This window comes from Hyperolius riggenbachi, chromosome 4, assembly GCF_040937935.1.
Source record: "Hyperolius riggenbachi isolate aHypRig1 chromosome 4, aHypRig1.pri, whole genome shotgun sequence".
NCBI lineage: Eukaryota > Metazoa > Chordata > Amphibia > Anura > Hyperoliidae > Hyperolius > Hyperolius riggenbachi.
Genome location: NC_090649.1, coordinates 270,641,040 through 270,713,128, shown reverse-complemented (window position 1 = coordinate 270,713,128; position 72,089 = coordinate 270,641,040). Strand labels below are relative to the sequence as shown.

Genomic DNA, 72,089 nt, shown 5'->3' with positions numbered 1-72,089 from the left:
CCAAGGTATTCCGTTAGGAGTATGGTGAGTTCATAGAAGATTTTATATTTTGTCACAAGTTAGCGGAAAATGACACTTTGTGAAAAAACACAATTAAAATCAATTTCCGCTAACTTGTGACAAAAAATAAAATCTTCTATGAACTCGCCATATTACTAACGGAATACCTTGGGGTGTCTTCTTTCTAAAATGGGGTCATTTGTGGGGTTCCTATACTGCCCTGGCATTTTAGGGGCCCTAAACCGTGAGGAGTAGTCTTGAAACGAAATTTCTCAAAATGACCTGTGAAATCCTAAAGGTACTCATTGGACTTTGGGCCCTTTAGCGCAGTTAGGGTGCAAAAAAGTGCCACACATGTGGTATTGCCGTACTCAGGAGAAGTAGTATAATGTGTTTTGGGGTGTATTTTTACACATACCCATGCTGGGTGGGAGAAACACCTCTGTAAATGACAATCTTTTGATTTTTTTTACACACAATTGTCCATTTACAGCGGTATTTCTCCCACCCAGCATGGGTATGTGTAAAAATACACCCCAAAACACATTGTACTACTTCTCCCGAGTACGGCGATACCACATGTGTGGCATTTTTTTGCACCCTAACTGCGCTAAGGGGCCCAAAGTCCAATGAGTACCTTTAGGATTTCACAGGTCATTTTTGTTTCAAGACTACTCCTCACGGTTTAGGGCCCCTAAAATGCCAGGGCAGTATAGGAACCCCACTAATGACCCCATTTTAGAAAGAAGACACCCCAAGGTATTCCGTTAGGAGTATGGTGAGTTCATAGAAGTTTTTATTTTTTTGTCACAAGTTAGCGGAAATTGATTTTAATTGTTTTTTTCACAAAGTGTCATTTTCCGCTAACTTGTGACAAAAAAAATCTTCTATGAACTCACCATACTCCTAACGGAATTCGTTTGGGTGTCTTCTTTCTAGAATGGGGTCATTTGTGGGGTTCCTATACTGCCCTGGCATTTTAGGGGCCCTAAACCGTGAGGAGTAGTCTTGAAACAAAAATGACCTGTGAAATCCTAAAGGTACTCATTGGACTTTGGGCCCTTTAGCGCAGTTAGGGTGCAAAAAAATGCCACACATGTGGTATCGCCGTACTCAGGAGAAGTAGTATAATGTGTTTTGGGGTGTATTTTTACACATACCCATGCTGGGTGGGAGAAATATCTCTGTAAATGACAATTGTTTGATTTTTTTTACACACAATTGTCCATTTAGAGAGATTTCTCCCACCCAGCATGGGTATGTGTAAAAATACACCCCAAAACACATTATACTACTTCTCCTGAGTACGGCGATACCACATGTGTGACACTTTTTTGCAGCCTAGGTGCGCTAAGGGGCCCAACGTCCTAATCACAGGTCATTTTGAGGCATTTGTTTTCTAGACTACTACTCACGGTTTAGGGCCCCTAAAATGCCAGGGCAGTGTAGGAACCCCACAAGTGACCCCATTTTAGAAAGAAGACACCCCAAGGTATTCTGTTAGGTGTATGGCGAGTTCATAGAAGATTTTATTTTTTGTCACAAGTTAGTGAAAAATGACACTTTGTGAAAAAAAAAAAAATCAATTTCCGCTAACTTTTGACAAAAAATAAAATCTTCTATGAACTCGTCACACACCTAACAGAATACATTGGGGTGTCTTTTTTCTAAAATGTGGTCAGTTTCTTGGGTTCCTATACCGCCCTGGCATTTTACGGGCCCAAAACCGTGAGTAGTCTGGAAACCAAATGTCTCAAAATGACTGTTCAGGGGTGTAAGCATCTGCAAATTTTGATGACAGGTGGTCTATGAGGGGGCACATTTTGTGGAACCGGTCATATGCAGGGTGGCCTTTTAGATGACAGGTTGTATTGGGCCTGATCTGATGGATAGGAGTGCTAGGGGGGTGACAGGAGGTGATTGATGGGTGTCTCAGGGGGTGGTTAGAGGGGAAAATAGATGCAATCAATGCACTGGGGAGGTGATCGGAAGGGGGTCTGAGGGGGATCTGAGGGTTTGGCCGAGTGATCAGGAGCCCACACGGGGCAAATTAGGGCCTGATCTGATGGGTAGGTGTGCTAGGGGGTGACAGGAGGTGATTGATGGGTGTCTCAAGGTGTGATTAGAGGGGGGAATAGATGCAAGCAATGCACTGGCGAGGTGATCAGGGCTGGGGCCTGAGGGCATTCTGAGGGTGTGGGCGGGTGATTGAGTGCCCTAGGGGCAGATAGGGGTCTAATCTGATAGGTAGCAGTGACAGGGGGTGATTGATGGGTAATTAGTGGGTGTTCAGGGTAGAGAACAGATATAAACACTGCCCTTGGGAGGGGATCTGCGGGCGAACTATTGGTGTGGGTGGGTGATCAGATTGCCCGCAAGGGGCAGGTTAGGGGCTGATTGATGGGTGGCAGTGACAGGGGGTGATTGATGGGTGGCAGTGACAGGGGGTGATTGATGGGTGATTGACAGGTGATCAGTGGGTTATTACAGGGAAGGACAGATGTAAATAATGCCCTGGCGAATTGATAAGGGGGGGGTCTGAGGGCAATCTGAGCGTGTAGGCGGGTGATTGGGTGCCCGCAAGGGGCAGATTAGGGTCTGATCTGATGGGTAACAGTGACAGGTGGTGATAGGGGGTGAGTGATGGGTAATTAGTGGGTGTTTAGAGGAGAGAATAGATGTAAACACTGCGTTTGGGTGGTGATCTGATGTCGGATCTGCGGGCGATTTATTGGTGTGGGTGGGTGATCAGATTGCCCGCAAGGGGCAGGTTAGGGGCTGATTGATGGGTGGCAGTGACAGGGGGTGATTGATGGGTGATTGACAGGTGATCAGGGGGGATAGATGCATACAGTACACAAGGGGGGGGGGGGGGGTCTGGGGAGAATCTGAGGGGTGGGGGGTGATCAGGAGGGGGCAGTGGGGGAGATAAAAAAAAAATAGCGTTGACAGATAGTGACAGGGAGTGATTGATGGGTGATTAGGGGGGTGATTGGGTGCAAACAGGGGTCTGGGGGGTGGGCAGGGGGGGGTCTGAGGGGTGCTGTGGGCGATCTGGGGCAGGGGGGGGGGGAAATCAGTGTGCTTGGGTGCAGACTAGGGTGGCTGCAGCCTACCCTGGTGGTCCCTCGGACACTGGGAGCACCAGGGCAGGAGGCAACCTGTATAATACACTTTGTAAACATTACAAAGTGTATTATACACTTTGTATGCGGCGATCGCGGGGTTAACATCCCGCCGGCGCTTCCGTATAGCCGGCGGGATGTTGCGGCGGGCGAGCGGTGACAGGCGCCGGCGGAGGATTGTGTCACGGATGACGCGATCGCTCCGCCCATGCCCCTACAAGGACCGCCGCCTTTGGGCATGAGCTGGTCCTTGCGGGGTCCACTTCCCGGCCGCCTCTGTGCGTTAGGCGGTCGGGAAGTGGTTAAGATCGCCAGGCTGGCGACCGGACGTTTTTTTTAAAATTAAAAAAAAACTATTGCATGTAGCCAACTGAAAATTGGCTGCATGAAAGCCCACTAGAGGGCGCTCCTAATGCGATGAGCGGCCCTTCTTGTTTTGCTTTCCTCGTCACCATGCCGACGAGCAGAGTATTGTCATGGACATCAGCTGCCTCCGATCCAGCCCTTAGCGCTGGCCGGAACTGTTTGGTCCGGCTGCGCTGGGAGGACCCTCTTTCGCCGCTGCACGCGGCGCATCGGCGCGCTGCGGCGGCGATCAGGTAGCACACACGGCTGGAAAAGTGCCGGCTGCGTGTGCTCCTTTTTATTTGATGAGGATCGGCCCAGTAGGGCCTGAGCGGCAGCCTCCGGCGGTAATGGACGAGCTAAGCTCGTCCATACCGCCCAGCAGGTTAAAGGAAAACTGTAACAAGAGATATATAGGCTGCCATATTTATTTCCTTTTTAGCAATACCAGTTGCCTGGTTATCCTGCTGATCCTCTGCCTCTAATACTTTTAGCCATAGACCCTGAACAAGCATGCAGCATATCAGGTGTTTCTGACATTACTGTCAGATCTGACAAGATTAGCTGCATGCTTGTTTCTGGTGTGATACAGACACTTCTACAGCCAAACTGATCAGCTGGATTGCCAGGAAACTGGTATTGTTAAAAAGGAAAGAAATATGGCAGATTCCATATTCTCCTCTCTTCAGTTGTCCTTCAAAGGATACCAGAGCCAAAAAAGTTTGGAGAAACATGGGGGAGGGAGGGAGAAGCAGGCATGTATGGAGAACTTTCCTGATGTTCACTGCTTTCCCCCCATTCTCCTCTGTCTCCCTCCTTACATACCTAAATCCCCTCCAACAGCTTCTTCCAGGTCGCTGGAGATGGCCATCAGTACACAGGCGCTAGCTCTCTCAGCACACGACTGCATCATGCGTAGAGCGCTCCCAGACATGGTTGCGCAGTTAGGGACGTGCACAGCTGGGCTAGTGCCAAACATTTTCCGCTCTGGTATCCTTTAACCACTTGAGAACCCACCCTTTACCCCCCCCTTAAGGACCAGCGCTGATTTTTGTGATCTGTGCTGGGTGGGCTCTGCAGCCCCCAGCACAGATCAGCTGGCATGCAGAGCGATCAGATCGCCCCTCCTTTTTCCCCCCTATGGGGATGATGTGCAGGGGGGGTCTGATCGCTCCTGCTGGTGGCATGTTGCAGGGGGGGCACCTCAAAGCCCCCCTCCGCGGCGACATTTCCCCCCCATCCCTCTCCTACCTGTCCCCTTGGTGATCCGGGCTGCACAGGACGCTATCTGTCCTGTGCAGCCTGTGACAGGATGTCCGCTGTCACATGGCAGCGATCCCCGGCCGCTGATTGGCCGGGGATCGCTGATCTGCCTTACGGCGCTGCTGCGCAGCAGCGCCGTACAATGTAAACAAAGGAGACAAAAGTCTCCTGCGTTTACATTTAGTCTGCGAGCTGCTATCAGCGGCTTGCAGGCTATTCACGGAGACCCGCTCCGTGATCTAACAGGAAACGGCCGCTCGCGCGAGTGGCCTTTCCTGATTAATTAGGGAGGCACCTGGCGACGCAGATCTGCGTCGCTGGTCCTCCAGCTACCACTTTGCCGCCGCACGGTATGAGTGTGCGGTCGGCAAGTGGTTAACAATGCAAATGTCAAAAGCCATCTTTTTATCCACTAATGGAAATCCATGCAACTGCACTACATTTTTTTGTATCCTTTTGGGCAATCCCTGTAAATTCTGATGCGACTTTGCCATGGCTTCTGTTCACTTAGAACAGGGGTCCCCATACTTCAGACTGCTGGGGGGCCGGAACATTCATAAAATGATGTTGAAAACCATTGCATTGAATCTAGGTATCGTTCCCCCCCCCAAACATGCATTGAGGAGAACTCCCAGCAGCAGCCATTCAGATATGCGGTGCCCAAAGAAAGTCTTTGTGCACCAGACAGTGAAGCATACCCAGGTGACAACCTGCCATCCAGTTGGGCAGCAGTGTCACCTGATACAGAATTGGATTGGAAGCTAGCAAATGACTGCTCACTGGCTTCTACAGTATGTGGATGGGTGGGGCCACCACTGCTATTCTATATGCAGGCCGCCGATATTTAAAGGTGCAATGGGCCACATCTATAAGTTATACATTTTGTGTTTGGGGGCCAGTGAAAGCCCCAGGGGGCTGCATTCCGCCCGCAGGCCGTAGTTTGAGGACCACTGACTTAGAATATCTGTGCGTGAGAAAGGGTCCATAAGAAACGGTCTAGTGTCATCATTCTAATTTCCTGTATTGGATACAAAAGTGGTTAATCATGGCATCTACGTTGTTAAGGGATATGGTATACATGTTGCAGTTATAGTTACAATTTGGATCAATAAAATAGCCCTGTATACAACTCCAAGGTCTACCCGATTACTATACTCGACTCACTATTGGTGTGAGGATGACAAACCTATTAATACCCACCATTAACCACTTGAGGACCCTTAAAGAGACACTGAAGCGAGAATAAATCTCGCTTCTTGTCTCATAGTCAGCAGGGGCATGTGTGCCCCTACTAAAACGCCACTATCCCGCGGCTAAACGAGGGTCCCTGACCCCCCAACCCCCCCCCCCCTCCCTGCAAAATCTGCGACCAACTTGGTGGTAGATTTTGCTGCTCTTGAGGCAGGGCTAGCTGCTGCAGCCCTGCCTCTCAGCGCCGTCTATCAGCGGCGCATCGCCGCCTCTCCCCTGCCCCTCTCAGTGAAGGAAGACTGAGAGGGGTGGGGGAGACGCAGAGATACGCGCTGACAGACGCGCGTGAGGCAGGGCTGCGGCGGTTAGGCCTGCCTCAATCCGGAAGAGGGGATGCGCTGCTCGGAGGGGATTTCGGGGCGTAAGGGACCCCCGTTTAGCCGCGGGATAGCGGCGTTTTAGCAGGGGCACACATGCCCCTGCTGACTAGGTCTGAAGCGAGATTTATTCTCGCTTCAGACTCTAAGAACCAGAGCCTTTTTCTCCATTCAGACCACTGCAGCTTTCACGGTGTATTGCTCGGTCATACAACCTACCACCTAAATAAATTTTACCTCCTTTTCTTCTCACGAATACAGCTTTCTTTTGGTGCTATTTGATTGCTGCTGCGAGTTTTAGTTTTTATTATATTTATCAAAAAAGACATGAATTTTGTCAAAAAAATGATTTTTTTTTTACTTTCTGTGCTGACATTTTTCAAATAAAGTAAAATTTCTGTATACATTTTTCTCCAAATTTATTGTGCTACATGTCTTTGATAAAAAAAAAAAAAATCCATTCAGTGTATATTTATTGGTTTGGGTAAAAGTTATAGCGTTTACAAACTATGGTGCCAAAAGTGAATTTTCCCATTTTGAAGCATCTCTGACTTTTCTGACCACCTGTCATGTTTCATGAGGTGCTAAAATTCCAGGATAGTATAAATACCCCCCAAATGACCCCATTTTGAAAAGAAAACATCCCAAAGTATTCACTGAGAGGCATGGTGAGTTCATAGAAGATTTTATTTTTTTGTCACAAGTTAGTGGAAAATGACACTTTGTGACAAAAAAAAAAAAAGTTTCCATTTCTTCTAACTTGCGACAAAAAAAAAAAAAAAAAAAAAAAAAAATGAAATCTGCCACGGACTCACTATGCTCCTCTCTGAATACCTTGAAGTGTCTAATTTCCAAAAAGGGGTCATTTGTGGGGTGTGTTTAGTGTCCTGGCATTTTGGGGGGTGCCTAATTGTAAGCACCCCTGTAAAGCCTAAAGGTGCTCATTGGACTTTGGGCCCCTTAGCGCAGTTAGGCTGCAAAAAAGTGCCACACGTGGTATTGCCGTACTCAGGAGAAGTAGTATAATGTGTTTTGGGGTGTATTTTTACACATACCCATGCTGGGTGGGAGAAATATCTCTGTAAATGACAATTGTTTGATTTTTTTTTTTTTTACACACAATTGTCCATTTACAGAGATATTTCTACCACTCAGGAGAAGTAGTATAATGTGTTTTGGGGTGTATTTTTACACATAACCATGCTGAGTACGGCGGTACCACATGTGTGGCACTTTTTTGCACCCTAACTGCGCTAAGGGGCCCAAAGTCCAATGAGTACCTTTAGGATTTCACAGGTCATTTTGCGACATTTGGTTTCAAAACTACCGTACTCCTCATGGTTTAGGGCCCCTAAAATGCCAGGGCAGTATAAGAACCCCACAAATGACCATATTTTAGAAAGAAGACACCCCAAGGTATTCCGTTAGAAGTATGGTGAATTCATAGAAGATTTTATTTTTTGTCACAAGTTAGCGGAAATTGATTTTTATTGTTTTTTTTTCACAAAGTGTCATTTTCCACTAACTTGTGACAAAAAATAAAATCTTCTATGAACTCACCATACTTCTAACGGAATACCTTTGGGTGTCTTCTTTCTAAAATAGGGTCATTTGTGGGGTTCCTATACTGCCCTGGCATTTTAGGGGCCCTAAACCGTGAGGAGTAGTCTTGAAACTAAATGTCGCAAAATGACCTGTGAAATCCTAAAGGTACTCATTGGACTTTGGGCCCCTTAGCGCAGTTAGGGTGCAAAAAAGTGCCACACATGTGGTACTGCCGTACTCAGGAGAAGTAGTATAATGTGTTTTGGGGTGTATTTTTACACATACCCATGCTGGGTGGGAGAAATATCTCTGTAAATGACAATTTTTTGATTTTTTTTTTTTTTTTTTTTTTTTTTACACACAATTGTCCATTTACAGAGAGATTTCTCCCACCCAGCATGGGTATGTATAAAAATACACCCCAAAACACATTACACTACTTCTCCTGAGTACGGCGGTACCACATGTGTGACACTTTTGTGCAACCTAGGTGTGCTAAGGGGCCTAACGTCCTATTCACGGGTCATTTTGAGGCATTTGGATTCTAGACTACTCTTCACGGTTTAGGGCCCCTAAAATGCCAGGGCAGTATAGGAACCCCACAAGTGACCCCATTTTAGAAAGAAGATGCCCCAAGGTATTCTGTTAGGAGTATGGTGAGTTCATAGAAGATTTTTTTTTTGTCACAAGTTAGCGGAAATTGACACTTTGTGAAAAAAAAAACAATACAAATCAATTTCCGCTAACTTGTGACAAAAAATAAAATCTTCTATGAACTCGTCATACACCTAACAGAATACCTTGGGGTGTTTTCTTTCTAAAATGGAGTCACTTGTGGGGTTCCTATACTGCCCTGGCATTTTAGGGGCCCTAAACTGTGAGGAGTAGTCTTGAAACCAAATGTCGCAAAATGACCTATGAATTCCTAAAGGTACTCATTGGACTTTGGGCCCCTTAGCGCAGTTAGGCTGCAAAAAAGTGCCACACGTGTGGTACTGCCGTGCTCAGAAGAAGTAGTATAATGTGTTTTGTGGTGTGTTTTTACATATATCCATGCTGGGTGGGAGAAATATCTCTGTAAATGACAAATTTTTGATTTTTTTTTTTTTTTTTTTACACACACAATTGTCCATTTACAGAGAGATTTAACCCACCCAGCATGGGTATGTGTAAAAATACACCCCAAAACACATTATACTACTTCTCCTGGGTACGGCGATACCACATGTGTGACACTTTTTGCAGCCTAGGTGCGCTAAGGTGCCCAACGTCCTATTCACAGGTCATTTTGAGGCATTTGTTTTCTAGACTACTCCTCACGGTTTAGGGCCCCTAAAATGCCAGGGCAGTATAGGAACCCCACAAGTGACTCCATTTTAGAAAGAAGACACCCCAAGGTATTCCGTTAGGTGTATGGCGAGTTCATAGAAGATTTTATTTTTTGTCACAAGTTAGTGAAAAATAACAATAAAAATCAATTCCCGCTAACTTTTGACAAAAAATAAAATCTATGAACTCGTCATACACCTAACAGAATACCTTTGGGTGTCTTTTTTCTAAAATGGGGTCACTTGTGGGGTTCCTATACTGCCCTGGCATTTTTACGGGCCCAAAACCATGAGTAGTCTGGAAACCAAATGTCTCAAAATGACTGTTCAGGGGTATAAGCATCTGCAAATTTTGATGACAGGTGGTCTATGAGGGGGCGAATTTTGTGGAACCGGTCATAAGCAGGGTGACCTCTTAGATGACAGGTTGTATTGGGCCTGATCTGATGGATAGGAGTGCTAGGGGGGTGACAGGAGGTGATTGATGGGTGTCTCAGGGGGTGGCTAGAGGGGAAAATAGATGCAATAAATGCACTGGGGAGGTGATCGGAAGGTGGTCTGAGGGGGATCTGAGGGTTTGGCCGAGTGATCAGGAGCCCACATGGGGCAAATTAGGGCCTGATCCGATGGGTAGGTGTGCTAGGGGGTGAAAGGAGGTGATTGATGGGTGTCTCAAGGTGTGATTAGAGGGGGGGAATAGATGCAAGCAATGCACTGGCAAAGTGATCAGGGCTGGGGTCTGAGGGCGTTCTGAGGGTGTGGGCGGGTGATTGGGTGCCCTAGGGGAAGATAGGGGTCTAATCTGATGGGTAGCAGTGACAGGGGGTGATTGATGGGTGATCAGTGGGTGATTAGATGGCAGAACAGATGTAAACAATGCACTTTGGAGGTGATCTGAGGGTAGGTCTGGGGAAATCTGATGGTGTGGGAGGGTGATCAGATGCCGTAAGAGGCAGGTTAGGGTCTGATCTGATAAGTGGCAGTGACAGGTGGTGATTGACGGGTGATTGACATGTGAGAATAGATGTATACAGTACACAGGGGGGGAGGGGTCTGAGGTCGTTCTGAGGGTGTGGGTGCGTGATTGGTGCCCTAGGGGCAGATAGGGGTCTGATCTGATGGGTAGCAGTGACAGATGGTGACAGGGGGTGATTGATGAGTAATTAGTGGGTGTTTAGAGGAGAGAACAGATGTAAACAATGCACTTGGGAGGTGATCTGACGTCGGGTCTGCGGGCGATCTGATGGTGTGGGTGGGTGATCAGATTGCCCGCAAGGGGCAGGTTAGGGGCTGATTGATGGGTGGCAGTGACAGGGGGTGATTGACGGGTGATTGACAGGTGATCAGTGGGTTATTACAGGGGGGATAGATGCATACCGTACACGGGGGGGGGGGGGGGGGGGGGGAAGGGTCTGGGGAGAATCTGAGGGGTGGGGGGGGGGGGTGATCAGGAGGGAGCAGGGGGCAGTTTAGGGCATAAAAAAAGAGTGTTGATAGTGACAGGGAGTGATTGATGGGTGATTAGGTGCAAACAGTGGTCCGGGGGGTGGAGATCAGTGTGCTTGGGTGCAGACTAGGGTGGCTGCAGCCTGCCCTGGTGGTCCCTCGGACACTGGGACCACCAGGGCAGGAGCCAGCCTGTATAATAGGCTTTGTATACATGAGAAAGCCTATTATACACTTTGTCAGCGGCGATCAGGGTGCTAGTAACCCGCCGGCGCTTTCCGAACAGCCGGCGGGTTACAGCGTGAGGGGGCGGAGCCTGTCGCCAGCGGCTGATCGCGTCACGAATGACGCGACCGCCGCATAACCGCAACCGCCACCGCCGATGGGCGTATTGCGGTCGTTTGGGCCCAGCCCTTGCCACCGCCCATCGGCTGTGGGCGGTCGGCAAGTGGTTAAAATCCTTTTTGGAATTCTTAATTTAAAGCCACCATTTACTATCCGCTGTTTTTAATAGACTAGATATTGGATTCAACTAGGTTACAGCCAATCAATATCATAGTCAATTGTCAAAACCATTCTACTTCTGAACAATGGGGGTGGGCCTGGACAGGGCTGGAGTGGAGAGGTAGCAGAAGTCGCACTCAAGAAATGTTTCCTATAGCTTTGTACTGCATCTACAGTGGCAGCAGTCAGCTCAACATGCTGTCTACTGTCATCTAATGGAACATGAAGTGGTGCAGATAGTTTACATGATCTAAAGCCCATCTGATGGTGTATGGTGGCATTTAGGCATAAAATAAGCAATGGCAACATCCATATTTAAGATATAAGCCTGATCTATAGGCAGTGATTTTAAGTTAGCTGCCTCACCTGCAAAAATATTTCTAAAGGTGGCAATACATGGTACAATTTTTTCATCCAATCTTACCAATTCTATGTAGTATAAGGGAACTGCCTAAATTATCCTTTCAGGTTATTCACTTCATTAACCCTTCTACTACATAGAAATGGTAAGATTGTATGAAAAAAATTGTACCATGTATGGCCACCTTAAAGAGAACCCGAGGTGGCATTTCATTACGTTAGTGGGGCACAGAGGCTGGTTGGGCACACTAACACCAGCCTCTGTTGCCCCATCGTGTGCCTCAAAGACCCCCCTGCTCGCTGCTATAGCTCCCATAGTGCTGGCGACACGCAGCGAGTTGCCAGCACAATGTTTACCCTAGCGCTGTCTATCAGCGCCGCTCCCCCACATCGCCGCTACCCGCCCGCGTCCCTTCCTTCCCATCAGCGAGAGGGAAGGGACGCGGGCGGGTAGCGGCAATGCGGAGGAGCAGCGCTGACAGACAGCGCTAGAGTAAACATTGTGCTGGCGACACGCTGCGTGTCGCCAGCACTGCGGGGGTATAGCGGCGAGCAGGGGGGTCTTTGAGGCACACGATGGGGCAACAGAGGCTGGTGTTAGTGTGCCCAACCAGCCTCTGTGCCCCACTAACGTAATGAAATGCCACCTCGGGTTCTGTTTAGGCCTCTTGCACACTGCACGCGATTCCGATTCCGCTTTTTAATCAGTTTTTACATCCGATTCAGATTCCGATTTGCAGTGTGCAGGGAGCAAACTGCAAATCTGAATCTGATGTAAAAACTGATTAAAAAGCGGAATCTGAATCGGAATCGCGTGCAGTGTGCAAGAGGCCTAAGACTACCTAATTAGTCCAGTCACACAGCACATTTGACAAATAATCAGCTCTGAAAAATCCCTTCCCTCCCCTGCAGCACAGCCTAGTCACAGGCCCTACCTGAGACTGCTGACTGGACAGTAATGTGCAGCAGCACATGGATAAGGTTGTCATTCTGCTTTCCCCTCCTGTAATGAAGACCTCAGCATTAGATTGATAGCACTTTGCAAAGCAGTAGAGCTTGGATGACTCATCTTACATGCAGCTGCTGTAAAGACAATCATCAGTTCCTGAACAATTATTTAATCAGGCTTCACTAAATACACATGAAGGTTAGATAGGGGTGTTTTTAATATTTACCTGGAGTATATTTCAAGTGGAAAGTGACCCGATTAAAAGTGTAATAAAGTCAAATTAAGAGTCAAAAGAAACACAACCTCTGACAGGAGGATTTGTAACACCACTTATTAATGGCCTTGGCAAGATACATGCAGGTGAGCAATAAAAATACATAAATTCTTTTGTGAAAATATCACATCTCTGAGTCTGCAGATTTTGTAGCTTCAGGTGCCTTTGAGATGGCCAGTCTTTTCCATCGTCTTATCACAACTTTATATTTATCTGTGGTGGTCTTTTCTTTAATCACATCTTTAAGGATAGTTCTCATAACTGTTGTACTTGCAGTTTCACGGTCTTCATCAACAATCAGATCCAAAATGTCTCCAACTTTCACCTAGAAAAGTAGACACGTTTAAAATTAAGGATTCTACAGAGGATGGTGCTAATTTGGGGGGGTTTTCCAAGTGTCTTCAATGCAAATTATAAAATATGATATGTATATTATCTTTATAGGGGTTATTCTCAGTATGTGGTTTAATATTATGGGTTTATGTGCACACCTCAGGAATAAAAAGGTTTTCTTACAAATTATACTGTCGTATATACATTTGAGTAGAAAAAACTCCAGAAAGGGGCACCAATTTGCAAATGTAAAAATCTGTTCATTAAAATTAAGATATGGGTCCACGTGAGGATACAATCCAATATGGATACCAGATCCTCTCCCACTCTCTTGTGGTCATGCAGTATAAAATATGTATCATAAAACAATATTCATTTCCGCCCTACACGATCTCCATTTATTATGAGTGTATATCCCCTTCTCTTTCAGGGCATATATATATTTGTTCCCCCCTCCACATGCACGAGTATCACACAACTCACATACAATGGAGCCACCTGATCCTGCAAATAACAAAGAAAAAACTTTCTTATATATAAAAATTGTTTCCACCGCCAAGCAGGCATTTCTTCACGTACTTCATAAAATACAGTTCAGTGACTGTTTTTCAATAAGATTGCGAATAACTCATTAGGGGCACTCACAAGTATTGCAATTTTCCCCCGGTCATGTCCTCCATAGTTACTCACGCGTCCTCTAGTTGTTTCAAGATTTTTCTATGCGGGCTCCAGCCGGTAGCCTCGCACTAGGTCCCCCACTTGTCACAGTAAAGCCGTCTAAAATTAAACAACTTGGCACCAGCAACAACATAAAAGGAGATGAAGGTTTCTAGTAATCGATATCTATGGCGTTCATTTTCATTAGGTATTTTTTAATACAAGTACAGTCCCTTTTCTGAACTGCTACATGGCCCAAGAGGACTAATTAACAGCTCGTAATCAATCCTTTTGTGGAGAAGCATGCACTTTCTCACGATTCTTCCACTTAAAAGGTGACCCCCTAGTGTAGATGTCCAGCATCACTGTCTGTTTTAATGGCCAAAAACTGATAGACATGGCACTAAGGAGTTTCAGTGAAGAATCTGTGTGAGCAATGAGTGCTTCATCCGGTTTAATTGGGTGCTGAACACAGCCACACCACAACTACCTAAGTGCCAAACTGTCAGCACTGAAACTCCAACCTTACCAAAACTCCAAGATCACACAGCAGCCAGTTTAGTCTCAGTTCTGTTCCCTTATGTACCCAGTGGTTTTGGTGCAGGTTGCAGATGCTCAAGTGTTTTGGTGCAGGTTTAAGTGGTTCTTACGGTTCAGGACTATAGAACTGGCCTTCATTAGGTGATGACAGTTATGACAGAGGATTCTGCTCCTCTGCATTGGTTACTCTGAATCATCGACTGTAAATAGACATATTTAGAGTGCCTCATGAGAGTGAAGAATTCTTTTCTCTGCAATTCATTCCACAGCTGCAACAGGAGAAGCAGATTGCACAATGTAAACTTTGTGCAGGAAACTTCAGAACTTTGTAAAGGAAACTCTGATCCACTTATAAGGTGCTATGATGTGCTTATTATTAATAGATTTTAAGGTTTTGTATATGGCCAAACCCCCCCCCAAAAGTTTTGTTAGCTGATAAATGTAACTGATGCATAAACAAAATAGATGCATAAAGGCCGTACCGTTCTACTTTTCTTCCACAGCTTCTCTCCATTGAGACGCAACTTGCCATCATAAAATGCCTCTTCCACTTTACTAGTAAATAAATAAAAAAGAAATTAAAAAAATGCATTAAAATGGTACGCATTCATCCTGAGTATACAAAAATAAATAAATAAAGGCTAAAGAATACAAAGCAGCACCACACACCTGAATCGGAGGGGATATAATGAGACATTACTCTACATGGAGTACAGAATTTTTAGGCAAGTTGTATTTTTGAGGAATAATTTTATTATTGAACAACAACCATGTTCTCAATGAACCCAAAAAACTCATTAATATCAAAGCTGAATATTTTTGAAAGTAGTTTTTAGTTTTAGCTATTTTAGGGGGATATCTGTGTGTGCAGGTGACTATTACTGTGCATAATTATTAGGCAACTTAACAAAAAAACAAATATATACCGATTTCAATTATTTATTTTTACCAGTGAAACCAATATAACATCTCAACATTCACAAATATACATTTCTGACATTCAAAAACAAAACAAAAACAAATCAGTGACCAATATAGCCACCTTTCTTTGCAAGGACACTCAAAAGCCTGTCATCCATGGATTCTGTCAGTGGTTTGATCTGTTCACCATCAACATTGCATGCAGCAGCAACCACAGCCCCCCAGACACTGTTCAGAGAGGTGTACTGTTTTCCCTCCTTGTAAATCTCACATTTTATGATGGATCACAAGTTCTCAATGGGGTTCATTCAGATCAGGTGAACAAAGAGGCCATGTAATTAGTTTTACTTCTTTTATACCCTTTCTTGCCAGCCACGCTGTGGAGTACTTGGACGCGTGTGATGGATATTGTCCTGCATGAAAATCATGTTTTTCTTGAAGGATGCAGACTCCTTACTGTACCACTGCTTGAAGAAGGTGTCTTCCAGAAACTGGCAGTAGGACTGGGAGTTGAGCTTGACTCCATCCTCAACCCGAAAAGGCCCCACAAGCTCATCTTTGATGATACCAGCCCAAACCAGTACTCCACCTCCACCTTGCTGGCGTCTGAATCGGACTGGAGCTCTCTGCCCTTTACCAATCCAGCCACGGGCCCATCCATCTGGCCCATCAAGACTCACTCTCATTTCATCAGTCCATAAAACCTTAGAAAAATCAGTCATGAGATATTTCTTGGCCCAATCTTGACGTTTCAGCTTGTGTGTCTTGTTCAGTGGTGGTCGTCTTTCAGCCTTTCTTACCTTGGCCATGTCTCTGAGTATTAAACACCTTGTGCTTTTGGGCACTCCAGTGATGTTGCAGCTCTGAAATATGGCCAAACTGGTGGCAAGTGGCATCTTGGCAGCTGCACGCTTGACTTTTCTCAGTTCATGGGCAGTTATTTTGCGCCTTGGTTTTTCCACATGCTTCTTGCGACCCTGTTGACTATTTTGAATGAAACGCTTGATTGTTCGATGATCACGCTTCAGAAGCTTTGCAATTTTAAGTGTGCTGCATCCCTTTGCAAGATATCTCACTATTTTTGACTTTTCTGAGTCTGTCAAGTCCTTCTTTTGACCCATTTTGCCAAAGGAAAGGAAGTTGCCTAATAATTATGCACACCTGATATAGGGTGTTGATGTCATTAGACCACACCCCTTCTCATTACAGAGATGCACATCACCTAATATGCTTAATTGGTAGTAGGCTTTCGAGCCTATACAGCTTGGAGTAAAGGCTCATACACACATCAGACTATAGTCTTTGGAAAATGAAAGATCACAGACCAATCTTACCACCCTTCATGTAGTATGAGAGCCATACTCTACACAGTCTTTTCTATGGAGCTGAACTCCACATCAGAAAAAAATCTTTGCAAGATGCTGCACACACAGATGCTGTACAGACACAAAAGATCAGTATCTGCAAAAGATCTGTTCCTGCCAAAAATTCATTCCTGCAAATCGCAATGATAGTCTATGAGATCTGCAGATCATCATACACACATGATTTAACTGACATTCATCTGCAGATCAAGCAATCATCCGCAGATCTGAAAATCCATCCTGGTGGATCTGATCTGCAGATGAATGTCAGTTAAATCATGTGTGTATGATGATCTGCAGATATCATAGACTATCATTGCGATTTGCAGGAATGAATTTTTGGCAGGAACAGATCTTTTGCAGATACTGATCTTTTGTGTCTGTACAGCATCTGTGTGTGCAGCATCTTGCAAAGATTTCTGTCTGATGGGGAGTTCAGCTCCATAGAAAAGACTGTGTAGAGTATGGCTCTCATACTACATGGAATGGAGTAAATTTGGTCTGTGATCTTTCATTTTCAAAAGACTATGGTCTGATGTGTGTATGAGGCCTTAGACAACATGCATAAAGAGGATGATGTGGTCAAAATACTCATTTGCCTAATAATTCTGCACTTGGAGACACCTACCCACCGTCCGCAACATGACAGCGCCACAGATACCATCCAACTGAATGCAGGCAGGGAGTTCAGAGACTGAAGCCTGACTGGGCGTCTATCACTTACACACTTAGGATAATTTTATAAAAGGGTTTAGCGTTTGCATGAGGTACTCTATTGCTGGGAATACACTATGGGGTTTTTGGGGGCAGATTTACTTTCCGAATGTTTTTCTGATCGATTTGCATTCACTTCTATCAGAAAATCGATCAGAAAAAATGATAAAAATCAGATTGGACCAGTTGGAAATTATTTATCGAGCCATCTATGTGCCAAAAAACTCATTGTGTATAACCAGCATTAATCCTTTCAAGGTCCTCATAGATGGCAGTTTCGCCGTCTAACAGTCTCCTAGTGGCAGAGTCATTCAAGCGGGGATGCACGTGCATTGGTGCGCATGATCCCCTGCAATCTACGCCCTCAGGACTTAATGCCAATTGGCGCTACGTGGACCTGGGGGAGCCGCCATGTTCACGCCTATCGGCATGAGTCGTTAGGTAGTTAAAGCACTCCTGAATTGAGAGGGATTTGGAGACTGACATTTATTTCCTTTTAAACAGATCAATCCCTCTGTGATCTAAATCAGAGAGGGATCGAATCCCCCCCCCCCTCTCTGATCTAAATCAGAGAGGGATCAAATCTCCCCACCCCCCTCCATACACTGCACAGATTGTCAATAGATTTCACCATGAAATATATTGAAAATCTATCAAACTGCAGCGTTGCACTGTTCCATACATTGCAAAGCTATGGGCCATCGATCGATATAACAACATTTTCTGTCCGGTCATAAAAATGAAGCACTTTTTTATTACATTATTTTCATTAAGTTATATTTGGTCCACATGCAATCTGCTGTAACCACGCCCTCATTTTTCTGCAGTGTGCATGTTGCAGGCTGCATATTTTTCTTTTCTCAGCTGTACCCTCTAGTCTAGGGCAGTGATCTGCAAACTTGGCTCTCCAGCTGTTAAGGAACTACAAGTCCCACAATGCATTTGCCTTTATGAATCATGCCTGTGGATGTCAGACTCCTGCAATGCATTGTGGGACTTGTAGTTCCTTAAAGAGAACCAGAGATTAAGTAAAGTAAAGCTTTTATACATACCTGGGGCTTCCTCCAGCGCCATACGCGCGGATCGCTCCCACTCCGTCGTCCTCCGCTGCCTGTATCCGCCGGTACAGGGTCCCGTAGCTTCGGCCAGCCGGCGGCAGCATGCGGCCAATTGTCCGCATCACAGGGGCTCCTCCCATACCCGTACGGCTCCACGCATGTGTAAGGGTATGGAGGGAGCCCCTGTGCATGCGGACAATTGGCCGCGTCCGCCGGAAGTGACGGGACCCGGTACTGCTAATAGAGGAAGTGGAGGATGGCGGCGTGAAAGCGATCCGGGCTTATGGGGCTGGAGGAAGCCCCAGGTATGTATGAAATCTTTTTTCATTTTCCCTCTCTGGCCGTCTCTGGTTCCCTTTAACAGCTGGAGAGCCAAGTTTACAGATCACTGGTCTAGGGAACATGACAACTACACTTATTATATGTCACATGGTTTAATGTAATTTGGGACATGTTTTACATCACTAAATATAAACAGGTGTAGAGTACTTATGTGCAAACAGAAAAAGTTGCATTTAATTTTGCTAGTTCCTTCCCCCGACAATCTCATGAACAGTGAACCTGCTCTTGGTCTAAAGTTTTGAGGACCCCTGCCCTACAGTAATGTGTTACTAAAGGTGCCAATAAACACTTCAATTTATAGCAAATAACTTTAAAAAAAAATATTTAATTGATCGACAGCATTAACCTTTTGGCAGCCGTACCAAAGTTATCTCATGTAAATAACTTAGGGCAGCAATGCCCCAGCTGGCTGTACTCTGTTTGCCTGCCAATGTAGCCCCGTTCACAGCTCAGACATGTTCCAGTTGGACAGGGGTATGCATGTGCTGCTCACTTCCACACCCTCAGACTGCTTTCACAAATGGCTGTGCAGAGCAGCTGCGGCCTAGAGCGTCCTGGGCATGTGTAGTTCAGAAACATTAGTAACCGTGCTTGCACTCAGCAGTGGCTGCTGCACACAGCTGTGTGGTGCATGCACAAAGAGATTGCGCGGAGTGGACAGAACGGGGACTACAGTGGCAGCACGGAGCAGAGAGTGGCCACAATAAGAGGCCACCAATTGCCTGATTACATAAAGAATATGTTGGTATCCGTAACCTTTACATTTTTTTCCCCCTTACTTTAACCACTTAACCACTGCCACGCTTATCTACGCCCCTTTAAAATTCACCTGAGACAAAGGGGCGTAGATAGGCAACTCCTGTTTATTTTCCTGCTGTGCGCGGGCACCCGCTGGTCCGTGATTGGCTGATGTGAACATGTGTTCACAAAGCCAATGACAGTGCTCATTCATGCAGAATGTGTGTAAACATTGTATCAGTCACTATGCTGTTACAGTTTCTGAGATCACTCGTGAGAGGATCTCAGATAACTAACACAGCATTAGTGATGGTTTTTTTTTAAATGAAATTATACCCCCATTAAGCCCATTAACCCTTGCCTCCCTGAAATGTTAAAATTGCTGTGGTTTTTAGGTGAAAAACCCTGTGGTTGAGAAGTGGTTAAAGCTTATTCTTAGTGCTCTATTCCTTTTGTGGTGTTTATTCATTAAGTGAATGTCATCTGAGATAATAAAGCAGCATTTTTGTGTTCAGGTAACATTATATAGGAGGCTGGCATGGTGCCACGTGTTATATAGGGGAGATGTATAATTGACAGCATAATGTGTGCAATAAAAGTCCTTTGGCAAGTGCAGTAATAAGAGCTTGTGACTTTAATGGACTGACTATAGCAGCCATGTACATCACCCAACGGATGCTCTACTGGCCAACCATACCAAAAGCAGCGATTCCATGCCAACACCGCAAATCAATAAACAGAGCCACAAATAGTAAAACGTAACTTTTTCCGAACGTGAGGTAGGATCAGAGAAGCCTCTGGATCATCCAGATGCTTCCCTCTGCTAAGGTATCCAAGTTGTCTATTTTTTCTGGCACATCATTGTTTTAAAGGACACCCGAGGCAAAAATAAACGAATGAAACAAACAATTGTATTTATCTTCCTTCTCCTAAAAATGACTTAAGATATTCCACAGCTTTATTTTATGTTTAAATCTAGTTTTTAAGTTTTAACTGTTTTATTGTTTTTGCTCAATGACACATTCATTGAAGTAGGCCAGAGCTAAAAATATATGAACCATTGACGCTTTTTACCTCTTTCCTGCTCTCAGAAGCCATTTTCTGCTTGGAAAGTGTTTTATAGTTGGGATTTCTTATCAGTGAGGGTCAGGACTGAGTTAGCTACTTAGATACCTGATATTTAACTCTTTCAGGCAGAGAAAGAGAAGAAAAAGGAACACATACTCATGTCACATCGGGTATCCTTTAAGACAGGTTAAAGGTAATCACCACAAATACTGTAAGTACATGCAGTATAGCTTAATGAATACTGCCCATACCCATTACGTGGTATGTATCATCACATTGAAGGTTTACATGGTAACTTACTGTCGTGATAAGTCTAATCCAGCAGTGAAAATGACATCAAAACGAAATGATTGTACAGCTTTTTCTACATCTTTATAGTCCTTGGGTATGGTGGGATCTTCCTCTGGTTCATCTTCATAATCACTGATATCTTCTGGATCAACCTCTTCATCTTCATCTTCATTCTCTTCCTCTTCAGTAGAACCTGGTTTGTTCCTTTTTTGACTTTTCTTGCTCTTATGTCTCACACTGCTATATACAGAGGTATTTCCTGATAGAGCATCCAAAAAATGACTAGGGTTCGCTTGAAACAAGGCATTGGCTGGCAGTCTGTAGTCTGTTAAAGATTTTGAGAGATGTCTTTGATGTTTCCAACAAGTGCTGCATTGAGGAGTGTGTGTAATAAAATGTGTTTTCTGACAGATCCTTGAATAGATGTGCAGCTTACTGAAGGCCCTGAAGAACAGTCCGACTCCAGTCATTGCATAGCCTGTCAAAACAACAACAAAACTGTATTTCAGTCTAAGCATTCACATATGTGAATTTAATATAATACTGATTCTGCAACAAAATTTCCCATTTAAACATTAATACTGCTCCGTTAAAAATGTCTAATGTTGTATAGTCACCTACACAGATCGTACAGACCTATGCTCAGAGCTTTATAAACAGTGCTACTGTAGATGAAAACAAAAAAATTGTGTTCAGCTGTTTATCCCATTTACATTGTGTTATTGGTGTCCTCTTTTCAATCCCATGCACTCTTTTAGTGCCACCTACCCTGGGCACCCTCATAGTGTTCCCAGGCTGGTGGTGGTACCCACCTCCCTCATGCAGAGATCAACATTAGAAGCATGTTGGGCACATTTCTTATTTCAGCTATTGCAGTGCTCTCATGTCTGCCTTCAAGCCAGGCTCCTCTAAGGTGTGTAATGGGTCTCTGCCTGATGACATCAAACATACATTACTGGAGGAGACCAACTGAAGTACTGTATAAGTCACAGGAGAACTGCAGTCAGAAAGGCAAGATGCTACTTATCTAACAATGCTTTAGTTATGCCAATCTCTGCATGTGGACAGGGTCCCAGATAGTCCTCTTAAAGTACACCTGAACTGAGAGGTATATGGAGGCTGCTATATGTATTTTCTTTTAGACAATACTAGTTGTCTGGGGTCCTGCTGATCGTTCATGCATCAGTAATGATTGAATCCCACAACTGAAACACACATGTGGCTAATCCAGTCAGACTTCAGTCAAACATCTGATCTACATGCTTGTTCAGGGTCTATGGTTCAGGGCTCTTTCACATCTAGAACGTGTGCAGGAGCTGTTCTCCTGCACGCATTATATGCCCTGCGGCATGTCGTCGGGATGTAGTGGTGCGACGCAATCAGCGGAGGTAGTAATTCACCCGACAGGAAACCGCCGGCTCCCGACGATAAAAAGCTCCCGAGTGCGTCGAACCGCAACGCACCAAAATGCAGTGTCGGATGTGAATGCAAAGTTTTGACTTTGAGTTAAACCACAGAAAACGGGCTTTGGTGTGAAAGAGCCCTCAAAGCATTAGAGGCAGGGGATCAGCAGGACAGCCAGGCAATTTGCATTGTTTAAAAGGAAATAAATATTACAGCCTCCATAGCCCTCTCAGTTCAGGTGTGCTTTATCATTGGACACAAACTCTTGTACAGGACACGAGTTTTTATTCCACACATAAGTTGCTTCGAAATTCACTGCTGCTGTGTTGTTTTTTTTTTATTTAGCCAGATCAAACTGTAATCAGTAGCTGTGAATACTCTGTCGAGATCTCTGCCAGCTCACTCCTCATAAAAACTGAGGCTTAAGGCCCGTACACATAGGGCTGACTGATGTTACCCGTTGGGGATCGGGACGCGATCACCCTGGCTACATTGCTGGGCCGAGCTGTACAGGCGCAGAGTCAGCTGTATAGGGAGGGCGGAGGAACGACGGAGTGGTGCAGACATGACGTCACGCGGCAGGCTGGGTGACTGGCATGCACAAAGCAATCGGTTGTTTCTCAGCTGAGTTGATCATGGGCGGTTTGCTAGCCGAGCGTCGGTTCCTCATCAGGGGCTACTGTACACACGCCGCAGCCGACTTTAAAGTGGGCCCAAATTAAAAATACAAGATTTCAGAAATAAAATTATTTTCTAAATTATAACAACAAATAGCAGCCTTTTTCAGGTACATGATGACAAATATAAAATATTTTACATTTATTGGTGGAACCCCTCCCTTCCTTTCATATTGCCGGGACAGAATCCGGCAAACTGCTGGAGTAGATGGCGTCCGGCAAAGGAGGAATTGCTAATGGCTGCCAGCCTGCCACCTGTATAACCCTAGTTGAGAAAAGAGAAGGGTGAATAGCATGCACTGAAATGCTCATAGGCTTCAAGGAGTGTTTGGTTTGGGTCCGCTTTAATCACGCGTGTGTACGGAGCTTTAACCCTTTCAGCGTGAAAGCAGTGCAAGGTCAAATTACTAGTTTCTGAAAACATGTTATAAGGCCTTTCCAGCAATGTAATTGAAATGTGTACACAAGACAAGGCTTCCAATGCAGTCAGCCAAAGTGTCATACTTTCAATGGAGGAAAAAACTATTTCGGCCAAGACAACTGCACATTGAGAGGTCAAATGTATTGCAGATTTTTACCTCTGTCGTAGGGCTGAATAATTCATATTTGCCATAATTAATAAAGCCTAATTACCTCTATTTTTTCATACTCAGTCTTAGGGCCCGTTTCCACTAGCCATCGCACGGCGGCACTTCCGGGTCTGCGGGTACTCAGACGAATCCCAGAAGCCGTGCCATGCATGGCTATGGGATTCGCTGCCTCCCGCACGAAAACTGATGGCAATGTCGGCCGAAACGCTAGGGCAAACGATTCGGGCCGGCGGCGCCATTATTTCCTGTGGCAGAGTTTCCCCACGCGATTTGCCTGCGGGGAAACTCTGCAGATTCGGTTCGGTTTCTGCGCTAGTGGAAACGAGCCCTTGAAGGGGAACTTTAGCAAAAAGGGGGAAAAAATAAAAGTGAAAAGTTAAAAAAAATGAGAGATCAAGAAATTATTGATATTCACCATGTAATTCGTTCAAGTTGTTTAAGCCACAATAAGCCTGTAAGAAGTCACCTTTACTACTGGCAGACAAGAAAAAAAAAAAAAAACTAGACAGCACCAAATGCCATTATTTATATCCACGTCCACTCACAATCCAATAGGCTAAAGGGCTTTTTTTTTTAATTGATATACATATGCACAGATACTGGTTGCTTGGCAGTTACAAACAGTTATTTCCCACAATGCAACGAGGTTCACAGACAGGACCTTGTTCCTGGCATCACACTGTGGGAAGGGTATCATCACAATATCAGCCATACAGACCCCCCTGATGATCTATTCATCTATTCTAGAAAATGTAAAGATTTCTCATGGGAAAGGGGGGATGAAGTTAAATCCTTGGTTACAGTTCGGTTAACATCCTCGTTGTAGTAGAACACAGTTAGGCTGAATGATGTCTGCCTCTTCTTCACAGACTTCCCCTGTGGTATGATAATTGCCACCCAACCTGCAGTGCCAGTCTTCCTGTGTGGCTATTGCTGGGCGGGTTGGATGAAGTGACAACAAGCTCGACTAGTTTCACAACAGAATTGTGTAAACACAATCAGATGCAGTAAAGCTCAATGAGTGTTCCAATGCTTTACAATTCAAAATTTTCAGGAACAATATTAAGGGTCCAAAAGGAATGACATTCATTAGTTTGCTAATCATGCAGCAACTGCTCAGGGGTGTATTTTCTCTGGCACTGAGATGTATGTGGATTTCAACAACAACAAAAAATGTCCAATAACCTTCAACAACTTATGGAAATAGTTGCGTTTTATATTTCTGTGCAGTGTGCAAGAGACAGAAGGAGAGTTCATGCAGCAGATGGCAATGAAAGTTGAACTACATTGCAATGTAACCCCATAGGGAACAGTTCTCCAATCACAGCACCCTCTACTACTTGAAGCATGGTAATTGGCTTAACAATAAGGGTGTAGTTATTAAAGAGACTCCGTAACAAAAATTTAATCCAGTTTTCTTCCATCCTACAAGTTCCAAAATCTATTCTAATGTGCTCTGGCTTACTGCAGCACGTTCTACTATCACCATCTCTGTAATAAATCAACTTATCTCTCTCTTGTCAGACTTGTCAGCCTGTGTCTGGAAGGCTGCCAAGTTCTTCAGTGTTGTGGTTCTGTGATGCATCTCCCCCCTCCAGGCCCCTCTCTGCACACTGCCTGTGTGTTATTTAGATTAGTGCAGCTTCTCTCTGCTCTATTATCTTTTACAAGCTGGATAAATCCTCCTCTGAGCTGGCTGGGCTTTCACATACTGAGGAATTACATACAGGCAGAGCTGTCTGCACTCTGCAGGAAGAAACAGCCTGACACTTCAGTGGAAGATAGCTGCAGGGGGAAAGAAACACACAATGATCTCTTGAGATTCAAAAGGAAGGGTGTATACAGCCTGCTTGTGTATGGATGTATTTTCTATGTGTGGACATACTGTACATCAACCTACTTCCTGTTTTGGTGGCCATTTTGTTTGTTTATAAACAAACTTTTTAAAACTGTTTTTAACCACTTTCAATGCGGCGAGGAGTGGCGAAATTGTGTCAGAGGGTAATAGGAGATGTCCCCTAACGCACTGGTATGTTTACCTTTGTGCGATTTTAACAATACAGATTCTCTTTAAAACAACTTATCTGAAACCTAAAAGTTTGACAGGGGGCTGTCCACCCAATCAATCACCTGCTGGGTCACCACAGGTAGACTAGTATCCTTTTGTGTACCTGAAAAAACTGAAATTAACACTCTAATGAGCAGCTGACTGTCATAGGTAAAAGAGCAACTATACTCAGTCAACACAATGGCACATTCTGATTTGTCAAACCCAACTGATCTTGGTGTTGGCAAAAGTACAACCTAGAAGCCGAGCCATTCTCCTCCCAGCTCTGCTTATATGATACAACCCATACATTTTCCTGGCAAATTCAATTACCCTAATCCACATGTGTCGAACTCCAGGCCTGGAGGGCCAGATCCATGCCAGTGTTTAGGATGGACTGAGAAAGAAAGGAATGTGTTCTACACCTTTCCTGATTCAGGCCCATCAATTCATTTGAGCTGTATCAAAAATGTGTGAGGATCTCGGCCCTTGTAGGACCAGCACTAATCAAATCTGCTCAAAATGTATCCCCAACATGCCCAACCAATCGTAATTTTAATCAATTTTCAGCCAAAATCTAAACTATCAATAAGAAACTTAATTTATTTGGGGGGCAGGAGCTGCAGTAGATCAACGGTCCATCGTGTTGCACTACATGAAAAAAGTGCAACGATGTGGTTCAATTAATTTTCAGCAGATCTCAGCATAATCTGTGTGCAGTGTGTAGAAGGAATAGATTCATATCAGAAAGGGATCCATCTATTTTGCTACATCAGGAAGCAGTCTGCTAGTGTTTGGCTAGCCGGCTCTACCCACTTTCCCCTCGTCACTTTACAAACCACCAAGAGAAAAGTGGGCATGGATTTATGTCACTGTTGGGCAGAGTATGACTCTCTTCGTCAAGTTCTGAACGCCTGCAGGGACAGTTAAGCTTGCCAGGAGTTTGCCAGGTGACAGACCCGTTTATTTGGGTGGGGCGAGGCAGGTCACCGCTCAGGTCACAGTTCTGGAGGGGGGGGGGGGAACAGTGGGTGCAGAGGTAGGAGAGGAGGATGCAGAGCGCAGCGGAGCGATTAATTCACCTTTATGGCTGGGACAAGGCACACGCAATACTTCCATCTTCCTCTTCGGGACCCTGGTTTTCATAGCTGCAGGACTCTAGTCATCACGTGGCCTGCAATGACGGTTTACGTAATGACTGGTGTCCTGCAGCTATGGAAACCAGGACGCCAAAGAGGAAACCGGAAGAATAGCGTGTGCCTAGTCCCGGCCAGGAGGGCGAGTTACTCACTCCGGTGCTCTGGCTGCCTATAAAGGCCATCATTCATAAAGCATTTCCGCATGCGGAAATGCTTAAAACAGCTGACTTTACCGACCACTTAGCAAAGTCAGCATTCATAAAGGCTCTTTCCGCATGAAAAAAATGACACTACCAAGCAGAGTGATAAATCACCGCCTTGTGCGGTGATTATCGGTACAAATGTAACAAAATGTTAATTCATAAAGATTTACACAAGCGGTGTGAGGTCGGGAAGTACCGCTCCCTCTGATGTGGCGATACCAATGTAAGTGAATGGAGACACACAGACCTCCCAGGCAGCTGCAGCAGAGCGGAACACGGAGAAATGTATCAACTCGGCAGCTTCCGTGTCTCTGCAAGCCTACCGCCTGCCTACCGCCAGTCTAGTTCGGGGAATCTCCGCACTGCTACCGCACATGGATACTTTTTTATCAATGCCCACCCAGAAGTCTAAAACACCGCCAGCGGTGTTTTCCCGCACTGATTCTCCATACCGACAGCACTTTCATGAATGATAGCCAATGTGGGGGGAGGCGCAGGCTGCCTGCCCATACGGTTTGTGGGGGGGGGGGGGGGGGGGGGGGGAGGTTCCGGCAGCCTATGCTGTGTGGTAAGGGCGGGCGCTGGCTGAGGGTTCACCTGCCCACTATATGTGGAGGGAGGCTCTGGCTTCCTACACTTTGCATGGGTCATCTCGCAACCTATACTTAGGGGGAAGGGGGGGGATGATGAGTGCCTATAATGTGCAGGAGGTTGTCTGGCAACCTATAATGAGGTACGAGGGTGGATGCCAATACTTTGCAGGTGTCATCCTCTGGAGAGGGGAGGGACTCTGGCTACCCATACTCGGGGTCATCTGGCTATCTATACTTGGAAGGGCATATTCTTCAACACTTGTCCTGGGAGGTATTTCACCTAGAAACTGCCCTGGCAGTTGAAATTATTATCATAATAGTATAGAAGAGGGGAGGGGAAGCAGAACTGTGAATACACTCAATCCTTACATAGGGTCATCTTCTGTTTACTAATTTTTTAGTCACTTCTTGTACAGTTTAAAGTGGACCTGAACTCTTGCACAGGACAGAAGGAAAGCATCGACAAATACACCCTGTATGTATTTACAGAGTTTAGCCTGTCTAATTCCCCCTCATCCGTGACTAATCACTACACTAATTTGATCTGATCTACTTTGTCAGCTCTGTGATTTCCTCTGTCACTGCTAATTTGTAAACAAGATGTTAACCCTATGCCTGCTTCCATTAAAACAGGATTTATTGCAGATTTGTATCCTCTGTAACAAATAAATGTTTTTTCTTTAAAGGTTATTATGCTGTTAACGTATCATTTAGAACAGAGAGGAAATTCTGGGTTCAGGTCCACTTTAAAATCCTTGCAAATGTACACAGTTCACTATTTTCAGCGGTCTAGGAACACGCCACGCTTGTATGATAAACCCAACCCAGACATGCATACTGTAGTGTAGGTAGATACACATGCGCATAGGCTCATTCAGCAGCAAAAAATAGCAACGAGCTCTCAGCACTGCAGAGACTTCCATAGACAGTAACAAGGGGCAGTAGCGTCCGCATTCGTCTGCGCAAGCCATGCGGCTGTAAGATACTAATAATAAACACGTGCAGAACTAAACACTGTGGTGACACAGCATGGACTCTGCCCATTCCTGCCTGTCAGCTTACCTTGCAGTAGCACAGGAGCCCCTTACACGCGCTCAAGTATTGACCTCAATACTACTCTACACGCCAAGCCTCGCTCTGAATATTCTTTCCTCTTCCGTTAGTGCTGGGCTTCCTACTACAAGTGAAGGACAGTGTGCGCCATCTATTGATTGTCATTGGTACAACTTCATCTCAAACCTCCAACGGTTGTCTTGCGTCACGCCGAACAGATAGATCACCATGTAATAATTACTTCTGTGGAGTTTGCAGTCTTATCAAACTAAATCATAACGGCCAACAGCTCGTGTTCTAGGGACAGAGTCTATTTTAGAACCACATTTTCCTGTTCCTTTCTAGTCCCTGGATGAGAGCACCAGGAACTATTAAATTAAAGGAGCGCCTCAATTAAAGTGGTTATTGCAGTTCATTATTGTATATCTGAACTCTCTTCTGTATAAGGGCTGGTTCAGACGGACGTTCGTAGGCATCGCATTCGTTGGCATCGCGGCAGCATTGCGTTCGGGCTTTCAGCAGTGTTCGCGTTGCGTTCGGATGCAATCGGCGTTTTTCTTCCCCTAGGGGGACATTACCTGCCACGGTTAACCGCCCCTGGAAGCTACATGTAGCTTCCAGGGGCTCCTTGAAAGCCAGGGAAAATCGGGACCCGAACGCCGCGTTCGTGTAAACGCGCGTGAAAGCTTGGTACAAACGCTCCCATTCACTTGAATGGGAGCGTTTAACGCAAAGCACCGAACGCTGGCGGTAAATGCTCTGCAAGCGTCCGTCTGAACCAGCCCTTTTACAGAAGTAGCCATCAGTTGTGCTATGGTGCCCAAAGCCACATGCGGCCTGATGTGCGTTGCCAGTGTCGGACTGGGAGCTGGAAAAGCTGAGGAAATCCACTTGCTGGCCAAGCAGCAGTAATCAATACAATAATACAATACAATAACATTTCTATAGCGCTTTTCTCCCATAGGACTCAAAGCGCTTAGGCTCTCTCAGATTCAGTAATTAGTAGGATGAAGTATTCACACAACAAAAGTTATATTTCTGCAAATGCCAAACTGAACTGGTGTGTTTTCAGTCTGGATTTAAACACGTCCAGGGATGGGGCTGTCCTGATCTGTTGAGGTAAGGAGTTCCAAAACGTAGGGGCAGCATGACAGAAGGCTCTGGGACCAAAAGTTTCCAAGTGGACTCTGGGTATGACTAGATTATTAGAACCTGTGGATCTGAGAATGCGGGGATTGCTACGCAGCTGTAACATATCTTTCATGTATCCAGGGCCTAGATTATTCAGGGATTTAAATGTCAGTAGGCCGATCTTGAATAGGACCCTCCATTCTATAGGTAGCCAGTGAAGGGAATGCAGGACTGGCGTTATGTGGCAGTGACGGGGTTGGTTGGTTAGCAGTCTGGCAGCAGTATTCTGTATCAGCTGTAGGCGGTACAAGGCCTTTTTTTGGAAGGCCAGTGTAGAGAGCATTGCAGTAGTCCAGTCGGGATGTGATGAAGGCGTGGACTAAGGTTGGCAGATCTTCTGGGGGTATGAGGTGCTTGATTTTTGCAATGTTCTTCAGGTGAAAATAGGATGATTTCACCACAGCAGAGATTTGAGTTCTGAAGTTTAAATCCCCATCAATTAGAACTCCCAGGCTACGCACATGATCAGAGCTGCGTAGATCCGTGCCTCCTATTCCCAGTGGTGAAGACTGCAAGTTAAGTTGTTTTGTTATCATGCTCTGCCCTCCAATCAGAAGGACTTCAGTTTTGTCCGCATTTAGTTTCAGCCAGTTGTCATTCATCCATTGCTGTAGTTCACGTAAGTAGGCGTTGCTGCTCATAGTGAAGACTTGCTGTCGATTTCTATTGGGAGTGATAACACAGGGTTACTGCTGCTTGGCCAGCAGGTGGATTTCCTCAGTTTTTCCACCTTCCAGTCCGACACTGTGTTGCCAATGGCAGCAAAATGGGGGTTCGCGTCATGGGTCTGGTTATTTCTGCGCCAGCGCTTAGCCGGATTTGGACACCTTCATAGAGAGTATTGTCCACTGTGTAATTTGGGCGCCAGGCCATAGCTGAACTTCAGATTAAGCGGCCACTGGAAAAATAAGCTAATCAGTGAGGAAATATATTTGTTATATTCCTCTAGATTAACTAGCGCAAGGAGAGACGTCTTTTGGCTTCTCTCTGTGCCCAAATTAATCACCATGCGGCCAATCCATACGAACACATGGAGACGCAAGGCGCTCCCCTAAAGTGCAGGATAGCGGCCGCAGGACTCGGGAGCGACAAGTGGCTCACCTCTCCGGACTCTGCAGTCTCCATGTTTTCCCGTCTCCATGACTACTGTGCTAGAGGGCACTCTAATCATAGAGATGAGGATGTCTAGAGAAGATAGATCGTTGGTGGAGTCCAGAGAGGGTCACTTGTTGCTCTAGAGCAGGGTTCCCCAAACGTTTTGGGTCGAGGGCCGGGTCAACATACTTCAGACTGCTGGGGGGCCGGAGTATACATAAAATGATGTAGAAGTGTTTGCGGGCCAGACAGTGAAGCATACCTAGGTGACAACCTGCAGTCCATCCAATTGGACAGCTGTGTCACCTGATGTGGAATTTGATTGGAAACCAGTGAAATTACTGCTTTCTGGCTTCCATGTGGATGGGTGGTGCCAGCACTGCTATTCTATATGTGGACCACCAATATTTAAAGATGCAGCTGACCGAATCTATAAGTGATACATTTGCTGTGTGGGGGGCCGGTAAAAAAGCCTCAGGGGGCCACATTCGGCCCGCAGGCCTTAGTTTGAGGACCACTGCTCTAGAGGCCCACTGCCGCTATTCTGCACTTTGAGGGGGGCTCCAAATGGCTACCAATACAAGAGTCCTTGTGACTACCTATACGGGGGAAGTGCTACTTCTGGCTACCTATAGTGGGTCCTTCTGGTTAACTAAAGGGTGGGGGTCTACATCTGGCTACTTATACAGTGGGGGCTACATTTGGTATGCGCAGGGCCGGCCTTAGGTTTCACAGCGCCCTGAGCGTAACCAGATTTTGGTGCCCCCCCCCATATAGTCAGATCCCCTTTAGGGCTCGTTCACACTGGAGGCGCTTTTGGACTTTTTAAATGCTGGCAATTTTTTTAAATGGCCCTGAAATCGCTTGTGCAATGATTCTCTATGAGACAGTTCTTTTCCAATCTGCTCAGAGAAACGCTGCATGGACCATTTTTCAGAAACAAAGAGATCACCTCACCTCGGGAATAACCAACAATAAGTCGGCCAGCCGGTGCTCAGTGTCATGCAGGTCCACCACACCTGCAAACAAACAGGCAAACACGAAAGGAAGACACGGCACTCAAGAGCTGTGTGCAGCAACAAGCTGTATTGAAGCAGGCAGTGCACTACATGTTTCGGGCGGAGCCCTTCATCAGGTGTAACGCCCCCCCATCAACACAGGCAATTTATACCCACCCCCAGGAAGTGACAATATTCAAAACAGAACAACATCAAGACCAGGGAACTACACACCAGTGTCTACCCTGGAAAAACCTGAAAATAAACACTAGAGTACAGTTATACATTACATCGCTTATTCCTTATATATATTCCTGTTTACTCGGTTGACCAATTTGATTGGGAAGTTGAATTTTATAGATTCATGAGATCATTGAAACTCAAAATGTGGTTCAAGGATTCTCCACGTGAGGAGAGAGGTGTACTGTTTAAAAAGAGCTCTTGGATGCCAGATCTACAGAATGAATCATTGAAAATGTTTGAACATATAATATTACATGAAGTTGGCAGGCTATGGTCACATGATTGCAAGTATAGAAATCTGTCAGCACAGGAACGGTTAGCCTTGAAGTCCTTAAAAGAAAATAATGATATTTTTGTTTCTAAAGCCGACAAAGGTGGTGCAGTAGTGATCCAGGATAAGGCTAAGTATGTGGCTGAGGCTCGTCGTCAGCTCTCTATACCAGGCCATTATCAAAGGATTGAGTATGATCCAACTTCTGAAATAAAGGCTAAGGTTGATTTGCTGATCAGACAAGGAATTGAGGATGACTTGTTTGACGGTAAAATGGCGGATTTCTTAACCACTGAACATCCGCAAACGCCTATTTTATACTTATTGCCAAAGGTGCATAAGGATTTGTGTAATCCTCCGGGACGACCAATAGTGTCGGGTGTGGGCTCGGTCTTACACCCGATCGCTAAGTTCGTAGATACCTATTTGCAACCACTGGTTGGTGGGGTGGGCTCATGCTTAAAGGACACTAATGATCTGTTGATGAGACTGTCTGATCTGGGAGCTGTCCCCGATGATTTATTGCTCTGTACATTAGACGTCCAAAATTTATTCACCTCTATTCCCCATCATGAATGTATACGGTGCATTGAGAGCAGGTTGTTGGAGACTGACATATCTAATCGCATGGTATATTACTTGTTGGATTGTCTTGAATTGGTACTTGGCTGCAATAACTTTAGATTCAACAAAGATTTTTTCATTCAGCTGCAGGGTACCAGCATGGGTTCTCCGGTAGGTCCCTCTTTAGCCAATCTTTTTGTGGCTGATCTTGAAAAGCAGCTGTTTGTTGACAACGATGAGTATGCTCGAGATATTCTCGCCTACTATCGATTTGTCGATGACATTTTAATCTTGTGGCGTGGATCACAGGAGAGGTTCGACTCTATGCTTTGCGCAGCCAATGCCTCACATCCAACAATTAAGTTCACTGCTGAGTGTTCTGATGGTGTGGTGAATTACTTGGATGTCTCTATTCTTAAAGAGGATGGTTTTCTGGTGACTAAGTTGTTCTCTAAACCAACAGAGCGTAATAATCTCCTTAGGACGGACAGTTTCCATGCCGGCTGTATTAAGAAGGGGATTCCAAAAGGCCAATTTTTGAGGGCGAGACGGATCTGTTCGTCCTTAGGAGATTATGATAAGTCATCCGCAAGGCTGATTGATAAACTGGGGGTCAAGGGGTATGACCGGGACTCTTTGAAAAAGATCAGCTTAGAGGTGAGATGTCTTGACAGAGAAAGATTAATCAGACAAGCTAGCAGAAAGTCTTCAGCTAAGTCTAGCAAGCGGATCCCGTTTGTAACTACTTATTGTCACCAGTCAGAGCAGATTAGGAGTGTTATACGCAAGCATTGGCCGATCCTACAGCTAGATAGTGAGTATGGAGAATTATTTGCACAACCACCATTGTTTGCGTACAAGAAAGGGAAGTCAATTCGTGATCTTGTGTGTAACTCTGATATTATTGTTGACAAACGCGACGTGGCGACTCCAAGTCGACGTGGTACGTTCCCGTGTTTGGAGTGTAATTGCTGTAGTTCAATTATCAGAGGCAATTCGATTTCGCACCCGCGTACAGGTAAAAAAATGTTCATCACTAACCGCTACTATTGTTATACACCATTTGTCGTGTATGGTCTGAAGTGTCCTTGCGGTTTGGTCTACGTCGGGAAGACCAGACGTATGGCGAAATGCAGGATACAGCAGCACCGACAAGCGATCACGAATTTGGCTGCTGGGAAATCACAGTATGATACGCCTGTTGCAAGGCATTTTTTACAGATGGGTCATTCTGTAACTCAGTTGCGATGGTTTATCATGGATGCTATTCCACCTCTTACTAGAGGAGGGAATAGAGATAAGTTGCTTTTACAAAGGGAAGCAAAATGGATTTGGAGATTTGATTGTATCTCCCTGAATGGCTTGAACGAAAATAATAATTTGGCCTGTTTTCTCTAACTCTCTTTTTTCAGGGTGGACTCCACAGAGGAATAATGGACTCAATTCATCATATTGATAAGTCACTGCTAATTCTCTTTCTGTAATATATATAAGGAATAAGCGATGTAATGTATAACTGTACTCTAGTGTTTATTTTCAGGTTTTTCCAGGGTAGACACTGGTGTGTAGTTCCCTGGTCTTGATGTTGTTCTGTTTTGAATATTGTCACTTCCTGGGGGTGGGTATAAATTGCCTGTGTTGATGGGGGGGCGTTACACCTGATGAAGGGCTCCGCCCGAAACATGTAGTGTACTGCCTGCTTCAATACAGCTTGTTGCTGCACACAGCTCTTGAGTGCCGTGTCTTCCTTTCATGGACCATTTTTGAGGTGATTCCGCCTCAATGGAAGGTATAGGAAAAACACAAAACGCTCACAAAATCGCTTTATGCGGCGATTGTGCTTTTAAGAATAAATAAATTGTATTTATTCTTTTCCGGATCAAAGACAAATCGCCGGGAAGTGGGAAAAAAAGCGTAAAAAAAAAACCCAACGCAAACGCAATTGTAATCATAAGTTGTAATTTGATCTCACAGATGAGATAATCTCATTTGAAAACACAGAATATTACCATTATTACTGCTTCCATGAAAGCGGGAAGTACACAGACTGCAGATTTATTGCAGGATTTGTGTATCAGCTGTAACAAAGAAATGTTTTTCTGTAAAGCTGGTTATGCTTTTAGAGCAGAGCGGAAGTTCTGAGTTCAGGTCCGCTTTTAGGCAGATCTAAAGGCAAAAGCTAGAGAGTGGAGCAGGGAAGAGGAGAGAGCAAGAAAAGAAAGAAAGGAGAGAGGGGTGGAAAGGAGAAAGATTGCTAAACAGAGGAATAAGAGAGAGAGTGCAAGAGAAGGAAGGGAAGGAGAGAAAGAGAGGGAAGTTGTGGGAGGATGGAAAGGAGATGGTAGGAAAATAGGGATGGGAGGAAAGCAGTGAATGTAAAGGGAAGAGTGACTGTGTGGCACAGGGCCGGACCGAGGCATAGGCTGGAGAGGCTCCAGCCTCAGGGCGCAGTGTAGGAGGGGGCGCAGAATTCATTCAGCTGTCATTCCTAATTGTGTTTGAAGCAGAAAGAAAATGATAAAAGGGGATACATGGCAGTGACTGCAGGCCAGATAACTAGATATTAAGGTGTTGGGGAGGTTGTGGGCCCTGTGGCCCTCTTAGTCTAATAGCAATCAGTGTGTGACGGCTGGGGTGGGAGGGATGGAGGGGTGCACTTTGCTGTCTCAGCCTTGGGTGCTGGAGGACTTTGTCCTGGCTCTGTGTGGCAGAAAGGCAGAATAGAGAGTGAGGGAGAGAAAGAAAGGAGAAAGTAAACCATGAGATGAAAGAAGATAGAGACACACAGAGCTATGGAAAGGAGAGGACAGGGAAATAGGAAAGAGAAGGGAGGACAAAAAGAGAGAGAGGATTGGGAGAGAGAGTGTTGTGGTGGGGAGGCAGGGGAGAGAAATTTAGCAACAGCAACATGAATTTAGTTTGAGTTAGCTGTACTTTGCAGGGGCAGCAGGGTTATGTCACACACAGCAGGCAGACAGCCTGCACTATAGTGTTGTCCGGATCATGAACGATTCGGATCTTTGATCCGAATCTATTTTGTAAGTCGAATCATCCGAATCATCAAAATGAACGATTCGGATCACAAAAGGGGCGGGGCCAGGAGCGACACGCCCCCTCTCAGCGGGCAGCGGAGTCCTGGAAGCAGAGCTGAGAAGGATCGCTCTGTTGGAGGGGAGGCAGCCTTGCAGGGAGACAGGTAGATGAGAGAGAGGGGGCATGGGTGCCACTGCCAGATATGTGTAGAGCACACATACTGGCTATAACGTGCTGCTGATTATAGACTGTCTGTTCCGTAGTTGTGCACAGTGATCACATTGGAAGCTTTTGGCTCAGCACAGCTCAGTAACTTTGCAGGCACTGTGATTGCAGGGCAAAATGATCCTCCTGCACTCGCTCTAAACAGCTGCACTTCACTTCTGGGAATGCTTTCTTTCACTGTGCGACGTTTCCATTCAAGGTATACAGATGAACATATAGGTGAAATACATGTAAAGCATGATTGCAGCATGTGGGTATTGTGTGCAAACATTTCTGCTCTCTGCTCGTCCCTCCTCCCTTCTCTGTCCACTCCCTGCCCTCTGTCCATCTTCTCCCCTTCTGTGTGTCCACCCCCCTTCCCTTCTCCTGTCCACAGCAGGGAAAGACCTGTCCTGCTATTCATTTCACCCCCGAATGCTTCAGTAGTAAAATGATCCGAGATTCGGATCAAAGATCCGGATCTCTTCAATGATCCGATTCGAATCATCCGGATCATTGAAAAGATCCGAACTTCTCATCTCTACTGCACTAGGGAAAAAAACAAGAGGAAGAGGAGGAAGGGAGAGGAGAGAGATGGTTAAAGCAATCACATGGGGTGTCCGCAGGACAAGGAGAATCTACCTGGCTGCAACTGAAGCAAATCAACGTATCTAAATAGGCATCAGGAGTCAGGACTCCTGCTGTCACCTTATTCAAGTATGGGCAGTCATCATCATTATCTGTGACAGGCTGCAATACAGATAGTATGGCTGCAGCAGTCACTGGACATGATGAAATCCGATGCTCTCTGCAGTGTCTGGAGATGACACACTCTGCAGCAAGTCCCGATGCCTACATAGATAAGAACACTCACCAATCTGTAAACTCACCTTCTAGCAGCCTGGCCTGGGAAATCGCAGAATGCTGCTACTTTCAAAAGCAGCCGGGAAGAAAGGGGGCATGGTGGTGCGTCCAATGTATCTGTAACGATCCGCTCAGCTGCCTGCTCAGGCAGGCAGCCTTTTGATCATTATTCAGGTCTGCATGCTGCAGGACTCTGGAAAGAAGACCTTCTGTCAGTTTTGCAGCTTGTGCTTGCTGAGGAATTTGCATACGTTGTCATGCAAATTGCCTGGCCACATTCATTGGAGGCGTGTACTATAAGTACTATGTGTGTCCCACAATGCTTCGCTGCTCATAGAGGTTTGTTCCTGCTGGACTCACCTGGAGTGTCAGCCACTGCTATCTTAGTATAGTTAATTCTTGGGGAGTGCTCCTTGCATTCCTAGTTAGTGCAGTCAGTTTGTGTATAATTTGTACTGCCTATTCTGTCTTGTCTTGTCTGTCGCGATTGCGCTGTCACCAGCGGCGGTTGATAGCAAATCGCTCTGTCTTGTTTGGATTGCACTAGCCTCTAGCGGTAGCGGCTGTGGATCCTTCTGATCTAGTTCCTGGAGTGTAAGCTGGAGCAGCGGTTGCTACCAGCTACCTCATCTGATCTGTCCTGTTTTAGATCGCACTAGCCGCTAGCGTTAGCGGCTGTGGCTCTTTCTGATCTGTGTTCCTGCTTGGATCACACTTGCTCTGGCGGAAGAGCGGTGGATCCTTTCTGCCTAGTTCCTGTTTCTCGTTTGTCTGTCTTGTCTGATATGGGCGCTTGCTGTGGCCTCGATGAGGTAACCGTTAAGCAAGCGTTCATGTTCTTTGTTTCGTGTTTGTCTGTTGATGGTTAGTTAGGCGTGCTTGTCTCTATTGTGCTTATCACGTGGAGACCGCGCATAACCGCGTGCACTGTTGCGAATGAGTGCGGTGTTCGCGGTTAGCTAGCGTTTATTATTTTCCGTATCTTCTCATTGTATGATTTGCTGTGCCTTTGCTATCCTCGTATTCTGTTCTGATCTGCCTTGTGTCACTTCTGGCAATCGCCATTCTTGGCGGTTGCGTTTCTGTTTCGCACCTGCTGTTGTGTGTGCGCGGTCGCGGGGTGGCGACTAGATTGGTGCACACACATACAACCTGTCCCTTTGCTCGTTCTCATTCGCAATCGCTTCTCTTGCGATTGCGTTCTGCGCTTCGTACAATTCCTGTCTGGCATTTGTGGAGGTACAGAGGATTGGTTCCTCTGCACTCCCCAGCGCCATCTGCCGACAGGAATTTCCCTCTACTGGTGCTTACACCAAAAGCTGGGTTCTAGTATCTTGACACGCTTGTGGAGGACCTCCGCAGTGGCAGCGCACATCTTTGCGCGCTGAACACGGAGATATCCCACAATCGTTACATTATGAGCAGCCCAACCCAAAACCCCAGTGTAGAGGGAATTTCAGATTTGTACGATTTTGCTGAGTAGGGTTCCTGTGTCTTTAAGAGTTTCAAAATATTAAATTCAGAGACGAAAGAGGATTTTCTCTCTGAATGCGTAAAACTTTGTCTGAATCCTACTTTTCAAATTACTGATCCGTCCACGTCTGCTCTCCAATTAGCTTATGTGCTTTTGAAAGACGATCTGTTTGTATGGGCTCATGAAATATTGCAAGACAATTCTTGGAATGATAATCTGTATCAGTTTCTTACATTTACATTCTCCTACTGGTTTGAGTTGCCTTGCTTGCCACCTGCCCTGTATGAGTGTGTAGTTGCTAATGAGTCAGCTGCTCTACCTACTTCATGCAAAACCATTCAGTTTGAAAATGAATGCAGTAACTATTCCCCTGTGTCTAAACAGCAGCCACCTAAAGCAGCAAGGACTAAAAGCAGGAAAAAAAGGAAGACTTCTCAGCTGAAAAATCCGTTGCCTATAGCAACTACAAATAAAAAAATTGTTTCTGTAAAGTCTGAAATTTCTCAGTCTCAGGTTTCATTACCCCAAGAAAGGGCATTTGTGGATCGTTTGATAGGCAGAATTATTTTCTATATTAAAGGAGTAAGAAAGTCTTTGCATGTTCCTGACCCCAACCCTTATGAGGGTTTCTTGGAAACCGGGTTGTTTGAACCCCCATTTGCTCCATGGGATATTGGAGCATTAATTGAGGAGTTCGAGATTGATTGGAAGGCGTTTTGCGATTTCTACATCGCAAAAAGCGCAGAGATTCTTTATGCTTGTCTTGATTCGGTGTACGCTTTGATTGACTCTGATGAGTGTGACGAATGTTTTGTGAATCCGGTGACTTATGTGTGGCAGACGATTTTGGATGAATTGCACACACACCAATCAATTGACTTCAATAAAGAGACATCGTTATCGGATGATTGTTCCTGCCTTTCTGGGGTAAAGCATGTGAGTCTAGATATTGTGCGACCTGACATGAATGGGTGCACTACTGTGGTTGATTCCTGTGCGAATCTTGAAAGATTCTCTCCTGATTGCGTGAAGTTTGAATCTATGCGATGTAATGCCTGTTTCTCAGATGTTCCTGCAGATTGTGATCAACATGAATGTGCCAGTTTTCTCAAAGATATGTGGGATCCCTTGTCATCTAAGAACAGATCTTTAAGATCTTCCATCTATGATCCTGCTATGGGAAAAATTCCTAAACTATGCAGCATCAAAAGTGAAATTAATATACCTAATAAAGTTTATTCTGTTGATGTCGCTATTTCTTCTGCAGATGAGTCTCTGTCTCACCCTGTTCACACCTGTAAGGGCCCGTTGCCTGGGGACAATTGCTCCAGTGTTTCGACCCTAGATGCCTTGCAGTCTGCTCCGCAGATCGCGGAGATTTGCGCTATGGAAGCGTCAGTTTCACAACCTAAAGCGATCTTGGATTCGCAGGTTTTGCGTTCTGGCTCCTCGGATTTGACATTGTTAGCCGAATCTAAGAGTGAGACAGCGTTCGGTTTTGCGAATCTGACTCTGAAACATCTTTGCTGGGTCCAGAGAAAGTTTCTCTGAGCCTGCCCTGTACCATGAATAACAATATGATGTCCAATCACACTGACATTTGTGAGTCCCTTTCTTGTTCTGAGGAAAGTGCTGATTCTGCACCCTGTACTCTGGATGAGTTAAGATGGCCTTGTTTAGAGTCTCCTGCAGTGTCCCTAGAGGCTCGTCTAGGTATTGCTACTATACTCACCTGTTTTTCTGCAGTTTTGGAGTTTCAAGCTAGTTTGACTGCCACACAGAATTCTGGGTACAGTGAGAATGAAGTTAGGGAGTCAGTGTGTGTTCCAGTAAATATACCTGTACATTCCCCTCATGATGATGAGATCCAGTCTCAGGTTATGGTGGAACCATTCCTGGGACATCTGCCCTGTCCACAAAATAAAGTTCCAGTTTTGCCCTGTAACATGGATAGTTCAGAATCCTTCCGAGAAAACTTGAAAAATGATGTTCCTGAGGTCTTGTTTGATGTTCTGGAGGTCTCCGAGTTCCTCCCAAAGGGTGCAGAACTTGTAGGAGATGTCTCCTGCCCCCCAAGTCCTTCTGAGGTGTTACCCTCTTCCGTAGGCATTGCTGCCTTGCTGGCTACCTTTTCAGCTCTGATGGAGCTTCACTCATATGTAGTCAATGATGATATTATTGTCACAGAAATTTCTGAATTTGTATCCGAGTCTTCTTGTGAAAGTCCAGTGCCTGTGACCTCCACTCATGATGATTCTCTGTCCGGTACAGGTTTTGGTCTTGTCGTGCCGGACTCTGAGGTTGGCAGTTCCCTGACATGTACTGAGGTTTCTCCTGTGCTGGTGTACCCCAGTGTGCTCTGTGACCCAGAAAGCCCAAGTGTGCCTCGGTTACCAGCGTACTCAGATGCTTCCTCGGTGGAGACATGCTCTGATTTAGCCTGCCTGCTTGCATGCCCAGAAGTGGTCCCTGAAAGTCTTGATCTTGATGGGTGTCCTCGTAATTCTGAATCCGGAATTGTCATTGGTTCCATGGGGGTTCTTGGTAATTCTCCATGTGAGCCTGGTGATTGTTCTGCCCTCTTGGGATCTCTGTGGAGCTTCAAAAGGTTCTGGGAGATTCCGGGAGAAATTTTGCTTGGTCCCCTGGATAAGATCAACGGTGGCTTTTGTGTTGTAAGGGACACTTCGAACAGGTATTGTGGCAGGTTTGGTATTTTCGGACGCTCCTTGGAAGGTGGTGGGTATTGTCTGGAGGGTGTCGATGGCTTTTTCTCTGGTATCCACAGTCCTGATGGGTGTTACGTTGAGACTGGTAGTACTGATGGGCATGTTTCGGTGGCTTCTGTTTCCGATGAGGTCGGTTACGGGTGGACTGACTCTGGAATTGGACCTTGTCGGGCTGCCCTGACCTTCATGAGTCTTCAGTTAGAGTTTTTTGGTAACGCCAGTTTTGAAAGACGTCTGGAATTCGTCCCTAGAGGGGGGGGGTACTGTAACGATCCGCTCAGCTGCCTGCGCAGGCAGGCAGCCTTTTGATCATTATTCAGGTCTGCATGCTGCAGGACTCTGGAAAGAAGACTTTCTGTCAGTTTTGCAGCTTGTGCTTGCTGAGGAATTTGCATACGTTGTCATGCAAATTGCCTGGCCACATTCATTGGAGGCGTGTACTATAAGTACTATGTGTGTCCCACAATGCTTCGCTGCTCATAGAGGTTTGTTCCTGCTGGACTCACCTGGAGTGTCAGCCACTGCTATCTTAGTATAGTTAATTCTTGGGGAGTGCTCCTTGCATTCCTAGTTAGTGCAGTCAGTTTGTGTATAATTTGTACTGCCTATTCTGTCTTGTCTTGTCTGTCGCGATTGCGCTGTCACCAGCGGCGGTTGATAGCGAATCGCTCTGTCTTGTTTGGATCGCACTAGCCTCTAGCGGTAGCGGCTGTGGATCCTTCTGATCTAGTTCCTGGAGTGTAAGCTGGAGCAGCGGTTGCTACCAGCTACCTCATCTGATCTGTCCTGTTTTAGATCGCACTAGCCGCTAGCGTTAGCGGCTGTGGATCTTTCTGATCTGTGTTCCTGCTTGGATCACACTTGCTCTGGCGGAAGAGCGGTGGATCCTTTCTGCCTAGTTCCTGTTTCTCGTTTGTCTGTCTTGTCTGATACGGGCGCTTGCTGTGGGCTCGATGAGGTAACCGTTAAGCAAGCTTTCACGTTCTTTGTTTCGTGTTTGTCTGTTGATGGTTAGTTAGGCGTGCTTGTCTCTATTGTGCTTATCACGTGGAGACCGCGCATAACCGCGTGCACTGTTGCGAATGAGTGCGGTGTTCGCGGTTAGCTAGCGTTTATTATTTTCCGTATCTTCTCATTGTATGATTTGCTGTGCCTTTGCTATCCTCGTATTCTGTTCTGATCTGCCTTGTGTCACTTCTGGCAATCGCCGTTCTTGGCGGTTGCGTTTCTGTTTCGCACCTGCTGTTGTGTGTGCGCGGTCGCGGGGTGGCGACTAGATTGGTGCACACACATACAACCTGTCCCTTTGCTCGTTCTCATTCGCAATCGCTTCTCTTGCGATTGCGTTCTGCGCTTCGTACAATTCCTGTCTGGCATTTGTGGAGGTACAGAGGATTGGTTCCTCTGCACTCCCCAGCGCCATCTGCCGACAGGAATTTCCCTCTACTGGTGCTTACACCAAAAGCTGGGTTCTAGTATCTTGACATGCTTGTGGAGGACCTCCGCAGTGGCAGCGCACATCTTTGTGCGCTGAACACGGAGATATCCCACAATCGTTACAGTATCCAATGAGTGTCACAATTCTTTTCCTGGTCTTCGCCCCCAGCGGCACTAGGGGGCGGAGCTACCATGCGAGAAGGACCCAGCTGGAGGCTGCAGCCAGCTCCATAACATATGCGGCCAGGGCGTCAGGACCGCCCCCCTGGAAGCCGGCGCCCTGAGCGATCGCTCCGGTCGCTCAGGTCAAAGGCCAGCCCTGGGTATGCGCATGTGGATGGTGGATGACCAAGGTAAGGCAGAGTTATTAAATGCTTTCTTTGCTTCTGTCTTCACAAGGGAAACATCACTGTTGCAAATTACAGATGCAGAAGAGTCTCAATCTTCCAATTGTAATATTAAATACTTAAAGAGACTCTGAAGCGAGAATAAATCTCGCTTCAGAGCTCAAAGTTAGCAGGGGCACGTGAGGCGTAGATACGCGCTGACAGACGCGCGTGGGGCAGGGCTGCGGCGGTTAGCCCTGCCCCGACCAGGAAGCGCTTCCCCGCATTACGGAGGGGGATTTGGGGGTGAAGGGACCCCCGTTAAGCCGCGCTATAGCGGCGTTTTAGCAGGGCACACATGCCCCTGCTAACTCTTGTTAACTCAGCCTCATGGTCAGAGGAACAACAACCAACTTTATTGAGACACAACATTAACATACAGCTAGAATGCAGTACTAGAATTGTACTGTAGGTGGCAGCAGCAGTACTTTTAGATTACTGTAAGTGGCAGCAGGTATATAAATCTATATATCCTAACATCTCCCTTCTTTTGCAAATATAAGTAAATGCTAAACATAAGACAGTTTGTGGACTGCTGCATCTAAGGAAAAAACAAGTTAGAGGATGTAGTCTCTATATTTCAAAGGTGTTCTGATAAGTTCGAGTGCAACGAGGGGGTGCAGAATCATCATCTGCAGGTGACCCCAACTCCGATTCATTTAGCAATGTATTGTCAGGTATGTTCACAGCTGGACTGTCCCTGTCCGTCGTAGAGGGTTCCTCATTATCTGTATCACTTCTCTCCTCTGTTGCTCTAAGAAATCTCCTGTTCCTTCGGTACAAATGTCCGTCAGCTTCCACTACATATGAGCGTGGAGCAACTTGCTGTACACATGTTCCTTTTCGCCACAGTCCGTCACCTGAGGAAGGTGCTGGTTGCATGCGTACTGATTGCCCTATAGTCAACTCAGGGAGTTCCTTGGCTCCTTTATCATAGTGCAATTTTGCTTTTTTGCGTTTAAGTTCAAGTTGTTCGACTACTCCATCAATCACTTTGGGAACCAGTAGCCTTTGAGCTGTGGGAAGAAGAGTTCGTGTTCTTCTAGACATAAGCCTTTGGACTGGACTACTTTTATTCCCTTCTGTTGGTGTATTTCTCCAATCTAAGACAGCTTTCCAAAGATCCTTGCCATCTCTCATGGCTTTCTTTATAAGTGTCTTTGCTATTTTAACAGCTGATTCGGCCTTGCCATTGGATTGGCTGTGGTACGGGGATGATGTAATGTGTTCAAATTCCCACTTTCTAACAAATTGGTCAAACTCAGAGCTGACGAATTGTGGTCCATTATCTGTAATGACCGAGTTAGGTATTCCATGCCGACTAAAATGTATCTTGCAGCATTCAATTATTGTCCTTGACGTTGTGTCAGTTAATGCATCTATCTCCCAGAAGTCTGAGTAGTAATCGACTACTATCAAATAGTCCTGTCCATACACAGAGAACAGGTCCATTCCCAGCTTACTCCAGGGTAGAGTTGGCAAACTGTGTGTCATAAGAGGTTCCTTCGTCTGCCTGCGTAGAAATTCATTGCAAGTATTGCAGTCCTGAATTGCAGCAATCAGATCTGGACCCATTTGTGGCCAAAATATCACATCCTTTGCCTTGCGAAGACATGCATCTATGCCTAGGTGACTCGAGTGGATTTGTGTTATCATTTCTGGACGCATACTTTTGGGTATGATGACTCTGTGTCCTTTATACAAAATTCCGTTCTGCATGGTGATTTCATCTCTAAAACCCCAGAAGTCTCTAATACACACTGGCGTTTGTTCCCTTTTATCAGGCCAACCTGATAGAACAGTTGTTTTCAGTGACTGTAATACTTCATCTTCCTCAGTATGACGTTGAATTTGTTGCAGTCTGGAGTCGGACACTCTCAAATATTCTGTAAAGTTAATCTGCTCTACCTCATGCTGAAAATCTTCTTCAGCTTGACTGGAAAAGATGTCATAATGTGGGGTATCTCCTGTGACATGTTTCTGTGGCAATGCTGCTCTGGACAGAAAATCTGCAATGTACATCTCAGAGCCCTTTTTGTACATAACTTTTAAGTTGTATTTTTGTAACTGTAGCATCATGCGCTGTAGACGTTTTGGGGCTCCTAGAAGAGGTTTCTTGAAAATACTTTCCAGTGGTTTGTGATCTGACTCAACGTTAACAAGCATCTTTCCATGTATATACTGATCGAATTTCTGACAGCCAAAAGCAATGGCCAAACATTCCTTTTCAATCTGGGCATATCTCTGCTCTGTTGGTGACAGTGCTCGCGATGCAAAGGCAACAGGCTGACCGTTTTGCAAAAGAGTTGCTCCAAGTCCTTTCTCACTAGCATCACATTGAATTGTTACTTCTTCCTTGACATCATAGTATCTGAGGACTGGATGAGCCGTGACTAGTGCTCTTATTTTGTCAAGGCATTCATCATGGCTGGTTTGCCATACCCATACACTGTCTTTATCAGTAAGCCTCCTGAGGGGTTCACATACATCGGATAAGTGAGGCAGGAATTTTGCAAGATAGTTTACAAAACCTAAAAGTCTCTGGACTGCCTGTACATTTTCTGGCTTTGGCATCTCCAAAATAGCTCTTATCTTCTCTGGATCTGGATGCAGACCTTCCGCAGATAGTATATGTCCCATATAGGATACTGACGACAATCTTAGTCTCAGCTTTTGTTTATTTAACTTCAGGTTAAGTTTTCTTGCTCTCTCCAGGAGCCTAATCAAATTATTGTCATGATCTGCTGTAGCGTCTTCCGTGGTGTCTCCACAACCGTATACCAAGATGTCATCAGCAATAACTTCCACTCCTGGCAGGCCCTCTACTGCCTCATGTTGTCTCCGCTGGTACTCTTCTGGAGCTGAGGCTAATCCAAAAGGCATGCGCAACCACCGATATCTTCCAAAAGGCGTCCAGAATGTAGTGAGGTAGATGCTTTTTGTATCTAGCTTGACCTGCCAGAACCCATCTTTGGCATCTAAAACTGAAAATACTTTTGCTCTTGCTAAGCTAGACAGCACTTGCTCTATCGTGGGCATTGGATAATGTGACCTTTTTATTGCTTTGTTCAAGTCCTTTGGATCAATACACACTCGCAACTTGCCTGGTCTCTTAACTGCAACCATGCTGCTTATCCATGGTGTGGGCACTGTGACTTTTTTGAGTACTCCAAGTTTCTCTAAGCGCTGAATTTCTTGCTTTAGCTCAGCCTTGAGAGGAGCTGGCACTCTGCGCGGCTGATGCTGCACTGGTGTAATACTTGTGTCCACTTCTAAATGATATTCTCCTGGTAGACATCCCAGACCCTGGAACAAATCTTTATAGTCCGCTGTGATCTTCTCATATGTTAGTGGTGACTCTTGAACAGTTTTTAGATCATTATGTTCTGTTGATAACACATTTTGCTCTATATTCAGTGTGAGAAGGCCCATTTTCTGACAAGTATCTGCTGACAGGAGTGGCTTGTGGTTGGCTTTGACAACTTGAAATATAAGTCTGTATCTTTTTTTCTTATATGTGCAGTGCAAAGTACACTGTCCCACAGGCGTCATATATGTCTCAATGTACCATTTAAGCTTTACATTACTCTTCTGCAGTGTAGGGTGGATTTCTTTAGTAAGTTTGCAATAGTCCTTGTATGCCATAAGGTTGCAGGTGGCCCCACAGTCTAGCTGGCAGAGTATTCGCTTGCCTGTTTGTCTGCCAATGCTGAGTTCTAATGGTACAAACCACTGTGATCCTGTGGAACTGACTGATCCAATCTGATGTATGACAGCGAAGACAGATTCCTCAGAGCTGCTGTTTTCCCTTTCTGAAGTAATTTGCATCACTTCTCTTTTCTGTCTGCAGACACTAGCAAAGTGATGTAGTCTTTTGCATTTGCTGCATGTTTTTCCATAGCCTGCACAGTACTCTCTGCCCCTGGTGTGACTGCTTCCACAGTATTTACAGTTCCAGCTCACTCCTGCATTGCTTTGTGCTCTCATTCTGGGTGTCTGCTCCTTTCTGTACTGTAACTTTGTAGTGTAATGCACAGTCTCTTTCTCTACCTTGTTATCTTGCATTGTCTGTAGCTGGTGCTCTGTGAGTTCATGGCTTCTGCACATGTCTATAGCTTTTTGTAAGTTCAAGTCAGACACCCTCAGCATTCTTCTCCTTGCACTGATATCCCTTGATCCAAGTACTATCCTGTCTCTGATGAGTTCATCATGCAATTCACCAAATTCACATGTAGCAGCCAGCTGTCTCAGCCTTGTGGCATACTGGTCTATATTCTCTGACTGACCTTGATCTGTGGTATTGAAGACATATCTCTCATATATGGTGTTCCTGGCAGGCATGAAATAGCTCTGTAATGCATCCAGTGTTTTCTGTACATCTTGCTTGTCAGTGTCAGACAGTGTGAGGTGCTGGTAGACACGCAGACAGTCTCTCCCCATCACTGAGCGTAAGGTTGCAGCCCTTACCTTGGGGTCTTTCTTGTCCAGTTCAGTAGCAACCTCATAATCCTCCCACTGTGATCTGAAGAATCTCCAGTTTGCTGCCAGGTCTCCTGTGCAGGCCATTGCACCCGGAACTGGTATGTTGTTTGTAGCCATTTTCTCTCTGTGTGGCTGCTAAGATGCTAATAGTATGCAGGGACAGCTTTTAGTCCTGTTTGATGCAGTTTAGTAGTGAAAAAAACCCAGTTCTCTTCCCAGCTTCTGACACCATGTTAACTCAGCCTCATGGTCAGAGGAACAACAACCAACTTTATTGAGACACAACATTAACATACAGCTAGAATGCAGTACTAGAATTGTACTGTAGGTGGCAGCAGCAGTACTTTTTAGATTACTGTAAGTGGCAGCAGGTATATAAATCTATATATCCTAACAACTCTGAGGTCTGAAGCAAGATTTATTCTCACTTCAGTCTCTCTTTAACGCAGGAAGAAGTGAAGGCAAGACTAAATACAATAAAAATAGACAGGGCACCTGGCCCAGATAGCATGCATCCTCGGGTCCTAAGGGAATCAAGTTCAGTTATCGATAAACCCCTTCCTCTTATCTTTTGTGACTCTCTTTCAACTGTCAGAGTCCCAGTAGATTGGCGTACAGCCCACGTTTTCCTATTATTTAAGAAGGGCAAAAAATCAGATCCAGGAAATTATAGACCTGTAAGCTTAACATCAGTTGTATGCAAACTATTTGAGGGGTTACTAAGAGATACTATACATGACTTCATAGTAGAAAATAATCTTATTTCTCAGCATCAGCATGAGTTTACTAAAGACAGGTCCTGTTTGACTAACATGCTCAGCTTTTATGAGGTAGTGAATGCTAATGTGGATATTGGGAATGCTGTAGATGTGATATACTTCGACTTTGCAAAGGCCTTTCAACACTATTCCCCACAGGGGACTGGCTAATGGACAGAAAACAAAGAGTTGTGGTCAATGGATCATATTCAAAATGGGTGACTGTTAGCAGTGGGGTCCCACAGGGATCTGTACTGGGTCCAGTGCTCTTCAATTTATTTATTAATGACCTAGTAGATGCAGTAGAAAGTAATGTTGCTATTTTCGCAGATGATACAAAATTGTGCAGAATCATCAACTCTCAGGAAGATAGTGACATATTGTAACAGGATCTGGATAGAATGGCTATATGGGCACATAAATGGCAGATGAAATTCAATGTTGAAAAATGTAAAGTCATGCATTTTGGTCGTACCAATGGTCTAGCACCATACAAAATAAATAGGATACAGTTGGGGACATCAAACTTAGAGAAGGACTTTGGAGTACTCATCGACAACAAGTTAAATAATCGTGTTCAATGCCAAGCCGCTGCAGCTAAAGCTAATAAAATTATGGGATGCATTGAAAGGGAAATAAAAACTTAAGATGCTAGCATAATATTTCCCCTGTTTAACTCTCTAGTAAGGCCACATCTGGAATATGGAATTCAGTTCTGGGCACCACATCACAGGAAAGATATTTCAGTTTTAGAGCAGGTGCAGAGACGAGCAACAAAATTGATACGAGGGATGGAAGGTCTCACTCAGGGTCGGACTGGGACACTAAGGGCCCACCAAGAAAGTTTCAGCCTGGCTCCCCCCCCCCCCCCCTCTGATCCTCTGATTGCATTAATCAGATTGGCAGCAGATTTCCCCACAAAATGCAATCAGATTTGCGGCAACCGGCAGATTCCCCAGTTTAGGTAGGCAGGTATATAGGTGTCCCCAGCATAGATATACCCAGGTCTATAGGTGTCCACAGTTTAGGTAGGCAGGTCCCAAATTAGTGGGGGCCCCCATGCTGGAAGCGGGGGGCAGTGGGCACAGAGCGGCGGGGAAGGGGGAAGCCTCCCCCCCCTCACCTAGGACCCCCCTGTTTAGGTAGACAGGTCTCAGTGCCCCCATGCTGGAAGGGGGGGCAGTGGGCACAGAGCGGCGGGGAGTGGGGGAAGCCTCCCCCCTCCCTCACCTAGGGCCCCCCCTTCCGCACTCCCCCTTCCAAAATTTCAGCCAGCAGCAGCGAGCGGGAATTCTTTACCGAGAGAAGAGCTCTGGTCTGGTCTCCTGCACTGCACTATCCAATCACACTCTCACAGGAAGTACTGCGAGAGCATGATTGGACAGTGTCAGTGCAGAAGATCAGACCAGCGGTACGCAGAGTTATCGCTCTCGGTAAGCCGTTCGGCTGGCTGCAAATCTGGAGGTGGGGGGGGGAGCGTGGAAGGGGGGGCCCTAGGTGAGGGAGGCTTCCTCCCCGCCGCTCTGTGCCCACTTTCCCCCCTTCCTGTGCTCTGCCCCCCTCCTTTTCAGCACTGGGGCCCCCAGGAGGCGTTGCGGCTGGGGCCCCCCGATGGAAAAATCGGTGCTTCCAGTCCGAGCCTGGTATCACTTACCAAGAAAGGTTAGATAAACTGGGTTTATTTAGTCTAGAGAAAAGACGCCTTAGAGGGGTTCTAATTAACATGTATAAATACATCAGAGGGCAATACAAAAGCTTGGCGGATGAGCTTTTTGTCCCTAGGCCTTCACAAAGGACTAGGGGACATGATCTGCGCATGGAGGAAAAACGTTTTAGCCATTTATTTAGGAAAGGGTTCTTTACAGTAAGAATGATTAAGATGCGGAATGCATTACCACAGGAAGTAGTTATGGCAAATTCTATATCTGCATTTAAAGGGGGCTTAGATGGGCTCAGGTGCTTTCCTTGCGATGAAAGACATCCATTGCTACAATTACTAGGTAATGCCTAATGATGTTTGTCAGGAAGCGTCCCGCGGCACGCTTGCGTATACGGTTCCCGCTGCGGGTTTGACCAGATCGAGAGGGGAAGCAGCCTTAGTCGAGCTACCACAAGGCTGTGACCCCTCAAACACTTCTCACTGCCACCACTAGCAGTTGCTAGACAAGTCCACTCTGCTGTCGAGTGCTCAGCACGCAATCCGCGTTGTCTTATTCGGGTCAGCTTTGTGCTTTAGGCCGAATACGGGAACGCCACGCACACATACACACACAGTTGCAATCTTGCACTGTAGTGAAGCAAAACCACTAACAGTCGTTCCGAACGATACTGTTAGCCACTTCGAGACTTCCCACTCTGCTGTCGAGCGCAGAAGTGCCCCATACACACAATGCAATTACAATCTTATACGGTAGTGTTGCTCAATCATACAATCAGGAATGGACTTATACACCGTTACCCTTCAGTCTCCTCTACTAGGCTATGAGTGTTAGTTTAGTACAGCAGAAGTCAAACTTATTAAATAACGATTTAATATTCCAGGAAAAAAAAGTGGAACAATGCAGAAAATAATATATACAACAGATTTACAAAAACAAAGTAAAAAGTTACAAAATAAAAGTGTGAGAAAACGCGGAAAAGCCGCCGCGTGTGCTGAAAGCAAGGCGGCTGATTCCGCGTCCAACGCGGCAGTTTGCACGCGTAGGCACGGATCTGGGACTGTGGCAGAACGCGGAGAAGCCGCCGCATGTTCTAACAGCAAAGCGGCTGTTTCCGCGTCCAAGGCGGCGGTTTGTACGCAGCAGCGTGCCTTTGGTGTGGCTGGGTCTGTTAGTCCACATGGACAAAAGGAGAGCTACGCGCGCGGGCCAGATATCAGGACCTTTATACCAGCAGGGGAGGTGTCAGCTGATCAGGACGATCAGCTGATTCCTGCTGGACTCATGATTGGCTGAGTGGCTCGGGCGGGGCAGCAGAGTTCAGCAACTTTATATTCTGCTTGCTTGTCAGTTGCTGGTTGTCTGCCATTGCGAACACTTACATGGAAGCATACAGACCTTAGTCAGATCCAACAGTGTGTTTGAACCAGGAGGTCCTGGGAATTCACACTGAGCCAGATTACTTTTGTATATCATTTGTGTTATATTCTAGCATAGTTCCAGGGTGTTGAGATCACGGCCCTCACACCCCAGACTAGGGAACTGTATTATCATTTGTGTTATATTCCAGACTAGTTCCAGGGTGCTGAGAACACGGACCTCGCACCCAAGACTAGGGAACTGTATTATCATTTGTGTTATACTCCAGACTAGTTCCAGGGTGCTGAGAACACGGACCTCGCACCCAAGATTAGGGAACTGTGTTATCATTTTTGTTATACTCCAGACCTGCTTGTGACGCCCATCTTCTAGGGGTCACTAGCTACCGGGTCTTCTTGCTATCCAGCCTGGGACTCCGTCCCTTGGACATCTCAGGCTGCCGCAAGATCTTTGCACTTCCCAAGGGAGGTATTTCTCATACTTCCAAGGACCTCCTGCTCCTCGGGTGGTCCTCTCTCAAAGTATTACTGTTACACCAAACACTCACATATCCAAAGGTGTCCAGAGGTTAGCAATATATCTGATTGTCGGTGATACTGCAGATCATCAATAATCGGGTATATATCTGCATTCTTGGTGATACTGCAGATCACCAATAATCAGATTCTCTCTGCGTGCTGACACCAATCGTTACAGAATGGCAGACCGAACCCAAATGGGCGCACTGTATAGCCATGTTGAGGTCCTGACCACCGCGGTAAACCAACTTTCCGCGGAAGTTTTGAACCAACAGACCCAGATATGTCAGATATTTGGGGCTATTCAGGAACTTCAATCAGTGCGATCTCCTCTTAGCACAGACATACGTATGCCTGTACCTGAAAAGTTTTCTGGCGACAGATCTGACTTTCGGAACTTTAGAAATAGAGTGTTATCATACTTTGAGTTAAGGCCTAACTCGTCTGGGACCGTGGCACAGAGAATTACATTCATTAAGACTCTGTTGTCCGGGGATTCCCAGACCTGGGCGTATGGTCTTCCTATTGGGCATCAAGCCCTGACCTCGGTCGAGGAATTTTTTGAGGCTATGGCTATGATTTACGACGACCCAGACATCGCCTCAACTTCTGAACGGAAGCTCAAGCTTATACGTCAGGGCAAAGGTCCGGTAGAGAATTATGCTGCGGAGTTCAGGAGGTGGGCAGTCTCAGCTAGATGGGACGCATTCGCCTTCCTAGACTGTTTTTTGGCCGGATTGTCAGATACTATTCATGAAGTAATGATAGGTCATCCTGAGCCCGAATCATTGGACGAGGCAATTTTTTTGGCTATACAGATAGATCGCCGTTTGCGCCACCAGAGACAGGTTCGTGGTATATGCAAAAAACAATGAAAGCTCGGGCTTCCAGTGTCACCAAGGAATACAAATTTTATTAATACAAAACCTAACACAAATTATCTCCATGAACAATACATAGCAACCTGTTGTAATCAACAACTCAGATAGTTAAAAACAGAGAGCAAAGCAGATGGCTTCATAGGTCAGCTGTTTAGAGAATCATACATCTCACATACATACGTGTATGGCATAGCCTAATTAATCATCCATCATTCGCCCGCGCATTCATAACCCAAATGCACTGTGCCCAGTACTGTATTATATACGTTGGGGTGCCCCCTTAGGAGAGATCTGTCAGCAACTATAGTCCAATCACTACAGTGACTTGAATTTGGTGCTTGTACGGATTACATCCCATACCGGTTTGCATATTGCACAGAAATTACAGTCTTAATGGGGTGATCTCACCAACATATCCACGTGTGTAGCTCCTCTCCACCACATACTTCGCCGTTCCACAAGGACCCAGCCAATCCTGAAAGTCACGCTACCCCTGCTCAGTCGCAGCAGGGGAATTCACCTGTGAAGGCTCACCAGCACGGGGAGAGCATACCGGGCTCAGAGCAATGGCGGGCACACGCTGCTGCTGTGAGATGGTCAGCTGACCGAAGCTCCGCCCACCGACGCATTTCGAACCTCCCAGGTTCTTTTTCAAGGTGTGGCTAGCTCATGATGTGTCCGCCTTTTCAATGCACGCGTCACGCCCTCATTTCAGCGAAAAAATCCCCGGAGGGGGATAGAGATACACATGGAGGGAGAGGGAGGCAGGGCCACGAACATCAGCCAATCTCTATGGATCTCTCCTCCTGTCACAGCATGATGACAGAAGCACAGCAGGGCTTTATATAACGCAGAAGTCTGAGGCAGCATCAGGAACTCAACTGAGGGAGTTCATCGCAATATATACATCAATCACCATAGTTCCACTTAGTATCACATTTGGTGTCACAGTTACTTTCAGGATACCATCTCCATCCAATCCAATGCTGATAATTTATATAAAACCTCCTAGAGTCTTGCAATGTTTTCCTCATACACCACATAGCTTTACATTGTCCATCCTAGTAAATGTCCCATAGGCTTGTATCACATCTCCCTATGTTTTCTTATATACAAAGTGCAGGGTTTAAACATTTAATTCTGTTGCCATGGGACTGCACTGCTTTTATGCACAGTGCATTTGTAACATTCACTGCGGAACCAGGCATGACCCCACTCAGATATCAAAATGACATAATTAAAGGCATTCATTGATTACTCATCTTGATCTCATATCTACACCTATGTGCTACACTTTTAGCCATATCTCGCTGATTTTAGAAAGGGTGAGAGGTCCAATTTCACGTTTAAACCATTAGGAGTCACCGTATCAAGTTTAAATATCCACATCGATTCTATGCAGAGTAAAACTTCATCGAAATCACCTCTGCGATGTGAGATATTAAGCCTATATATACCTTTTACGGTTGTTCCCCTTAGGCTATTGCCATGGACCTCTCTATAATGTTCTGCCATGTTAGTCTGACCCTTACCACCAACAATAATAGCCAAGTGTTCCAACACCCGTTCTTTTAGTGCCCTTTTAGTTTTACCTATATATTTAAGGTGGCAGGGACACTCAATCATATATACCACCCTTTCACTGTCACAATTTATAAAGGATTTAATTTCACATGTAGTGTTGCCTCGTCTATTTTGAAAATTCTTGGTTTTATCGACAAACGGGCATAGTTTACACTTGCCGCATCTAAACATGCCGTTTGGCACGCGTTCCTGTAGCCACGAATTAGGTTTAGCCTGCATCTCACTGTGGACCAAGCTGTCTCTCAGGTTGGGGGCCCTCCTCGCAGTCAGCAAGGGTCGAGGGCCCACAATCTCAGACACCTCCCTTGATGACGTTAGCACCGGCCAGAACTTAGTCAACAGGTTCGTGGTAGAGTGGCCAGAAAGTCTATCTTACACGACTCTTCTCGGTCTCCCTCACCCCCAGGCGAACCTATGCAAATTGGGTACACAAGGCTGAGTCTGGGGAAGAGGAGTCACAGGAGCCCAAAGAAGAACGCTTTACAAGGGTCCACTAGGCCAGACAAATGCTACCACCTGGGGTTAGTCAAAACCATAGGTGAGCAGGGTTCATCCCTGAACGATGGTCGGCTGATTCTTCCTTGTTCGGTCACGTGGGAAGGTCGGACCAAGTCCGCAGAAGCCATGGTGGACTCGGGTTCGTCAGCGAACCTCATAGATTACGATTTTGCTAGGAGTTTGGGAATACCGTTATCCGCATCCGACCGGCAGATTTCGGTCACTGCAGTGGATGACTCTCCATTGCGCAGTGCCCAGTTTCTTTCCCAAACCCCCCTACTGTCATGTTGTTTAGGGGCATTGCATGAAGAGAGTTTACAGTTCCTGGTCCTGCCGATGAAAGGCTCTGCTGTTGTTCTCGGTATGCCCTGGTTGCAGCTTCACTCTCCGCTGATTGACTGGGCTTCAGGAAAGCTACTGAACTTGTCAGCCCATTGTCATGAGCACTGTTTGAAGAGGGGTGAGGCGGATAATACCAAGATACAGGTCACAGGAAAAGCAGGACAGTGTACAGATATTTCTAACAGATCCTGTTCCTCACGGTTACCTCTCATGCATGATTTAGATAGCAAAAGCCCCAAAACAGACGCTTTAGACAGGGGTTTTGGGCCCAAAAACGTTCTATCACCGAAAAAACAGGCTGACAAGAAATCATTTCAGGTGTCCCTGCTCGGGCCGGCGGTGCATGTGGATTCCACTCCCTCCCACCCTGTGTTGATTGATAACCGGCCTGAGTATGAGATAAAGAGGGAATTCTCTAACCTACATCCTGAAAAGCCAGGAAGGAGATGTCCGGAGACCACTCCTCGGGGGGATGGGGGGGAGGGGGTACTGTGAGAAAACGCGGAAAAGCCGCCGCGTGTGCTGAAAGCAAGGTGGCTGATTCCGCGTCCAACGCGGCGGTTTGCACGCGTAGGCACGCATCTGGGACTGTGGCAGAACGCGGAGAAATTGCCGCATGTTCTAACAGCAAAGCGGCTGTTTCCGCGTCCAAGGCGGCGGTTTGTACGCAGCAGCGTGCCTTTGGTGTGGCTGGGTCTGTTAGTCCACATGGACAAAAGGAGAGCTACGCGCGCGCGGGCCAGAAGTCAGGACCTTTATACCAGCAGGGGAGGTGTCAGCTGATCAGGACGATCAGCTGATTCCTGCTGGACTCATGATTGGCTGAGTGGCTCGGGCGGGGCAGCAGAGTTCAGCAACTATATATTCTGCTTGCTTGTCAGTTGCTGGTTGTCTGCCATTGCGAACACTTACGTGGAAGCATACAGACCTTAGTCAGATCCAACAGTGTGTTTGAACCAGGAGGTCCTGGGAATTCACACTGAGCCAGATTACTTTTGTATATCATTTGTGTTATATTCTAGCATAGTTCCAGGGTGTTGAGATCACGGCCCTCACACCCCAGACTAGGGAACTTTATTATCATTTGTGTTATATTCCAGACTAGTTCCAGGGTGCTGAGAACACGGACCTCGCACCCAAGACTAGGGAACTGTATTGTCACTTGTGTTATACTTCAGACTAGTTCCAGGGTGCTGAGAACACGGACCTCGCACCCAAGATTAGGGAACTGTGTTATCATTTGTGTTTTACTCCAGACCTGCTTGTGACGCCCATCTTCCAGGGGTCACTAGCTACCGGGTCTTCTTGCTATCCAGCCTGGGACTCCGTCCCTTGGATGTTTCAGGCTGCCGCAAGATCTTTGCACTTCCCAAGGGAGGTATTTCTCATACTTCCAAGGACCTCCTGCTCCTCGGGTGGTCCTCTCTCAAAGTATTACTGTTACACCAAACACTCACATATCCAAAGGTGTCCAGAGGTTAGCAATATATCTGATTGTCGGTGATACTGCAGATCATCAATAATCGGGTATATATCTGCATTCTTGGTGATACTGCAGATCACCAATAGTCAGATTCTCTCTGCGTGCTGACACCAATCGTTACAAAAAGTTTGCAAGGATACACACAAGACAAGTTGCCAAAATAAAAGGGAAATAACGTTACCAACGTACGTTAAAACGTGGTTGGCGGGAGAATGCCGTTTCCGATTCGATCGGGATCCTCCCTAGCTATACTCTACCTCCAAGAGAAGATGATCTGTGACTGGCCTAGCTGCTGTTTTATAGCAAAATGTGTGCCCCGGGGCCACCCCAATGTCCAGATCCAGGAATATCCGATTTCCTGTTTAACGCGTGCAACTTCAAAGCGTTCCTGTGTTAGTGTTTGATCTTTTCAGAGATTTCAGAACACTTCCATAAACCCAATTTCCACAGGTAAAACTATAGTCTAGTCCATACATCAAAAGAATGTGGAGTGAGGCTTCCTCCTGTCATATGTAAATTCCAAGGCTTTTCCTGTCCACTTTGAACTTGGCAGACTCAATTAGTCAGATAGTGTTTTGACCAACAGGCAGCTGTTTACATTAATACAAAGATCAAAGCAATGCACTACCTTTGCAGGATGCCAGACAAAAGGGAATCGTTACCTAATTACTCGTTCCTTGCTGTCCAGAGGAACTGTATGCTAATGTCCAAGCTCCCCGCTTCCAGAGGAATTTAATGCAAATGTAGGTCTAATGACACACACACAATCACATTAACAGTTTCCATGAAGCTAGCTGCCAATACCTTCAAAGCCAGACTGGCTAGCAGACAATCACATATGATACAGTAGTACACAGTATGGGAAAATATGGCTTCTGTGTTCTGCATATTATCCCAACATCATAACTAACTGTGATATCATGACAATGTTAATCCAGGGATTTTATCTGATTGCCATCTGGAGTCAGGAAGGAATTTTTTCCCTTTTGGGGCTAATTGGACCATGCCTTGTAAGGGGCCCCTTGGGGCTCATCCTCAACTGCAGTATTAGCTTTTTATTGGTCATGTGCTCATAATAATGACTTCTTTAGATACTTTGAATAGTGGTAATCATTAACAAACTGCTCCCCGTCCCCTTCTTGCACCTCTGACACTGTGGTTGCCATTGGCAGGTTTTGGTGCGCCGTATCAAATGTTATGTATAGAGTGCTTGGGGGGGGGGGGGGGGCGCCAATGTAAAACTTGCATCAGGGCCCACAGCTCCTTAGCTACGTCACTGATATTGTACAACCACAACTGTATCATTAATGGACACTCTACAGCCTCTTTTGCATGATCAACTGAAGTCTGTGAATTTACTACCTGTCAGCTAGCTAGCTAGCTAGTGTCACTTTTGACACAGTGTTACAATATGCTGCCACTTGGCTGCATGTAATAGCAACTAAATTGCACTTGTTGCCAGCAACCAAGAGGATGAACTGCCTGACAAATGAGTAGTTCAGCCACCTGTGGAAAAGAGGCCTAAGTGCCCTTTTACACTTAATGCGTTCATATGCGTTCGTATGCATAAGTACACTTGGTACTCGTTTTTTCCACAGCAGTGCATCGGGAAAAAGACTTCAGTTTAAACGCATATAGTGGGAACCGTGCCACAGGAAAGCATGGGCATTTCTTTGAAAATCAGTTTTCTTTCAGTTATAACCTAGAGCAACTGATAACGGTAAGTGTAAAAGGACCCTTAGTAATATATCATAAATAATGCTCAGTCTCACAATTATACAGAAAACACTTCACCCTTTGAAAGAGACACTGAAGCGAAAAAAAAAAATATGATATAGTGAATTGGTTGTGTACTATGAATAATTACTAGAAGATTAGCAGCAAAGAAAATATTCTCATACTTTTATTTTCAGGTATATAGTGTTTTTTCTAACATTGCATCATTCTATAATATGTGCAGATTACACAACACTCAGCATTCAAAATGAGTCTTTCAGAGCAGTCTGTGAAGTAATGACCTCTCCTCTAGCAGAGGAAAAGTAAATAGTCCAGGAACAGTTGAGATAATAAAAGTCAGATAACAGCCCTCTCCACAACTAACTTAGTCGGAGAGCTTAATGGCTTGTTTGCATAGAGTTAACAACTGGAGTTTCTCAACTCTTCCTGTACTGGAAACAATTACACTGATGTATCTGATCTTAATGTTTTATTTCTTAGCTGAACTACACATACAAATTATAATATCATCATTTTTTTTTTCGCTTCAGTGTCTCTTGAATGGCTGTGAACTAACCAGCAGGCGGCAGCATAGCATTGCTTTATATAGCAGCAAAACATGAATGATTTGTACAAAGTCAAAATAAGAGGCACATGTTTAATCACCTTATACAACTGTGGAAAAGCCCACTTGAAGGAACACAATATGCTATATTAGGTAACAGAGCGTTGTACCATATTTGCAACTGATGAAAGTAGAGTGTTTGGAAACTAAGTGGTTAGATAAAATGCAATCCTCATGTTTCTTCCCTTCATGTAGCTTGTGTCACCAGCATGTTTCACCCAGCATGTTTCACACAGTAGCATTTTTTCACTAAATAGAAAATAAATGTGATGTCATAAGCTGATCATCTAAATTCTACATCTTTCGTTGCCTGTAATAACCCTCCAATCAGCATCCATTGGTGTATACTAGGGATGGTCAATGAGATGCAAATAATTCTAAACTGATGAAAACATTTATGCTAATTTTATTAAAATGTATGCAGCTTGAAAATGGAGGAACTGCTACTGCTGTGGCATTTGTTCAGGGCCGGATTTACCATAAGGCATTGTAGGCACGTGCCTACAGGCGACTGATGATGAAAAGGCGGCTCACTCCCCTCCCTGAGTGCCTCACTCCCTCCTTCCCTATGCAGAGTCCTGATGAGAGTGTAAATGAGAGGTTACCCACCCTGCTCTTGGCACTTCACTGATAAAATCCCCCTTCAGTCAGGGGCAGCTCTAGCTACTTAATACTGAGGTTCCTCTAGCTACCTCATACTTGGAGGCACCTCTAGCTTCTTAATATTGAGGGTACTTCTGGCTGCCAAATACTGAGGGGCATCTGTAGCCAGGGCCGGGCCGAGGCATAGGCTGGAGAGGCTCCAGCCTCAGGGCGCAGTGTAGGAGGGGGCGCAGAATTAATTCAGCTGTCATTCCTAATTGTGTTTGAAGCAGAAATAAATAAGAAAAGGGGATGCATGGCAGTGACTGCAAGCCAGATAACTAGATATTAAGGTGTTGGGGAGGTTGTGGGCCCTGTGGCGCCTCTTAGTCTAATAGCAATCAGTGTGTGACGGCTGGGGTGGCAGGGATGGAGGGGCGCACTTTGGTGTCTCAGCCTTGGGTGTTGGAGGACCTTGTCCCGGCTCTGTCTGTAGCTACCTACAGTTGTGTTCAAAATTATTTCAACCCCCAATGCTGTAAAGGGTTTTGGGGAATATACTGTACATTTGTAATTGTGTTCAGAATGAAATCTTACTAGGACTTTTTAAAGAACCAAATGCATTAAAATGACATCAATTGTTTTTGTAATACAGTATTACATGTTTTTTGTGATTTCTTCATTGATACAATTATTCAACCCTTTAAAGATTACCACTCTTAAGAACAGAGGTTAATTCAAGTGTTTTTGATCAGGTATTGAAAACACTTGCGAATGTTAACGAGCAGCAATCAAGCATAATAAGCACCAATTAGGCAGATTTAAAATGACTGTGATACTCAGCTCCTTCTAGACATTTACTGGTGTGTTTACAAACATGGTGAAGTCAAGAGAATGGTTCTGGAAGACAAGAGAAGAGGTGATTTATCTTCACAGGAAGGGCAATGGCTATAAGAAGATTGCACAAATGTTAAACATACCAAGAGACACCATAGGAAGCGTCATTCGCAAATTCAAGGCAAAGGGCACTGTTGAAACGCTACCTGGTCATGGCAGAAAGAAGATGCTGACTTCGACTTCTGTGCGCTACCTGAAGCGCAAAGTGGAGAAAAGTCCCCGTGTGACTGCTGAGGAACTGAAAAAAGATTTGTCAGATGCGGGTACTGAAGTTTCAGCCCAGACAATAAGAGTGGGTCCACACTAGACCCGGTTGCAGGACGGACACTGCAGTCCGGATCAGGGGAAGTACCCACCGTACTGCAAACTGATGAAAGTGCATCAGTTTTGCATCAGTTTCCGTTCAGGTTTTTCCCTGACAGAAAACGTCTCCATCATTAGGAAGGAGTGGGAGGATTTTTTTGGGCCAATCATACAGCTCAGGCTATCCGTTTTAACATCCGTTTTTTGCCTGTGGAGCTGGAGATGCGTTTTCTCATTACTTTCACTACCCCTGCGTGTATCCGTGGTCCTGATCCGTTGCGTGAAAATGCAGCAGATCCGGACCTTCCGTTCAGGTTTTGAAAACGGATCCCCTCAAACGCAGACGGATCCGTTTTTTACTTGGGTGAGGCTGGCTGCTATTTTCAACATTAGTATCCGGGACTCCGTTTTTCATCAGGTTTGAAAAACGCAGCCACGGATACGTTTCCGGACCTAGTGTGGACTGGCTCTTAGGCGCACACTGGGTAATGAAGGCCCCCATGCCAGATCTCCCAGGTGCACCCCCTTGCTGTCTCCAAAGAATAAGAAGAGTGGACTGCAGTATGCCAAAAGTCCTGTGGACAAACCACTAAAGTTTTGGGATAGTGTTCTGTGGACTGATGAAACAAAATTAGAGCTGTTTATGGATCAACGCTATGTTTGGAGGATGAAGAACAAGGCCTTTGAAGGAAAGAACACCTTGCCTACTGTGAAGCATGGCAGGGGGTCAATCATGTTTTGGGGCTGTTTTGCTTCTGCAGGTAAAGGGAAGCTTCAGCATGTGCAAGGTACCATGAATTCTCTTCAGTACCAGGAAATATTGGATGAAAATGTGATGCAGTCCGTAACAAACCTGAGGCTTGGGAGACGTTGGACCTTTCAACAGGAAAATGATCCCAAGCATACCTCCAAGTCCACTAGAGCATGGTTGCAGATTAAAGGCTGGAACATTCTGGAGTGGCCATCGCAGTCAACAGACTTACATCCGATTGAGAACCTCTGGTGGGACTTAAAGAAAGCAGTTGCAGCGTGCAAGCTTAAGAATGAGACTGAACTGGAGGCGTTTGCCCATGAAAAATGGGCTAAGATACCCGTAGATCGCTGCAAGACACTTGTGTCAAGCTATGCTTCACGTTTAAAAGCTGTTATAACTGGAAAAGGATGTTGTACCAAGTACTAAGAATGAATGTCACTTGGGGGTTGAATAAAACTGATAATGATGTGAGCACAGAAAAGACATTTGTGGTTATTTCATTATAAATGTTATGTTTTATTTGTCTGACTTACAAGTGCCTCTTTGATTTAATTGTAAACAAAATGACTGAAATGATCAATCAATGTCAAACTGGCCAAAACACTCAATTTCAGTGGGGGTTAAATAATTTTGAACACAACTGTATGATGAGCAAGGGTAATAAGGAAGAAGTGACAGCTGGGACAGTCAGCACACTTGTGGTGCAGTTTGGTAGTGGCTTGTAGGCTCATGGAGGGTGAAGTCTAAGATGCCAGAACAACTGTGCCTATAGGCTCCTGTGAGGTAAATCCAGACCTGATTTCATTGATATAGATTTGAGGATTACACGGGTGTATTTTCATTATATTGGCAGCTACTAATGTCTAGGTCTACTTTGTTTAGCTTCAGGGTCCTTTTCACATTATGCGCATTGGGTTGCGATGGCATCGCAATACAACTCTGCCAAAAAGTCACATTGCGAGTTACACATGCGGTGCAACCATATAGTGGACCATACAGAACAATAAAAGTATGCTTTACTGTCACTGTAAACACACACGTTGTATGGTAAATACACAGCATGCTGTGCGTTACTCCGGTGGGATGTCCAGCACAGCACCCTAGGTGAATGAACCCTAGGAATATCATTGCATTTCAATTAGGATGCAACAACATTGTCCATTGTGATGGAAAGCAACAGGTTCAGTGTGAATGGACCCTCAGGATCACTTTTACTCCAGGCTTGCTGCTCAGTATGCTTTGGAAAGCCTAACAGATGATTCAGACTTACTCAACACTGGGGACAGATATAAAATAGCCAACTGGAGCAAACAGTGCAAGATCTGCTCTGCTAGCAAAGCGGTGCGTGTTCCATTTTCGAGACTATTCCGCCTCAATGGATGGTAAACGAAAATCGGAAACCACGTACAAAAATGTGCAATAAGGCAATTGTGCTCACATTTTTAAGAATAAATACATTGTATTTATTATTTTCTGGGTCAAAGAGTTCACTTCCTGACTTGCGTCACGGAGTGAATTACAAAACTGCTCAGAAAAAACACTTAGAAAACAGATAAGCACAAAAAACGAATCGCCCACCCAAGCGTCGGGAATCGAAAAAAAAATATGCCTTGAAAACCGCCCAACGCGGACGGACACGCGGACGGAACGCAATGTGAGTAAGGCATTAAACAGACAAAAAAAGTCAGGTTTTTGGCTCTATTGCGGACCAAGCCTGAAGCCTGGTACACACCTTCCATTTTGATTGATTTTAGATCAATAGAACATAATGTTGTATAAAATAAATTGGTTACAGAAGATCAAGTGTTCTCACATGGGCCAGTTCTGAAGTCCTGATCCTGCAGATCATGAATTTCTGGTGCTACCCCAAGCCAATGCATCCCTGATCACTCAGAACTCAATATTTGCATCTTTTCTACATTTCCAGTGAGTCTATAAGAAGCACTGCATGCAGGGAAGTTTGACTCTGCTAAATCTGGCCTTATTGGATGATTAGCGATTTACATAAGGCTAATTTCAAAAGAAGCCCGTCAAGACGTATTGTAGCTGACATTTTAACTTAGTCTTTCGTTGTTGTTTATTTATTTATTTATTTATTTTAAGAAGAAGACACCAAATGGTCATCATTCACTAACGCCTGTGAGCCACTGTCCTGCAACAAGTAACCAATGTGCCATAGTCTGGGCACAGACTGGTATACCTCCTAACTCTATTAACTCCTTCCCGACCGCCTAACGCCGATAGGCATTGGGAAGGTGGTAGTGCCAGGACTGCCTAAGGGCCCTTTTACACTTAATAAGTTGCTCTCAGTTATAACTGAAAGAAAACTGATTTTCAAAGTAATGCCCATGTTTTCCTATGGCCTCTTTTACACTTAACGCGGTTTAACTGAAATCTTCTTCCCAATGCACTGCTATGGAAAAAATGCGTACCAACGCGCACTAACGCATACTAACGCACACCAACTGATTAAGTGTAAAAGGGGCCTAACGCCGAAAGGCATCAAGTCCTCGGGCTGGGCTTTGCAGGGGATCGTGCGCGCTCCGCTCCGTCATCAGTCTAGAAGACTGTTACACGGCGAAACCACCATCTATTTACATTGTACAGCGCTGCAATCTACTGCAACGCTGTATTGGGGACAACCGTGTCACTCAGCTGTCCCTTAGAGAGGCTCCGATTGCAATCCCCTCTCATAGGCTGATGCCTATGAGAAGGGATTGCCCTGACTGGCTGCCGAGGGGGAACAAAAAAGAAAATGTACATTTTTATTAAAAATGTAATCAGAATGAAATTAATAAAAAAAAAGCTGCAGCAGAGCTCAGAAAAGGGGGGGGGGGATTCATTAGTGTGCTCAGTTGTGTGGCTCTGCAGCAAGCCATTAAAGCTGCTGAGCACTTATTTATAAAAAATAGCCTGGTCACTAGGGGGGTGTAAGCCTGTGGTCCTTAAATGGTTAAGTAGTAAAAAAAAAAAAGAACACCTGTGAGCATAAAAAAAATATTCACAAAAAAAAAATTTCTTCCAACACTTTCACACACTACAGCCCTAGCAGTTCTGAAGATCATAAGCCAGAGTTGTTGTTTTTTTTCATATTTCTACAGTAATGGTCACAAAAATTCTAGAAAAAACATCAATAAAATAAGCAATGCAATAATTTAGAGGTTGCCTGTAAAGTGTATACATGAGCAGCATCTAAATAATGCATTGGTCTATACAGATAATAGCAAGTTCCCGTCATGCTCATGTTTCCTACTGGAGACAACACCCAGAGCAGACGTTTGTGGAAATGACTATACACATGTAAGAGAAGGCAAGAGAATCAGCTTTTTACCCTGAGGTTACAGTAATGAAAACCTCACACTTACCAAAGCCAGCTGTTGTTTTCAAGACCATAAGGTTGGATTCACTCTGCATGCATTGCATAATAATATGTACAGTAATTAGTGGTGGTCATGACAAAGAGAACTCATGGAGAAGCATGTGATCAGTTTGGTCAGTTGATAGATATGTTAGTCTCTGATTTGCTAGTCATGATCATGTGCTAAGGCAGGCTGTGATCAGAGCAAATCAGGGCTTTGCAAATCTGTCAGCTGATCAAACAAATCATGTTTCTCCATGAGTTCTCCTAGACATGACCAGCAGTAATTATATTGTGTGTGAACTATAATGGACACTGGCCAGCATTCACAGGGCTGAGCAATAAAAACAAAAAATCAGCTAGGTAAAATACCGCATTTCGGTATTTTAGACTTTTTTCCCCAATTCACAAAGATTTTAGAAGTTGTCTCTGACGGCATTTCAATAGTAAAAAGCATCCCCAACATCCCTTTAGAATGTACATTTGCTATAGTTCCTCTGCTCCCTCTGAATCTGAATCCTTTCTTAAAGTGTACCTGACGTGACATGTGACATGATGAGATAAATATGTGTATGTATACTACAAAACATATTAATAACCAGGCTGTATTACTTGTTTTATTTTGCTGCCTGAAAGAGTTAATTTCTAGGCATGGAAGTGACTGATTCTGTCTTGTCAGGAGCTTGTCGGAAATACAGTAAACATCACTGATAAACAAATTACAGCCATAAAAGTTTTACTTGCAGAATACAACTTCTGAGGGCAGGGAGGGATAAAATCCATGAACTATTGACATTTTTCTAAATCTAAGACATTTCATAGGCTTCCACTGATTAAAGACAGTGGCTGGATAGTGTAATGGTTAAGGGCTCTGCCTCTGACACAGGAGACCTGGGTTTGAATCTTGGCTCTGCCTGTTCAGTAAGCCAGCACCTATTCAGTAGGAGTTCTTTGGGCAAGACTCCCTAACACTGCTACTGCCTACTGAGTGCACTTTAGTGGCTGCCTCACAAGCGCTTTGAGTCCGACAGGGGAAAAGCGCTACACAAAAAAAGGAATGATTAAATATGAAATAAAACCATGGGATACTTAAAAAAGTCATTTTTAGGAGTTGGAGGATAAATATGGTTGTTTATCTCATCAGTTTATTTTCACCTCGGGTTCACTTTAACATTTCTTAACATTTTATTTTATTGCTACAGCTTAGATGAACTCCAAGGTACATTAAACACACCATGCTTAGGTGATTTCCCTACTTGCTCCTCCGCATTTTCAAACAGGAACAGGGGTGTAGCAATAGGGGTTGCAGAGGTTGCGACCGCATCGGTGCCCTTGGGCCAGAGGGGGCCGAAGCTCCCTCCCTCAACTACAGTATTAGCTCTCTATTGGTCCTGTGCTCATATTAATCACTTCTAAAGATACTTTGAATAGTGGTAATCATTAACAAACTGTTCCCCATCCCCTTCTTGCACCTCAGACAATGTAGTTGCCATTGGCAGGTTTTGGTGCGCCGTATCAATTGTTATGTATAGAGTGCTTGGGGGGCCCCATTGTAAAACTTGCATCGGGGCCCACAGCACCTTAGCTACGCCACTGAACAGGAACCTAAATTGTTAAAAGTCTGGAGGGCTGCTGGGGAAACCTCTTTTGTTCCGTGCTTTCTCCTCCGCTGCCTCGGGAGTAGAAAACCTTGTTCCTCTCTAGAAGGCTTTGGATCCTATCAGCAAGGAGACAGGGGCTTGTACGAGACAGGGGCTGTTATTTTTTGGCCCCGTGCTTATGCCAGTCATGGGATATCCACTCTGAAGCATTGCAGGGGCTGGTTTTCGATACCTGAGAGCTGCCGGTAATCAGCTAACATCCCTCTTGGCTTTACTGCATACTCAGATCTTTGTGAATTGACATTTGCTGGCATTTATTGAGGTGTTTACTGCACAAATCGGTACCTTTCCTCACTGCTCGGTAATTTCAGCTTGGCATGTGGTAACAGCATTAGTGAATTGACATTTCACTAAATGATCGATAAAATCAGCTGTTTTCTGCATTACAGCATGCGGTAAAGCTTTGTGAATGCTGCCTTCTGTTTTCATCTAACCATACACAGTAATTCAATGCCTGTATGCAGCGAGTTACAATAACGCAATCCATTACAACACAGAGTTGTGAACAGCCCCATAGAATTGTATGGGCAGTGAGTATAGAAGCAGAATTATTCTGCAACAAAACGAATGCACTGTGAATGCTCTCTTACTAAAACGCAGCATGGTTATGTATCATATGGGAGAGGACAACTAGTGCACCATTAGTGTAAATTACCAAACACGTACAAGAGGAAACTTCCTGGTGTATAGTGCTTCCCACTTAGCTGCTGCTTGTCTTCCTTCTCTCCTACCCATAGGACAGAACAAGCTGCTCAGCTGTAGTCTAGCAGTGTGTGTGTTCAGCAATTTCTCCTAAAACTGTCTCCTGTAATGATCACCAATGTTTCTCCGAGAGTCTGTATGATGAGCCTTAACTACGAATTAACTAAGCAAAAGTTCACTTCTTTCAAAATGGCCACTAGCGCTCCATACCTCCCAACTTTTTGAGATGAAAAAGAGGGATACTTTAAGACACGCCCCTGCCACACCTCTAATCATGTCCCCTCTACACCCCTAGCCATGCATACCACTAAAATTCATAACCAAAATGATGTAGTTTTAGAATTTCATATTAACACTTGTAAGAAAGTAAAAAATGTATCAATTTAAAGGATAGAAATAAAGTTTGGAGCCAATTAAACACAGTTTTCAGTAGCCAAATAATACGTATACTATATATATATATATATATATATATATATATATATATATATATATATATATATATATATATATATATATATACATATATTAGCTGATGGCCCGGCATTGCCCGGGTATGTAATGGCTGGTGTTGGCTCAGCCCACTTTTTCTAACCCTAACACACAATTACTCAATTACCTAGTTTGTGAGCTTTGCAGTCTTTGACATCAATCATTTGCATTGAAATCAAACACATCTGATTGGCTGTGGCTCCACCCCCTTTTCTGAATTTGAACCTGTCACCCATTAACATTGCAAGAATGGCAGCAATTAAATATTCCCCTTGAAAATCAATTGGCTTTTGTAGGCTCCACCCACTTTTCTGAATATTAATCCCAGTCACCCAGTAAGCAACTGTGCAAAGTTTGAGAACCCTACCATTAATAGAGATGGCCCGAACCTCCAATTTTAGGTTTGCGAACTTCCGCAAAAGGTTCGGTTCGCGCAAACTTTCGCGAACTGCAATAGACTTCAATGGGGATGCGAACTGGGAAAACTAGAAACATTTATGCTGGCCACAAAGGTGATGGAAAAGATGTTTCAAGGGGTCTAACACCTGGAATGGATGAGTGGGATAGACGCCAAAAGTCCCGGGGAAAAATCTGGATTTGACGCAAAGCAGCGTCTTAACCACTTGATGACCCACCCTTTACCCCCCCCTTAAGGACCAGCGCTGTTTTTACTGATCTGTGCTGGGTGGGCTCTGCAGCCCCCAGCACAGATCAGGTAGCAGGCAGAGAGATCAGATTGCCCCCCTTTTTTCCCCCCTATGGGGATGATGTGCTGGGGGGGTCTGATCTCTTCTGCCTGCTGGGTGTTGCGGAGGGGGGCACCTCAAAGCCCCCCTCCGCGGCGAAATTCCCCCCTCCCTCTCCTACCTGCTGCCCCCCCGGCGATCGAGGCTGCACAGGACGCTATCCGTCCTGTGCAGCCAGTGACAGGACGTCCCCTGTCACATGGAGGCGATCCCCGGCCGCTGATTGGCAGGGGATCGCCGATCTGCCTTACGGCGCTGCTGCGCAGCAGCGCCGTACAAATGTAAACAAAGCGGATTATTTCCGCTTGTGTTTACATTTAGGCTATTCACGGAGCCCCCCGCCGTGAATTGACAGGAAGCAGCCGCTCGCGCGAGCGGCTGCTTCCTGATTAATTAGCCTGCAGCTGGCGACGCAGTACTGCGTCGCTGGTCCTGCAGCTGCCACTTTGCCGACGCACGGTATAAGCGTGCGGTCGGCAAGTGGTTAAGGGCAGAAATCACATTGAATGCTAAATTACAGGACTAAAGTGCTTTAAAACATCTTGCATATGTATACATCAATCAGGGAGTGTAATTAGAGTACTGCTTCACACTGACACACCAAACTCAGTGTTTAGCAGTTTTCAAGCCCATATGGTCGCCGGGCTGTGGTAGCTCAATGATAGAGCAACAGTGACTGTCCAGCTGATCAAATTTGGTCTGTCCACAATGAAGCAACAACCTTATTATCTTCTTGTATGTAGGTAGGCATAGGTAGGTGCCCCAGTAAAGGTAGGTAGGCATAGGTAGGTGCCCCAGCAGTTAGCTAGGCATAGGTAGGAGTCCCAGTATAGGTAGGTAGGCATAGGTAGGTGCCCCAGTAGTTAGCTAGGCATAGGTAGGAGTCCAAGTATAGGTAGGTAGGCATAGGTAGGTGTCCCAGTATAGGTAGATAGGCATAGGTAGGTGCCCCAGTAGCTAGCTAGGCATAGGTAGGAGTCCCAGTATAGGTAGGTAGGCATAGGTAGGTGTCCCAGTATAAGTAGATAGGCATAGGTAGGTGCCCCAGTAGTTAGATAGGCATAGGTAGAAGTCCCAGTATAGGTAGGTAGGCATAGGTAGGTGCCCCAGTAGTTAGCTAGGCATAGGTAGGAGTCCAAGTATAGGTAGGTAGGCATAGGTAGGTGTCCCAGTATAGGTAGATAGGCATAGGTAGGTGCCCCAGTAGCTAGCTAGGCATAGGTAGGAGTCCCAGTATAGGTAGGTAGGCATAGGTAGGTGTCCCAGTATAAGTAGATAGGCATAGGTAGGTGCCCCAGTAGTTAGATAGGCATAGGTAGAAGTCCCAGTATAGGTAGGTAGGCATAGGTAGGTGTCCCAGTATAGGTAGATAGGCATAGGTAGGTGCCCCAGTAGTTAGCTAGGCATAGGTAGGAGACCCAGTATAGGTAGGTAGGCATAGGTAGGTGCCCTAGTATAGGTAGGTAGGTAGGCATAGGTAGGTGTCCCCATATAGGTAAGTAGGTGCCCCAGTAGTTAGGTAGGCATAGGTAGGTGTCCCAGTATAGATAGTTAGGCAGGGCCTGGCTAGCACAGTAATAACAATTACTAAGGTCCAGCTGCAACAGATAGGGCTGTATAATGTCAGTGTCAGTGGACAACACAAAAAAAAAACACATCAGGAGAACATTAGCTCTCAAAAGAGCTGTTGAGGGGTGCTATTTCAGCAATAACAATCAGCCAGGAGCAAGCTAACAAGCCTACAAAAGCCTAACTAATCTTTCCCTATGAGAGTCTGCCAGCAGCTGTCCCTTCACTAAGTAATGCAGGCACACGAGTGAGTGTAAAGCCCGGGGCTGCCTGCCTTTTATAAGGGGGGGAGTGGCTCCAGGAGAGAGTGTAGCCTAATTGGCTACAATGTGCCTGCTGACTGTGATGTAGATGGTCAAAGTTGACCCTAATGGCACACTATGGGGGCGAATCGAACTTCCGCAAAAGTTCACCTTCGCTGGCGAACGCAAACTACCGAAAGTTCACTTGGAACTGTTCGCATGCAAACCTTTCGGGCCATCTCTAACCATTAACAGTGTAAGAATGGCTGCAGCTTACATTTTCCCAGTAAAATGTATATTTGTCTCCACCCACTTTTTGGATGTGGGGATAAAAAATATCCTATATGTTATTCCAGGTAATGTACTATATGTGAGCCAAATTTCATTCAAATCCGTTCACCCATTGTTGCGTGATTAAGTAATAAACATCCAAACTTTTGCAGTTATAATATTAGTAAGATACTAAATCTGTAAATCAGATGGGGGTTGCAGTGCATGAGGGGAGAGCAATGGCCACACAGAGCGTCGGGGAGGGGGGGTACACAACCCCCCACCCCCCCTTGGGCTCGCCTTTCAGCGCTCTCCCCTCCAGCATTAATCAGCAGTGCAAGTGGCCAGGGAACACAGAACACGGGCATACTTCTGCATTCCACGCGACGGAGGTTCCTCTTTGTAAGCGTCTGACGCTACTTCCTGTTCATCAGGAAGTAGCGTGAGGCGCTGTTACAAAGAACGAACCTCCAGGAAGAGGTATGTCCACATTCACTGTTCCCGTGCCTGCTTGCTGCTGATGATTAATGCTGGAAAGGGGAGCGACCGCTGAAGGGAGAGCCCGAGGTGTGTGTGTGTGGGGGGGGGGGGGAGTGGGCCCCCTTCCCCACCTCTCTGTGTGGCCATTGCTCTCCCCTCATGCGCTGCGATCCTGGGCCTGGGGCACCTAACTAGCTACCTGTACCTGGCTATACTGGGGGCACCCATGCCTGGCTATACTGTAGGCACCTGTACCTGGTTATACTGTGGGCACCTATACCTAGCTGTACTGAGGGCACCTATACCTGGATATACTGTTGGCACCCATGTCTGACTATACTGTGGGCACCCATGCCTGGCTATACTATGGGCACCTGTACTTAGCTATACTGAGGGCACCTATACCTGGCTATACTGGGGGCACTTATGCCTGTCTATCTTTTGGGCACCCATGCCTGGCTATACTGTGGGCACCCATGCCTGGCTATACTGTGAGCACCTATACCTGTCTATACTGTATGCACCTATACCTGGCAATACTGGGGGCACCCAAACCTAGCTATACTGGGGGTGCCTATACCTGCCTCTATTGAGTGCACCTATACCTCGCTATACTGGGGGCACCTATACCTAGATATAGTGAGGGAACTTATACCTGGCTATACTGGGGGCACCTATACCTAGCTATACTGAGGGCACCTATACCTGGCTACACCTGGCTATCTGTACTGGGGGCACCTATGCATACGTATTGTAAGGCTGGGTGGGAGTTGGGCGCTGGGAGAGCCGAATGAAGGCTCTCCCTGCTGCCACAAAACTCCCTGGTGGTGTTAAATACTATTCCCCCTCTTAGGGCCCGTTCACACTGCACGCGTTTCCAGCCGCGTTTTGGAAACGCGTGCAGGTGGCCGATATGCACGACATCAGACATTGCATAGAGTGCAATGTCTGATGTTCACACTGCATGCGTTCCGGACCTGTGCGGTCCGGGAACGCATGCTGCACGCAGATTTTGCTAAAACGCGTGGCTGTCCCATTCACTTTTCAATGATGGGATCAGCCACGCAACGCACACAAACGTGGATGGCCATGCGTTTGTACGCGTTGCGGTCCGCACGCGTTCCGCACGCATGGCCATCCGCATTTGTGATCTGAACGGGCCCTTAGTCGTCGCAGCTCG

General features: G+C 45.6%; 1 protein-coding gene across 2 annotated transcripts; it reads right to left on the bottom strand.

Annotated features, from left to right (window-relative positions):
• Positions 1-12,632: 12,632 nt before the first annotated feature.
• On the bottom strand, positions 12,633-64,835 carry LOC137503777 (mitochondrial transcription rescue factor 1-like). 2 transcript variants are annotated; one of them, XM_068231247.1, is made up of 4 exons: positions 64,755-64,835; positions 20,743-21,211; positions 14,720-14,792; positions 12,633-13,032 (listed from the first exon to the last, which is right to left on the bottom strand). In XM_068231247.1, exons 1-4 carry the CDS (start codon positions 64,810-64,812, stop codon positions 12,832-12,834), a joined length of 801 nt encoding a protein of 266 aa, XP_068087348.1. In that variant the 5' UTR covers positions 64,813-64,835; the 3' UTR covers positions 12,633-12,831. The 2 variants fall into 2 exon arrangements, with proteins under 2 accessions (XP_068087348.1, XP_068087349.1); XM_068231248.1 differs by lacking the exon at positions 64,755-64,835 and adding an exon at positions 28,449-28,530.
• Between the last annotated feature and the right edge of the window lie 7,254 nt (positions 64,836-72,089).

Excerpts from the sequence above, each read along its gene's own strand:
- LOC137503777 (XM_068231247.1), bottom strand. The coding sequence starts at position 64,812 with ATGCAATGCATGCAGAGTGAATCCAACCTTATGGTCTTGAAAACAACA. Across the intron at positions 21,212-64,754 it reads GAAAACAACAGCTGGCTTTG|GCTATGCAATGACTGGAGTC; the intron begins GTAAGTGTGAGG and ends TTGTTTTGACAG. Across the intron at positions 14,793-20,742 it reads GGATTAGACTTATCACGACA|TAAAGTGGAAGAGGCATTTT; the intron begins GTAAGTTACCAT and ends TTTATTTACTAG.